Here is a 69,615-nt window from a genome sequence, read left to right on the forward strand (position 1 = left end):
TTTTTTTATTCCGAATTTTAATTAATCTCGTATTGGGTTATTGTATGGACTCTTCTTTTAATATTCCTTATTTTAATTCCTAATTTCAGCTATTTTTAAATTGTATTCCTACTTAGACTCTTTTTTTGCTAATTTCGGATTTTATTTTATTTTTATTTCGAATTTTGATTAATCTCGTATTGGGTTCCTATATGGAAATTTCTTTCAATATTGCTTACTTTTAATTCCGAATTTCAGCTATTTTTAAATTGTATTCCTACTTGGACTCTCTTTTTCTTTTTTTTCTTTTTCTCTGATTAATGTGGGAATTTTTAGCCCCCACAGCGAACGTGGTGCCTCCTTTCAAAGCTGTTTTGATAATATAATAGATAGATATACATGTGTGCATACGCATTATGTACGTAGAAATGGAGTGCCAAGATCCTTTGCTCAAAAAAAGGGCATTATATATGTACGTATACCACGTGCACACATCTATAAATATGTCCTCTAACGCATGTCTAAAGAATGAAGATCGACAACAAATTCCTGACCTCAATCATTAATATCATATTCAAAGCGTACTCACATGGACGTGGTATTCATGAGCGATAGGTTACTAGTGCAAACAGTGTTAAAACTGTTACCAGGAAAATATCCGATGTACGATTAGAGTGTACAAGGTTGCAACTTACGGAGTATATATAACCAAAACACAAGAAGCCTTTTAATATACTGACTATGAAAACTATGTGCTACATTATATTGGTGTTGGGCTTTCACTTATTCTATCTTATTCAAATTATACAAAGGTTAATTTCATGGCTGTTGAGGACCGGTGTCTCCATATCCCGATCCATGACCTAAACCTTCACCATATCCACCTCTAGCGCTATCACCGGCACCTCCACCGTCACCTTTACTCTTCGCATACTCATCACCGTATTGATTACCAGCCTCACCTATACCAACGCCGGAACCAAATCCATGTCCAAATCTATTAGGTCCACCGTACCCACCACCACCTCCACTCCCTCGACCACCAGCCTTATAGTATCAATTATTATATGGCCAGCCGCCGTTAAATTGACCAAATCCAACCCCAGATCCATAGCCATCTCCATATCCATTTTGTCCGCCACCTTCCCCTCCACCTCCTCCTCTCCCCCATGGCATAGTTTCCATCATAAGGGCTATAACCCCTAGATTCACCATACCTAGAGCCCAAACCAGAACTAGAACCAAACCCATCATGTTGTCCACCACCTCCGCCTTTGCCACCACCACCACCGTGTGCAAATGATGCACCACCAAAGCCAATAGTTTCACCATAACCCGAGCCAGACCCTGCACCATACCCTGATTCTCTGTTTGTCCCACCACCCCCACCTTTGCCACCACCGCTTCCCATAGAATACCCTCCATCATAAGGTTTGTATTTCTTCCCTTCACTATTTCCAGAACCAGACCCCAAACAATAACCAAATCCTCCATTCCGCCCTCCGCCACCGCCCCCACCCTTTCCACCTCCACTAGCATATTGCCCGCTAGAAGGCCCAGATGCCACAGACTCCCCATAGCCAGACCCAAAACCTGAACCTGATCCCCAACCATTACCATTGCTTGACCCACCACCGCCTCCTCCACCAGTTGCACTAGCATATGCTCCACTAGAAGGCCCATAAGCTCTAGCCTCTCCATGTCCTGCCCCAGAACCAGATCCCCACCCGCCACCATTTTCTGAGCTACCACCACCTCCTCCTCCACCACCACCTCCGCTTCCAACTTCGACACCAGTGCTGGAATACCTATTTACTCTCGTGGCGCTAGACGCTCCAATGATCAATAAGAGCATAGTGAAGCCAAGAATTGCGAGCTTAGTGGCATCCATTGTGAGCGGAGTAAGAGAAGTGGAAGATGGACTTCTATGTGAGTAATAGTGATGTATTTATAGTATATAGTGTTAGTGAGAGTAATTACAAAAATGCACGCCTACAAAGGAGATATTTTAAATAATGAAGTATGATCAGTTGATGATATTGATTTGGGAAGGAAAGAATCAAATCATTAATACGAGTGCTGGATCGAATATCACAGCGATCGAGCATCTGATGTAGTAAGAATTTAATGATCAGTCACAGCACTAGATTGTTAATTTACTGTGATGAAATATCAGTGCATTGTTTACTGGAGTACTAGTTATTATTAGTACTGAAAGCAGCATCTTCTTCAGATGTCAAATGTATAAGGGAGGCGCCGACCAAGAAGGCAAACAGAATGGCTCAGAATTTGTCTACTTAACGTAGGATCCCTGGGTATAGAGTCCCCTGCACAGACGTGCATTGTTCAGACTGACAATGAAGACGATCTGCAACGCTGACTTTTTCTTCTTATTCATGTATAAATTGATCTGCTTCTTACGAATTTCTATGTTCCAAAACAATAGGATCTAGATCGGTCTAAGTAGTTATATATAAGCCATTTTTTTTTGTCGGTATACGCTTATTGAACGTGAGAAACCTTTGGTTGGGCCGAAAAAAAAATCGAAGCTTGAATAAAAAAAACCCAATAACATTATATTTGAAAATTTGTAATACCCAAGGATCCAACGGCCCATGTAGCCATGCATGCATGTTTCTTTGCAAAAGCAGCCCATAGTAGCCGAAGCCCAATAACTGACCGGCTGAACGCCACAGTTGATGTGTGTCCTCAGAAAAGCCGATCGACCAGCTCATCCAGTTCATGATCAGCACCGGGTTCACGATTCCGACGAAAACCGGTCAAATTCCGTGAAATTTCGACGTTTCGATATGGCTCGGAATTAAGTTTCGATTGGAATTTCGAAGGTTAAACAGTAGATTTGGTCGAAATTTATCAAAAACTGTGACACCGATAGGGCTCGAAATTTAGTGGTCAACCGGTAATGTAAACCTTGATCAGCACTTAAATGATCGATGTTGGAGAATTAAAACCGTAGTGTATCTGTTTGATCAAATTTCAACTTATATTGTTGACAATAAGATTTAAAGTTCTATACTGGTTTGTTTTGGTAAGTTTACCGTGCTGGAACATGAAACCTCATTTAGTTTCTTCGGAATTCAACGGCAGTAGAGTAGGAGACATGGTTTGTGTGAGGTACTTATTAATTTAGTGGTATTATATAGAGCCAAAGATTGATTATGCTTCATCATCATATGGTAAGACAACAAGTAAGAACTTACAAATTGATTACACAACCACACATTCATATACAGCCAAAGGCAAGGCCTTTATTCCATATATTAGTTGCAGCACACAAAACATCTAATTTATCATGTGTAGTACCAGCACACAAAACTTTAATTCAGTACTTTAATTCAGATGAGGGTTTTATGGGTGCCCACCACCAGACCCGCTTCCTGAGCCGCCTCCGTAGCCACTACCACCTGGACCGCTCCCACCACCTCCGCCGCCGCCACCACCACCGCCGCCGCTAGCATAAGGTCCATAATATGGCCCACCAGCTTGACCATATCCACCGCCAGCACCATAACCATACCCGCCGCCTCCACCACCACCGCCACCGCCGCCACCACCACCGCTAGCATAAGGTCCATAATAAGGCCCACCAGCTTGACCATATCCACCGCCAGCACCATAACCATACCCACCGCCTCCACCACCACCGCCGCCACCACCACCGCCGCCGCCGCCGCCACTAGCATAAGGTCCATAGTAAGGTCCGTAGTAAGGTCCATAGTAAGGTCCATATGGTCCATAATAACCACCTCCACCACCTCCACCGCCACCGCCACCACCGCCTCCACCGCCGCCGCCTCCGCCCCCACCACCTCCAGCATAGTAAGGTCCATAATAAGGCACATATCCTCCTGTTTGGCCACCACCACCTCCCCCACCACCACCGCCACCGCCGCCGGCGGCGTATCTAGCTACCACCCCCATCCTCGCATTGGATACTCCAATACTTAGTAGCACGAAGAAGGTAATAGCCAGAAGCTTGTTTCCAGCCATTTTGAGCTTATTCCGGTTGAAGGATGAGATATGGATGCCAAAGCAAGACTGCACGGTTATTTATAGTGCAGGCAGGGAGACCATGCAATTATATATTGCAAAATGACACTTGTATATGTAAATATATGTACTAGTGTGACGAGATGCAGCAGTATTGCCCTTCGCGAACGAGTAATACAAAATGGAGTGGTTTTAAACACATTATGACTTTTGCTGGATAAATCCCTGCTAGTGAACCTTTAAATTTTCTGACTTGGCCTGACTGTTACGTTTGGATTATATATGTGAGTTTAATATTTGATAATGATGCTGCATAAGGCCAGGTCAAGTATCAATACCACGTACTCGAGCTCAGGCATTTGACCATGCATCCATCGCAAAAAAGCAGCAGATACAGCCAGACTGATGACAAAAAACATTTGCCACTAGCAGTAACGCAGATGACATTTGTTCTTATTACCTATATATAAAAATCTATGAGGCATTGACATTGTGCTGCTTAATTACAACCAAATTGTACATATGCTCATTCGTACACTGGCTTTGTCTAATCCGTGTAACTAGTGCTTTCAGCGCACACTGTACCACTCTGAACACCCTGAACAAAATAACTGAACGGTTTTGCAGACTGCAGTGTGTTGTTTCACAAATCAACGCTGCTATACGTACGATCTGGGTGTTTACGATATTCGTACTATGAAACGCTTATGCGTTTATTAATGGTGTGCCGTACGTCCGTCTTATTCACGTTAGATCATTGATAAGTACGCATAGCATTTTTCCTTTCGCAAATCTCACAAAACATGTAGCATGCGTGCCATGCCGTACGTTACTTGACTGAAACATATAAAAGCATGCCTGATTTCTAAAGCCCATCGATGATAGCAGATTGATGATCCGGACTGCAATATACAAATTAATCATGATTGGCTTCCAAGTGAACTAAGTGTGTGTTCGTTTGAATCACTACTAAAAAACCAACCGGCTTATAGATGCCGATTCATTTAAAACTGATACTTATAAGTCTTTTCCCACCTCCGATATCTTTAATTAAGAAATATAGGTGCCGGTTTATTAGTTAAAACTGATACGGTTAGTTAAAAAACTAACACCTATAATATAATAACCTATAATATATTATAGGTATCAGTTCTGTAAAAAAACCAGCACCTATTCTAAATCAAGCCGATCTAGGCGAGACGAGCCGATCGACCTGGCCTATCTACGCGCGTTGCTCGATCCTTATCCTTATCCCCTCCCCCCCCCCCGGGCTCTTCTGTGCGCTCTCCCCCTCGCCCCTTCCTCCGCCACGCCCTCCCCTCCCCCTCCCCTCTGGCCCCCCTCCCCCCTCTCCTCCTCCTCCGATCCGCCATACTCCCCTCCCGCCCCCTCCTAACTGGCGAGCAGTGTCGCCTGCGATGGGCGGCCTCCCCACCGGCGGCGACCTCAGCGTGGGGAGGGATGTATGGGTGCGGCGACCTCGGCATGGACAGGGACCTAGCGGCTGGCGACGATCTCGTGCGGAGAGGGACCCGGTGGCTAGCGGCCACCTCATGTGGAGAGGGACCTCGGCGGCGACCTCGTGCGGAGAGGGACCTCGGCGGTGACCTCACATGGAGAGGGACCCCGGCGGTGACCTTGGTGGATTGACGAGTGAGTTTGTGCATCTTGCTTGTGTTCTTCATCTGTGATGGGAACTATTGTTGTTTGTTGTTGATGATTTGTGATGGAGATTGTTGATGTTCATATCTGTGATTGGTGATGGATTGAATTAGGGATTGCTTGAATGGAGATTATTATTGTTCATCTGCTTGATTTGTGATATGTGAAAGCATGCTTGAATGGGGATTATTGATGCGCATCGGCTCGGCTTGGAGCCAGCTTCTTTTTTTTTTTTAATCCGGAAGAGCACAAAGGTGACGGTTCTATGACTGGCACCAATAACACTAGGTCATTGGTGCTGACCAATTGGTGTCGGCTAGGAAACCGGCACCTATTACCCGTTCCCAACCGGCACCTATAGGGGAATATGTGCTTCGATGCAAAGCACTACACACGAGTACACGGTACATGGCTATGTTCTTTCCCGATCTTTCCTAACTCACCTTCTTCGTTTTTTGCGCGCATGCTTCCCAAAGTACTAAACGGTGCGTATTTTGAAAAAAAATTCTATAGAAAAGTTATTTTAAAAATTAAATTAATCTATTTTTAAAATTTATTTCAGCTAATATTTAATAAATCATGCACTAACCGCCACTCTGTTTTGCGTGTTGGGAGCTAGGGTTGTCAACCCTCACTCACTTCCGAACTCAGCCATACAGGGCAGTTGCTCTGCTCAGAACAGAACAGCATGTCCAGCAACCAGGCTTCTTCATCAAAGAATCAACCAGGCAAGGCACCTGCAAAATCTGCAATCACTTTCAGCTTTTTACAGAGCTGCTGCTGTTGAAACTTCGTTCTTGTTAGTTAACTTCTCTGAAAATCCTGAAACTTGGTACTCACATAGACTTAAATCTGAATCTGTGTACGTTTACGCGGTACATGACGGGATGCGTTTTAAGCATTCTCATAATTATAAATTTATAACATGCAGAGAGGCCTATTATGTTTTATTATACATGTAAATTGGTTTTTGATGATGAAAGTGAAGTGAACTGAACCGGTGTCAGGATACGCGTTGACGTTGTACTACTCGTACGTTCGTAGCGTGTGGCTGCATATGCAATTGCATTTATAGTATGCTATATTACACGTTGACACGCCTATACCCACGCGGACTTGTATTCCGTCAACGGGACATTCTCTCGATCGATAAAGCTCCACATTAAACTCTATCCATTTTTTAATATATGATGCCGTTAATTTTTTTTGATACGTTTGATTATTCGTTTTATTTAAAAGAATTATCTAATTATTATTTATTTTATTGCGATTTGATTCATCGTCAAATATTCATTAAACATGACTTAATATTTTTATATCTGTAAAAAAGTTTTGAATATGACAAATAGTCAAACATTTGTCGAAAAATCAACGACACTGTATATTAAAAAATAGAGGTAATATGATGTCAGTTGCCAAAGATCGATGTTCTAATTGTTGTCTTTAGTATTATCCATAAAAGGTAGCTGTCTCAAGTGTTGAACATACTCATTTACTTAGTCCTACATAAATCGTGCACATGTTGACTTCGTAAAATAATACACACGGCTGTGTTAGATAGTGCAGAAATGCTGAGCTAGTTAGTTGCACGGGAACCAAAACAGATTGTTAACGTATGATTAATTAAGCATGAACTTAAAAGAAATAAATACTAACTATTATTTACTTGCAAAATAAATAAATTTATTTTTGAAACAGCTTCTATATAAAAAGTTTTTCACAAAACACACCATTTAATAGATCGGCCGGGAAACATGCTTATGATAAATGAGGAAGTAGCCCACTCAATAAACGGTTAAAAACACAATCTAATTAAGCAAGAACAGTATGAATGTTATTTTTTCTTTTTTTCTTCCTTCATTAGTATAACATATTTTGAAACAGAAACTGTATGCTTTAATTTCACAATATTAATTAGCCCAAGCCTATGGATTGCTCAAAATCAAGGGGTACACCAAACAGATAAAGACAATAAGAAAGACTAAACATATCTTGACACGATTTCTACGTATATGTAAGCATGCTTTGCTTTCGTCAAAATGTCACGCCCCGAACTAGTCCCGACCGGAACTAGCCCGTGACGCTCCAAATTAACCTGTTAATCGATACCAGTCCTAGGAAACAGTGCTGGTATCACAGGAAGACAGAATATCACAGCAACAGAGGTCTCTTTAATATAGAGAAGGAGTACAGTCATATTGGGCTGCAGACAGATCCCGAGCTCACAACTGCATTACAAAAGGAAAGCGGAAGCCAAGAGTTGGACCAAACAACACAGGCGCGACTTGGGAACTAGGCCGAAACCCTAAAACTCAACGTAGCCGGCTTGCTCCTGGAAGAACTCCTCGTCAGCGGGATCCGCTTCATCTTCTTCAGCAACTGGGGGGGAGTTATTTATATAGAGCAAGGGTGAGTACGGGAGTACTCAGCAAGCCATGGGAAATAAGTGTTTAATGCAGGCTTCAAGGAAAGGCTGTTGTTTTTGCAATTGATTTTATTTGAACTCTTTTCTGAAAACAACTAAGTGAGTGCTTCTCAAACGACACGGATGAGACAGTGCGTCTCGTCCGGTCGGAGTATGTGCAAATGTATCAGTCTTTAGAATTGATCAAGATTGGCACCCGGCCAACAACTTTCAAACGGCCACCCGGGCCAACAACTTTCAAACGGCCACCCGGGCCTAGCTGATCCCATCAGCTGCAGATTTTCCAAGCATCGATCCCCTTTCCACAACAGCAATTTCACAAGCAGTAGTCAAACAAAACTACGCTAGGAATCACCTCACATCCGCGCATGACCGTGGGCACGGCTGTTCGAACAGTTTGTTAACCTCTGCAGAGGGGGGTACACTTTACCCACACGACATTACTAACCCGGATCACCCAGCCCGTGGGGATCAGCCACGTCGGGAGACCTCCAAGCTTTCATGACAAGGCATTTCCAAAGCCGACACAGGTTTACCATATGCCGACGAGAGGGGTCCCAGACCAACAACAGGTTAGGTCCCAGACCATACTGTGCCAGGAAGCCCAGGAGTCCTCTCTGACACCACCCCGGCGAATCCACATGTCTCTTGGCATCAAGGCTCCCCTGATAAGCTAGTTACTCAGCCAGGGGTGTCCCATTCCACCCATGTGGTCGTACTTGTCTTATGTTCGGATGAAATTCCAAGGAAACGGTCCTTAGGTGCAAGAGCGGGAAACCGTACACCCGGTACGTTCCCCGGTCCGCGGTTTTGGAAATTCATTTAGTTCGCAAGCACCGACCCAGGTGTCGGGTTTTCCAAGTCTTTTGTAAAACCCAAGTTTTACCCAAGATGTTTTTTTTTCAGATTTTAAGTTTGAAGGCGGCCGTCGATACTCGTGCAGAGTGCACGATTTCCGAGGCGCAACTGGGTGGTTACAAGGGAACATGGTATAACAATTAACAAATGAAGGATCAAATGCAACAAATTAGGTAGGTCCGTCAATCTGCCTTGCAGACGGGACAAGCAGATTAAGTGCGATCCTATCAATGCATAATAATCTTTCAAGCAATATAATTAAGTTCAAATATAGGCTCAAGATATTCAAAGGTGGCTTGCCTTGCTCGAGATCTGGAGCTTGATCCTCGAAATCCTCGCACTGCGGGTCTTCGGGCTCCGAAACTACACGCAAAACGGGACAACTCAACAAACGGCGAAAATAAAGCCTATTAATGACCTCTAAGCGTGCCATTAGATAGATCTCAAGATTTGAGGAATTTTGGAAGTTGAACGGAGTCAAACGGACTTACGGTTGGAAAGATATTGAATTTCTAAGATTATTGGATTTTTGGTCTAAAGGAAAAGGATTTACTTAATTCCTTTTTTTGAAAAAGAAAAGAAAAGAAAAGAAGGAGGGGGAAAATTAGACTTCCCTCGGGAGGCTAGGGCGCGGCCCGAGAGAAAAGGGGCGGCTCGGCCGAGCTAAATGGGCCGGTCGGCCCAACAAGGCGGCCCAGAGCGCGCGCGCGGGCGGGGAGGAGAGAGGGAGCCGGTGGACCGGGCTCACCTCGCGTGGTCCCGAGTGGGACCCGCTTGTCGGTGACACGGTTCACCGAGCGGAACGCGCACGCGGCGCCCGCTAGGGTTTGGGGGAGGGACGCGGTGCACGCGCGCGGTTCGCGGAGGACGCGGATGCGGCGGGCCCACGCGCAGCCTCACGGCTCGCGGTGGACCGCGCCCGCGAGCGGGGCCGTGGGGAGCGGCTAACCGGGGTCGGCTCGACCCGGTCTTGGCCGAGCTGGCGCCGACGTGGCGCCTACGTGTCACGCCCAGAAATTTAGCCCAAATTTCCAGACTATTTTGTGTATTAAATCCCTGTCCAGGACCAGCCAGGGTACACAAAACGACAAGTAATATACAGTTCCAAACGTAAATAAAGCGTAAAATACTTACAAAAGAGGCACTTAGTCCTCGCACCGAAACGAAAACAGCAGCAGCGGAAAAAGGCGATCCTAGCGGGGCTTCAGCTCCACTCCACAGGCAAAACTCAACTGGGGTCTGAGCCTTGGTCCTCTAACTTCGTCTTCAGCTCAGAAGCACTACACTTCTGAAAAGGGGGAATAATCGCAAGGCTGAGTACAACCACCGTACTCAGCAAGCCACACCAACGATGCAGACGTGCAAGGGGAACACAAGGACGGTTTGTGGCTATTTGCATAAAGGCGGTTGTAAAACATTTTATTGAGCAAAACAGTAAAACTGTTGAGTAATTAAAGTAACATTGAATCTCCACTGATCAACGCTACACCACGTTGAACAGGCCCAACCAACCCACCTGGACTACGGTGCATTGGGTCGATTTATTAGGGTGGGACTAATCACGGTGAATCTGGTCGACCGCCCATAACCGCGGGCACGGCTATTCGAATAGTTTTACTCTGATCAGAGGTGTACAACTGTACCCACAAGACACAGCCCCACGACACGTTTCCGTGCGCCGACATGCCACCACGACATACCGGAAAGAGGCCGTGACAGGACCCTTCGCATAACCCCCTCTAGCCAAGCACACCACACCTCAGGTTTCACCCCCGTTCCCAGCGGGCAACGGGCAGTCCCCTCTCGTGCCTAGGTGAATCCGGAAGCGACAGAGGCCGTCGCAGGGCCCGCCCCGCTCCATCACGCCCACCCTTGCCTGGATGCGTCGACTAGAGGAAAGCTACACTACAAGCCCAGCCGTTGCCCACGCTGGCTTGTGGTAAGTACGATAAGTTCTTCCAGGGCATCCCGCGAACCGGTCCTTAACTGCCATGGGTGCGACCAGCAAAACCATGCACCCACAGCCCACCATTCAGTCGCATTTTAGTTGGATAATTACGACCATGAAGCATGGCCAGGTGTCTCGAGCACGCAGCTCACTCTGATACTAAAAAGGTCTAATATTGTAATTATCCCATCAACTGAGCTAGTGGTAATTAAGCATGGCTAAGCATATAGTTCTAGCTAGGTCACATAAGTAACACAAGCTGGTCGATTTATTACCCAAGGTTGACAAAGAACAGATATCAAGTAAACATGGCACAAGCGAGCAGATAGGTAAACCCTGATCCCGTGTAATTAGCAAAACATGCATATTTATTTGCAAACAGTAAAACATTTGTAAATTAGGATCAAAATGCTCAAGGGGAATGTGTGACTTGCCTTGCTTCTTCAAACAATCTTCCGAACTCTTTTCCTCGCGACCGCGGACTTCCGAAACGACGGAAACTACACGCTGGCACGCAAAACGAGGAAAAACTCTAATAAAAACCAAGGAAACAGTACATAAAAAGTAAACAAACATGTAGAGCTCAATTTTAGATGAATTTTGCAAGTTGAATGGCTCAATTCGGAGTTCGAATGAATTAGATATGAATTTTAGAAGTTTTGAGCCATTTAAATGAATTTCTATAATTATTTACGAATTATTGCGCAATTATTATTTATTTTTACAAAGGAAATGGATCTCGCTGACGTCAGCAAGGGGCGGCCGGCGCCGACACGCGGGCCCCACACGTCAGCGAGTCAAAGGGGCGGCGCACGGTGGACCAAGTCCACACGTGGCCTCGGGGCGCGTCCACCACGTGGATGGCCCAGATCGGCCCGAAGCCGATCGGACGGCCACGAGGCGGCGCGGCTAGGGCACAGGCACGGCATGAAACCGGCTCGGCCGAGCGATAGCGCGCGGCGGCGTGCGGCCAGACGACCGCCGGCGACAGCGGCGCGTCGCAGCAGCGGGCACGGGGAGCGGCGGAGGAGGAAAAAGGGAGAAGGGACGGTGGGGATTCTCACCGAGGACGGCGACGGCGAGACGACCACAGGGAGGCGGCTGGCGGCGGAAAGGGATGGTGAACGCGGCGGCGGCGTTCCAGGGGCAGGGAGGGGAAACGGAGTAGGGGCCGGGGTGCGGCGAGGAACGGCGATGCCGATGGCGGTGGTAGCGCAGCGCGGCAGCGACGGGAGCGGTGGTGGCGCGCGACTGGAGGTGACGAAAGGCGGCTGTGGCTCGGTGCACGGTGGGAATGGTGCTGCGGGGGTGGAAGGGGAGGACGGAGTGGATGCCGGGGTGTGGCACGACGCGGCGAAGCTGTTGGAGGCAAAAGCACGGCCGGGCGAGGCGGCGCTCGCCGGCGGGGAGCGGATGGAGGCGGCTAAAGGCGAAGGTGGCTCGGGGTGGCGGTGGAAGCGGCGTTGCGGCGGTGGATTGGCGAAGAGGAGCGGTGGACGGGGTGCGCACGGCGACTGTGGTGCCGGGGAGGGCGACGGCGCAGTGCGGGGTTGGCGAGAATGGCGGCTAGGGGCGGCCGGAGCTCGCCGGAGAGCGGCGACGGCTCGATTTTGCGTGGGGAGGGCGGGGGAGAGTGCGGGGAGTACGGGAAAATTGGGGAAAAGGGGGAGGGTGGCACGGGGATCATTTTTATAGGCTCGGGGAGGAGAAATCGTGGCCGGACGGGCGGCAACGGCCGGCGGAGTGGGGAGGTGAAGTGGAGCTCGTGGGGAGGTCAAACCGGCGCCGTTTCTTGCGGGGTGAGTGGGGGAGATGGTGGAGGAAGGGGATGACGTGGGGTGGACCGCGCCCACACGCGCGCGGGAACCGGAAGACGCGCGGGGAGGGGCGGCGACGTGGGCGGCTCGGGCGGCCATGGCAGTTGCCGGCCCGGGCTGGAGGTTGGGGATGACCCCGACAGGTGGGGCCCACCTGTCGGTGGCTCGGGGGAAAGGAGAGAGGAGGAGACGGTTGGGGGGACGATGACAGGTGGGGCCTCGGGTCCACCTGTCGGCGAGGGGAGGAGGGAGGAGGCTGGGGGTTAAGTGGACTTGGAGGAGGGGGAGCCGAGCTGGGCCGGCCCACGCGGAGAAAGGAGGGAAGGAGGAAAGGGAGAATGGGCCGAGCCCAAAGACAAAGAGGGGAAGTTTATTTTGTTTTCTTTTTATTTAAATTGGTTAAATGATCTTCGTGACTTTAAAACTATTTCTCGAGCTCCGAAAATTCACGGAAAAATCCGGAGAGTATTTTAGGGCACAAAGAATATTACAAAATATTCCCGGCCAATGATTTTTAAGGGAAAATTTCAAATTCTCCCATTATTCCACTTGATTAAATTGATTTAACTTTTATTTAATTTCTAGAAAATGTATTATTAATTGATTTTTAAACCCGAACGAAAATCGGGGCGTTACAAATCTACCCCCCTTACAGGAATCTCGTCCCGAGATTCTGGGATGGCTAGAAAGAAAGCTGGAGCTGGCGGGCGATCTAACTGATTTGCACCCTGCACTGTTCCTTTCTGATTCAACTGAACGATTCCTCAATGGTCCAAACCTGCTCGACTGAACTGACCGGCATTGACCATTCTGTTCTTTTGCTCCAAACAACTGAACTGACTGGCCTCATTGGATTCGACCTTGGAGTTCTGGCGCCCCACAAGACTGAACTCTGTACGAGTGATCTGGCTGGTTTCAGCTCTGCGGTCCTGTTGCTCCCAAAACTGAACAGATTGGTTCTGCTTGAACTGACCCAGATTAGGACTGCGGATGCTCCTGAAACTTACTTATCTTGGACTGAACTGTTGAGGTTGGCAATTTTGGTAACCTGAGAACTCACCACGCTGGCTATGAGAGGATGAAAATTGAATCTGGCATTTGTAAATCATTTACCCTATGTCCGCTTGGATTGGTCCCAACTCAAAAGACAAGTAATTCCAGGAAACCTGCTTGACCCGTCTTTTGTCTGAACTGCAACCGTCTGCTTGACCTGTCTAAGCTAAGCGGTTGAACTGGCCTCATGGGTGTACCTTAGAATTCAACCTGTTGACTTGAGATTGGGAGACTCCGCTAGTGGCTCGCAACGGACTCCTTTAATTACTAACCAAATTGCTACACTGGGTTGAACATTCAAGTGAAATGCCGACGAGGTAAGCCAAAAGTCATCTCTGAGACCTACCCTCCTTACAGTGGGTAGTCTTACTTTCGCCTGACTGAGGACCTTTGAACTGTTGTTCTTGAAGAAAAATCGACACTTCTCGAATTTACGAATGGCCCTGGCTTTGAAAATAGAAAACTTCAACGATCAATCAAAATAAAGCAATGACGATGCACTTCCATCCAGGACAAGACTTGGAACTTAACCCTTAGTTGTCGATAGGAAATTCCACATAAAGAAATTCTCATTTAGCTCGTGATCTTACTAACTCTTGACTACTTCCCCATCAGTTCTATTGCTGGCATATCTAGCATGCTTCAGGCCCGACTTCGGTGTCGTCCACCTAAATGGGTTGTGTAGTTGATATCTCAAAACTAAACTGACCGACTCGCATTGGAATTGACACAACTTGAGGAACTGGGGTGCTGCGAATAGAGCTGTTGTCTTGATGACGCTAACGCCTTGCCGACGAACAACCTTGCAAGAACTGACCTTGTAAACCATAACCACTATAGGTAGCACTTGTTGCCTCTGGGATTGGTGGTGACTTAGCTGTGCTAGTCTGCTGAAGACTTGGTGGCGTACTGTCTGAGGTTGCAGGTGCTTGCTCCTGGAAAACAAACTGACTTTCGCTCTGATCCTGATTCCGGCTTGCATCTGAGCTTGTACTTGTTGGTGAAGACATTGTCGTTGCATTTGCTGCTTTGGACTCTGCGGTTGCGGTATCAACATCTGACACATCCATCATTAGATCTTGGCTAGCCAGGATCTTACCAGAGCGTGGTGCTCCGACTCAGCTGGTAGTTTGTCGTCTTGAACTGATCCACTGACTCTGACTGCAACACACTACTGCTAGAGTTGCTTCCGCTACATTCGACCTTGCATCGGGCTTTGCATCAATACACCCATCTTCTGATCCTGGATACCAAATGTTGATCACGAGCAGGGATTCTTCTAGCATCGGGAGTACCTTGTAGCTTTCGACTGATCCATTGATCTGTGACTTTCATACACCGTTGTTGTTGCTCTTCTCTCTGATACAGACCATCTGCTACCAGAACGGAGGAGAGGTGGAAGAGAGGGGTGGCTAAAGATAAGGTACTAAACCACTTGCCTATTGATCTGCTGTGAGTAGATTTTTATGGTTTAAGTTGCTTAAGCAAACAACCTAGTATGGTCGCATCCCCACCAATGATGCAAACCATACCCCTGCACACAAGCAAACAACACACGATCTAGAAGCTAACGAAACTACTCTTCTGGGACAGATTGGGTTTAGGTCATCTCCGGGGAAACTCTTCTTTAATCTTCGCAGAACGACGACTCTGAACTGATCTTCTCGCTCCTTGCACGAAGCTTGAGGCTCGACCTGACTTGACTTCCGAACAGACATGACGCTGGCGGTTTGTCCTCCAGGTTTGACAACTAAAGGAATTGGAGGGGCAGGGAGGAGAATTTTGAAAAACCGTTTCGCAAAGAAAAGCCGAAGGGCGAGGGGAGGCATTTTTCAAATAGGGTTTTCAGAAAGCTTGTCCTTAGGGTTTGACCATTTGGCTCAACCTACAGTCAAGTTGGCTCTGATACCACTTTGTCACGCCCAGAAATTTAGCCCAAATTTCCAGACTATTTTGTGTATTAAATCCCTGTCCAGGACCAGCCAGGGTACACAAAACGACAAGTAATATACAGTTCCAAACGTAAATAAAGCGTAAAATACTTACAAAAGAGGCACTTAGTCCTCGCACCGAAACGAAAACAGCAGCAGCGGAAAAAGGCGATCCTAGCGGGGCTTCAGCTCCACTCCACAGGCAAAACTCAACTGGGGTCTGAGCCTTGGTCCTCTAACTTCGTCTTCAGCTCAGAAGCACTACACTTCTGAAAAGGGGGAATAATCGCAAGGCTGAGTACAACCACCGTACTCAGCAAGCCACACCAACGATGCAGACGTGCAAGGGGAACACAAGGACGGTTTGTGGCTATTTGCATAAAGGCGGTTGTAAAACATTTTATTGAGCAAAACAGTAAAACTGTTGAGTAATTAAAGTAACATTGAATCTCCACTGATCAACGCTACACCACGTTGAACAGGCCCAACCAACCCACCTGGACTACGGTGCATTGGGTCGATTTATTAGGGTGGGACTAATCACGGTGAATCTGGTCGACCGCCCATAACCGCGGGCACGGCTATTCGAATAGTTTTACTCTGATCAGAGGTGTACAACTGTACCCACAAGACACAGCCCCACGACACGTTTCCGTGCGCCGACATGCCACCACGACATACCGGAAAGAGGCCGTGACAGGACCCTTCGCATAACCCCCTCTAGCCAAGCACACCACACCTCAGGTTTCACCCCCGTTCCCAGCGGGCAACGGGCAGTCCCCTCTCGTGCCTAGGTGAATCCGGAAGCGACAGAGGCCGTCGCAGGGCCCGCCCCGCTCCATCACGCCCACCCTTGCCTGGATGCGTCGACTAGAGGAAAGCTACACTACAAGCCCAGCCGTTGCCCACGCTGGCTTGTGGTAAGTACGATAAGTTCTTCCAGGGCATCCCGCGAACCGGTCCTTAACTGCCATGGGTGCGACCAGCAAAACCATGCACCCACAGCCCACCATTCAGTCGCATTTTAGTTGGATAATTACGACCATGAAGCATGGCCAGGTGTCTCGAGCACGCAGCTCACTCTGATACTAAAAAGGTCTAATATTGTAATTATCCCATCAACTGAGCTAGTGGTAATTAAGCATGGCTAAGCATATAGTTCTAGCTAGGTCACATAAGTAACACAAGCTGGTCGATTTATTACCCAAGGTTGACAAAGAACAGATATCAAGTAAACATGGCACAAGCGAGCAGATAGGTAAACCCTGATCCCGTGTAATTAGCAAAACATGCATATTTATTTGCAAACAGTAAAACATTTGTAAATTAGGATCAAAATGCTCAAGGGGAATGTGTGACTTGCCTTGCTTCTTCAAACAATCTTCCGAACTCTTTTCCTCGCGACCGCGGACTTCCGAAACGACGGAAACTACACGCTGGCACGCAAAACGAGGAAAAACTCTAATAAAAACCAAGGAAACAGTACATAAAAAGTAAACAAACATGTAGAGCTCAATTTTAGATGAATTTTGCAAGTTGAATGGCTCAATTCGGAGTTCGAATGAATTAGATATGAATTTTAGAAGTTTTGAGCCATTTAAATGAATTTCTATAATTATTTACGAATTATTGCGCAATTATTATTTATTTTTACAAAGGAAATGGATCTCGCTGACGTCAGCAAGGGGCGGCCGGCGCCGACACGCGGGCCCCACACGTCAGCGAGTCAAAGGGGCGGCGCACGGTGGACCAAGTCCACACGTGGCCTCGGGGCGTGTCCACCACGTGGATGGCCCAGATCGGCCCGAAGCCGATCGGACGGCCACGAGGCGGCGCGGCTAGGGCACAGGCACGGCATGAAACCGGCTCGGCCGAGCGATAGCGCGCGGCGGCGTGCGGCCAGACGACCGCCGGCGACAGCGGCGCGTCGCGGCAGCGGGCACGGGGAGCGGCGGAGGAGGAAAAAGGGAGAAGGGACGGTGGGGATTCTTACCGAGGACGGCGACGGCGAGACGACCACAGGGAGGCGGCTGGCGGCGGAAAGGGATGGTGAACGCGGCGGCGGCGTTCCAGGGGCAGGGAGGGGAAACGGAGTAGGGGCCGGGGTGCGGCGAGGAACGGCGATGCCGATGGCGGTGGTAGCGCAGCGCGGCAGCGACGGGAGCGGTGGTGGCGCGCGACTGGAGGTGACGAAAGGCGGCTGTGGCTCGGTGCACGGTGGGAATGGTGCTGCGGGGGTGGAAGGGGAGGACGGAGTGGATGCCGGGGTGTGGCACGACGCGGCGAAGCTGTTGGAGGCAAAAGCACGGCCGGGCGAGGCGGCGCTCGCCGGCGGGGAGCGGATGGAGGCGGCTAAAGGCGAAGGTGGCTCGGGGTGGCGGTGGAAGCGGCGTTGCGGCGGTGGATTGGCGAAGAGGAGCGGTGGACGGGGTGCGCACGGCGACTGTGGTGCCGGGGAGGGCGACGGCGCAGTGCGGGGTTGGCGAGAATGGCGGCTAGGGGCGGCCGGAGCTCGCCGGAGAGCGGCGACGGCTCGATTTTGCGTGGGGAGGGCGGGGGAGAGTGCGGGGAGTACGGGAAAATTGGGGAAAAGGGGGAGGGTGGCACGGGGATCATTTTTATAGGCTCGGGGAGGAGAAATCGTGGCCGGACGGGCGGCAACGGCCGGCGGAGTGGGGAGGTGAAGTGGAGCTCGTGGGGAGGTCAAACCGGCGCCGTTTCTTGCGGGGTGAGTGGGGGAGATGGTGGAGGAAGGGGATGACGTGGGGTGGACCGCGCCCACACGCGCGCGGGAACCGGAAGACGCGCGGGGAGGGGCGGCGACGTGGGCGGCTCGGGCGGCCATGGCAGTTGCCGGCCCGGGCTGGAGGTTGGGGATGACCCCGACAGGTGGGGCCCACCTATCGGTGGCTCGGGGGAAAGGAGAGAGGAGGAGACGGTTGGGGGGACGATGACAGGTGGGGCCTCGGGTCCACCTGTCGGCGAGGGGAGGAGGGAGGAGGCTGGGGGTTAAGTGGACTTGGAGGAGGGGGAGCCGAGCTGGGCCGGCCCACGCGGAGAAAGGAGGGAAGGAGGAAAGGGAGAATGGGCCGAGCCCAAAGACAAAGAGGGGAAGTTTATTTTGTTTTCTTTTTATTTAAATTGGTTAAATGATCTTCGTGACTTTAAAACTATTTCTCGAGCTCCGAAAATTCACGGAAAAATCCGGAGAGTATTTTAGGGCACAAAGAATATTACAAAATATTCCCGGCCAATGATTTTTAAGGGAAAATTTCAAATTCTCCCATTATTCCACTTGATTAAATTGATTTAACTTTTATTTAATTTCTAGAAAATGTATTATTAATTGATTTTTAAACCCGAACGAAAATCGGGGCGTTACAAATCTACCCGAACGAAAATCCAGTGGCTCGGATTCGCCGGAGGGAGCTCGACAGCGGCGGATTGCGGCAGCGGCAACCGGCGGAGAGAAAAGAGGAAAACGACGACGAGGTCACGAGGGGCCGATTCCCGGTGGCGAGAGCATCTACGCGGCTACGGGAATCCGTCCCTTGTGCCGGATTAGGAGGAAACGCATCGAGGGAGGCCGGCGACGAGAGGCGCTTCCGAGCTTGGGCGGCGACGGCGGCGAGCACACGGCGAGCGGCGGCAACGGTCGGGGCGGCGCTGGCTAGCTACGGGAAGGCTACTCGTGCTACTACCCGAGTCTAAGGGGAGGAGGTGGAACGAGGAGGATGAACGGAGGGAGGCACTACCGTGCGGGCGGGCGCAGTGACGAGAGCCGACGGCGCGAAACGTGATCGTTTTGGCCTCGGGCCGAGGAAGAGGAGGGGGAGGGCGCGCCCGGAGTCCCCTTCCGCGTCCTTGCTCGTGCCGGCTCCTCCGACACGCGCAACGACGAACGGGGACGGCGAACAGAGCACGGGAGGCGGCGACAATGGCGTGGCGGCGAGAGACGAAAACAAGGGAGATTGGAGGAGGGAGGAGCTTGGGTTTATAGGGGCGACAATGTCAGTTTGGGAGAGGGGAACCGACATTGGACGGTCAAGCCGGCGAGCTGGCGCCCGGCTAGCGGCCAAAACGACGACAGGAGGTGACGCCGACGAGAGGAGGAAAAAGAAGAAAGGAAGAGGGAAAGGGGGCTTGCCTCCTTGCCGCTTTGGGAAAAGGAGGAGGGAGCGGGGGGGTGATGCGGCAGAGGGAGGAGGAGCTCTGCCTCCTCTCCTTGGAAGCTAGCGCGTGGAGGGGAGGGGCCGAGTCGATGACGACGGCGATGACGGTGGGGCGGTTTGGAGCGGGGCGACGACACGGGCGGCAGGCGCGGGCAGGCGCGGCAGAGGCTGATGGCGGCGGCGACCAGGCGGTCGGCCACCACGGCACGCGCACGCGGAAAGCAACGGGCGGCGCGGCGGTTTGAGCGGCGCGGCTCGGTACGCGTGCTGACTCGCGGGGCCGAGCGCCTGCGCGGCTACAGGCGCGGTAGGGCAGCGGGGCCGGGCGGCGCAGACGGCGCAGGCGCGGCACGGGCGGCGACCACGCGGGCGCGCGCACGCGAGCAACGGCGCGCGGGGGCCGATTTTGGGGCGGGGAGCTCGCTAGGGATGGAGGCAGGGAGAGGGAGAGCGAGGGGGAGGGGTGCTCGGCGCGGCTTACGCGCACGCGCGCGCGGCGCGCGCGCAGAGCGAGGGAGAGAGGGAGAGAGAGAGAGAGAAAGAGAGAGAGAGAGCCGGGGAGGGAGGGGAAGATGGGCCGAGAGAGATTTGGCCCATCGAACCCGAGGGAGGCAAAATAGACTTTTGCGGAGGAATTGATTTGGGAAGGATTTGGATTCGGGATTGAACTCGACGATAGATCGGGGATTTGAGATCTGAGAAGGCACGGACACTTGACAACAAGCAAAGAAACAGATTTCGCAAATAGGATTTTTAAGAGATAATTTTTCCCGCTAGGCGCCACGACGGAACAGGCGCTACACAAAATCAGTTATTTTCAAGCCATTGAAATATACCAAATTCACTCTGAAGAAAACAATATAAACCTCTCTGATGCAATCCCAACACTTGCCCTACCTCACTCTGCATGCATGTCGTAACTGACATCACTTTTCCTCTCCTAATGAGCGATCCAGACTGGTCAAGTGTGATGTTGCCACCGAAGCTCATTAATTAGAGATGGAGAAGGCAACTTTTGGTGTAGTAATCCTATAGATGGCCAAATGGGCCGCCCGACCAGGCACGGCCCAGGCACGATCGGCTTGGGCCGAGGTCAGTCGGACCGGCACAGCCTGATCTACACGCCGGGCTGGGCCGTGCCTGCCCACGGGCTGCACGCATGGCCAGGCATGGTCCAATAAGTTTCGGGTTGTGTCGGGCTGGCTCGAAGGCATGACAGCCTATTGCGCTTCTCCATAGAATAAGTCTACTTCTCCTCCCTCATCTCTTTGGGCTGTGTTTGTTATGGATGGAATAAGTCTATTTTGTATCCCTCTTCTCTTTGGGTCGTGCCTTATATATCTTATGTAAGTCTATTTTGGTTCCCCCCAACTATTTTTCTTTGATCGTGTTGGGCCGGGCCGGTCCACCGTGCCAAGGCATCGGCCCAGGCACGGCCCAACTATCGGGTCGGGCCAGCACGGGCTCGACACCAGTTGTGCCGTGCCGTGGTTGGGCCGGGCCTAGGGCCTAGGGCCTTGTGGCCATCTTGAAGGAATCCTATAGCATCGTGGGAAGATTGGAAATTGAATGACCTACCACTCAAAATGGATACATGTAACACAATTATGCGATTAACTTTTCATTTGTGTGGTTATTTGGAATTGTATCTGTAACATGAAGAAATTGGTGTTTCTTGTTAGCCAACTTACCCTCTAAGAAATTATGAACACTCTCCCTCCAATGGTGTGGTGGATCGCATCTAGCCTCCTTGTAGATCTGTCGGTGCCCACATGCATGCTGGTGGAACGACGATCTTTGGCCTCCCTCCCATTTTCAATCCGTCAGTCCTCACCTTCTCCATGGTGTGTTGGCCATAGGTAATGTTGCCAGCTAGAGGGAAGCGGTGGTGGACACCCTCCAAGGCTATCATTGTTGTCACCACCAAATCCACCCTTGAGTTCAGGTCAACTGGATCCAAGACCACTAAGCCCGTGGTGATCGGGATCTAACTCCAAGCTTGTGGTGGTCAAATTTGACCGCCTCTAAGCTTGTGCAGGGCTGGCCAGAGGAAAGGGAGGTGGTGGCGCCGGAGGAGAGGGGAGTAGTGGCACGTCAGTCAGATTCGGATCATAGAGAGGTGAGGGCACTCAGGACGCTAGGTATAGGACATAGAGAGGACAGAGAAGAAAGAATAGAGGAGAGAGCGGTGTCATGTTGGCTTAAAATTTTCTAGTCTCGGCCTCCACCTCGTCTTGTTCTTACTTAAAGTGACGACTATACTTGCTTTCTTTGCAGCAATGGCCTAGTTTCACTCTCAGTTCAATCCTTGAACTGGAAATGATATTGAGTAACATTGTCAGTTCATATTGGTTTGGAAAAAAAAACCAGACAACCAATAGTAATACTCTTACATCACCGTACTAGTACGGAACAAGACATCTGTGTCGGGAACCTTCATCTGTATCGGAGGGAGGCTGCGTCACGGATTATTGGACAGTGATGTGAAAAGTTATCTGTGTCAGGCACTCAGGCTACATACCATCACCAATGATAGTGATCTATGTCGGGCCGACACAAAAGACCATTACCAATAGGTTTGACCCAACAAAGGAGTGAAACTAGAGCCTGTCACGGATGATTCATCCGTGATGATCCCCTACTACAAACTGATAAAGATGTTTGTCACCTTTGTCGATATGGTTTTGAGACCGTCACCGATGACTTATTGGGATGGTTTCTGTTTTAGAACCAACGTTTTTTATGCGCACCCGTGACGTTGCTTTTTTTTAACCCGTCACCGATGAGTAATTTACCAAAAAAAATAAATTTATTTTTTTGGCTAGCGTCAAGCCTTTGCTAGCCATGCCTGCTGCAAAATAACAAAAACACAGATACATATTACCATTCCTAGTATCCCCAACATCCCAGCATTCCCAGCTGGAGCGCGGACTACTAGTACCTCGTTCAGGCAGCGACGAGGTGAAGAGGAGGAGTGAGGAGAAGTGGTGGAGGCGGCTAGTAGGGTTTTGCTGCCCGAGCTATCCCTCCTGGAGTGATGCAAGGTTCTTCGCCAAAATTCCCTCTTGTCCATAATAATTGAATAGGTTACCGATCAATTAAGGAGAAAGTGTACATATATTGTATTTAGTAGTCTTAAAGACTACTACTTTTATTACAACTATCCAGCTATGACAACTATGCCATGGCATATTATTTTGGTACAAGACGTATTATTTGGTACATATTTATTTTAGGGCCATATATGTTGGCACACATCATTCACATAGTTCATTTAGATAACAGTCCTATGGGTGCCCACCACTATAGGCAGATCCAGAACCGCTTCCAGAGCCACTTCCATATCCATGGCCACCTGGGCCACTCTGCCCTCCGCCGCCGCCGCCACCTTGACCACCTGCATGAGCATAGCCACCACCGTAGGGCCCGTATGAACCAGCTTGGCCGTAACCAGATCCAGAACCAGAACCATAACCTGATCCACCATTGTATCCACCGCCACCACCACCACCTTGTCCGCCACCCTGAGCATATGCTCCACCATGAGGACCGTAGCCACCAGCCTGACCATAGCCAGAGCCAGATCCGGAACCATATCCAGACCCACCATTTGCCCCACCACCTCCACCACCACCTTGACCGCCTCCTTGAGCGTACGCACCACCATGGGACCCATATCCACCAGCCTGACCATAACCTGAACCAGATCCAGAACCATACCCAGATCCACCGTTTTGTCCACCTCCACCACCTCCACCGCCACCACCTCCACTAGCATATGCTCCACCAGAGCCTCCAGCTTGGCCATACCCTGAGCCAGAGCCAGATCCCCACCCAGAACCATTCCCTGACCCACCACCACCTCCGCCTCCCCCACCGCCTCCTCCAGCGCTCACATACCTAGCTACCCTTGTAGCATTGGTCAGTCCAATGCCAAGGAGGACGACGAAGCTAAGAGCAACAAACTTGCTTCTAGCCATTGTTATCTCACAGATGTGAATCTGAAGGTTGAGATGAGAGTACGAAGCGTGTGTCTCTATTTATAGTGCTGGAGGCCATACAAAGTGAGTGTAAAAAAAAAGAAAAAAGAAGGCCATACAAAGTTGCTGTGCAAATATGCAATCTGTGCCATTTGGTCACTGGTTTTATCAAAGCAGAGCAGCGTTGCCGTGTGCTTCGTGAGTACAAGTCCAAGAAGAGGTTGGCATCGTATGACTATTGGGACAATCAAACGCAACCTTTTCTTTGATTCTGCTTGACTACATGTGTGTACGTTGTAAGGTTGGGCGCAGGTATATATGCCCTATGGTCAGGGAAAGTAGCCTGTCGATAGTCGATACCATGTTCTATGAGCCCAGGCATTTGACCATCCATTGTACTCCAGCATAGGACATACCCTACAAAAACACAGTCAAGTTTATATTTTAGTGGTACACTGGTTGTCGTTTAGGTCAGATACGTAGAGAGCATTGGAAGTTGCAAAAGAAACCAAAACACTGCAGCAATCTGCTTGCTTTCTCCGTGTGCACGCAGATGCTGACTAGTTGATTCCAACAACCAATTTTATCTTGCGTTAAGAGATGATCACGGTGAGACATAAGCCAAACTAATAAACTATCTTCTGGATCGAAACACTATCAATCATCAAAACACAAATACACAATCGATCAATATATAGGAGTATATGTTTGCATAGACCAATTCACCTGCATCTGTTTGTTCTTGTCTAAAACGAAAATTCTCCAACATCTGCATGGCTAATTAACTAGCCAGAATTGGCCAGAATAATCGTAGATCTCTCTTTCAGTGACAGAATACTGTTCCATTCATTTAACTGAATTTGACAAGGCGAAGAGAAGTATAAAGCGCCTCCGTTCAATCAGCCACGAGGCCGCCGTCTCCGCCTCGCCGGCGCCGGCGCCGGCGCCGGAGGGGATCAGAGAATTTGGCCCACAAACAAATTCGGCCTACTACCTCTTATCCTCGATACAATCCAGCCCATATATAAATCTAGCCCATCTCTTCTGGACGAAAGAATTCAGCCCATTCAGCCCGCAAAAGAAATTGACGGCCGAAACGTGGGTCCAATCTTGACGGCCCATTGATTTAACTAGAGGCCCACACTGAGATGGATCGCTACCATATTGGGCCTCGTCCATGCCGGCCCACAGTACTACCTTGCCCATTAGCAGACGCGGGGGCGGAGACGCCGCCGCCGGCGTCGGCGACGGTGACCTCGTCTAGAGCCGCGCCCCCTCCCGCGGCGGCGCCGAACGCTACAGCGACGGGCGGTGGATTCGCCAGCGGCGCCCACGCCGTTGTTGACTTCCTCGAGGTTAGTCTTCGAGTGTTTCTGTATTTACCCCCAATTCGTAGTTCTGTTGATTGCTTCGATTGAACTCACCCATGCATCGGACGATTCAATTTGGATTTGAAACTCACCGGTGGTTAGGAATCTGGAGGGTGTGTGTATTCTCCGTGCCTTCATGGTGATTCACTGTATTATATTACCTCCACAGAAATGTTGTTGAATCGTAATGTAACATTGAATTCCCACGGTAATCTGGCATTTGTAGACAGGGTTGACAGTTGCATTTTAGTAGTGAGACATGAACCTGAGCACTAGCTTGGGTAGCTTCGGTGAAAATTCTTCCCTATGCAATCTTTAGCTGTTTATTGTTAATTGTACTCGCTGAGATAGTTTTTATTTTGTGATGTTAGAAATTTATAATTGCTCAGACACTGGCTCTCTGCTGTTTTTCATCCCAAAAAATAACTTGGTGGTTAGTAGCTAGAGTCTGTAGATATTGCAGGGCGAACTAGAAGCTCAAGATAAGTTCAGAATGCATTCTTTCCATGCCCCTTTAGTTAACTGATAAACAGTACCTGGTCTGGAATTCACAATGCTTAGCTTTGTTCCTTGCTGTTAAATTAACCAATCATATTCCTGATTCAAATTTAGGCTTTGAGTTGGTTGCAAAATGTGGAACTTTCTCCCGGCCATGATGTGCTGTATGTATTTCCAAGGATGAGATGACGGAACGAATTGCATGGTGCATAATGACATTTTGGTCAATAGTGTTCGACAGGAAGCTTTTGAAAACGCAGTGCACCCATCATCATCTCTAAAGATAAAGGTGAGTTCCAGCAGAATGTCTATTGAACTGGTACTAATCTGATTTCAAACAATCCAGGAACTTCCATAACATTGGCGTCTCGTCGCAAGGCTCATTTTTAGTTTTGGGTCATAGGGCGGGGCAAATATAGGTATAAAGCCTGGGCGAGTGTCTTTGTCCAGCGCTTTCACTAGGGGTACACACAACTCTGGACTTGTGCAGCGCGAACATACCCGACCGGACGTAGAGCCAAAATTCGTTTTTTCTTTGATGTTCGCCAAAACAACTTACTTTTCTTTCCGTGCGCTGGGGTGCGAGAACGAGTAGGAAGTTCTGGTCCCACCCGGAAGAGTGCACTGATAGCCTATCTATCAATCTTCTACAGCCAATGACATAAGATAGGAAATGATCCCAAATGACAAATGAATAGGTGTGGAAGTTATAATTGTAAATAAACCACGATCGAATCAGTTTTGGAGAATAGTGAGCATATATTGCAGTGTGCTTCAGGAATAAAAACAATAGCCGGAGTAGGTAAGGGATGACTCGCTAAAGCCAGCGTTTTTCTCATAAGGCTTGACTATTACGTCCAGGGTGTTTAAGATTTGTCTGACTTTTTTTTCGCTAACGCACAAAAAGAATTGCACGTCGGTATATTAGAAGAAAACAGGGTTCTGGTTACACGACGCAAATGGCTAGAAGGCCATTGCCAGGGGATTGGAAAAAAAGATTTGTCTGATTTTGCAGTTTGTTCTCTAGTTCAGGGAAAGTATCAAAACCATGGACGTACATAAGCCCATGCATTTGACCATCTCTAGTTTAGTTGCAAGTATATATCTGTACATGGATATCCCTTTTTAGTGTTACTGAATTCAGGGAAGTGAGGTTTTGTCAACAATATCATTAAGAACGCTGGCAGCTAGCCCTAGCTTTTTGTGCAACATCACAAAGCTCTATGACGAACATTGTCGTAATATTTATACTACCTACTGTATTTGATATTGTCGATATTGTCAGTTTGTGACTTTGCAGTGTACCAAGCTAGGAAACTTAATTACGTGGCAAAATAAACTGAACTACATGTCTACATGTGCAGTGTTCTTGTCAGTCACCCCATGCAAGCGCTGACTCTCCAACATGATTAGACCATGCACGAGTCCTTAATCTACAAATAGAGGTATGATTACTGGACAAATATGGCTGCATGCATGCTTAAGATGTAATGAAAAAAAATGAACAACATATAATTTTACTCCACGCAGAAGGAAAAAATTGGAAAACCATTTATCCAGTTATGATAAATTAAGATAATATTTGGTAACATAGAGTAAGGTACTGCCCATCAATCTTAAATTAAATATGTAAGGTAAAAAAAAATGATCTACTTATATTAAAAGGGAGAAAATTAAAAAGCCTATTTAACTCCTATAATTAAGCAAATTATCTGGCTCACTACCAGATATATATATATGTCAATTTTGTTTCTCCTGTGGTTCTTTGTTTTGAATATTAATTGCGAGTGATAGATGATTTGTAATTTTAGTGATTGATTGATTGTACAAAGTTTGGAGCACATCGACAATTTTTCGACAATAAGGCTGAATAATTTTCAGAATATTATGCTTGGTTGGGGCTTGGTTCTTTAAGGAGGATATTATCTCTTACATGTTTGTAGGATGAAATAATGCTCTCTCTTAGCTTCCTCATTCTTTCTTGGTTACAACATTTGTAAACTTCAATTTTTTTTGTTCCTTTAAAACAACATTCAATGTCAGTGAGAATCTGTTTATATTTTAAAATGTTTCATTCAAAACTTCTAAAGTTGTCGTCCAAAAATTTTTTTCACTCCACTAGGACCTACTAACATAATAGTTTCTACAATAGTATAAGAAGCATAAGGCAAGAGGTTATTCATTGCACCAGTAACATTACATAGTAGTTTACATTACCACTACTTTTATTCTATTATCGGTTACCACATAACAAGGGCCTCTTTGATATTATTTAACTGCATAAAATGCAGTTGTTCACTATATAGAAGTTCTATGGATGCCCACCCCCGCCACCGCCGCCTTGACCGCCTGCCTGAGCATATCCTCCACCGTAAGGCCCGTATCCACCAGCTTGGCCAGAACCAGATCCAGAGCCAGAACCAGACCCGCCGTATTGTCCACCGCCACCACCTCCACCTTGTCCACCTCCTTGAGCATATGCTCCACCTGGGCCATAACTACCAGCTTGGCCATAGCCAGAGCCAGAACCATGCCCAGACCCGCCATACTGTCCACCGCCGCCACCTCCACCTTGTCCACCTCCTTGAGCATATGCTCCACCTGGGCCATAACTACCAGCTTGGCCATAGCCAGAGCCAGAACCATACCCAGACCCTCCATTTTGTCCACCACCGCCACCTCCACCTTGTCCACCTCCTTGAGCATAAGCTCCACCGGGGCCATAGCTACCAGCCTGACCATATCCAGACCCAGAGCCGGAACCATATCTTGACCCACCATTCACCCCACCACCACCGCCTCCACCTTGGCCACCTCCTTGAGCGTACGCTCCACCATGAGGGCCATAGCCACCAGCCTGGCCATAACCAGAACCGGACCCAGAACCATATCCAGATCCACCATTTTGACCGCCTCCACCACCTTGACCTCCCCCGCCTCCACTAGCATATGCTCCACCGGAAGATCCGCCGGCCTGACCATACCCAGAGCCAGAGCCGGATCCCCATCCAGAACCATCCTCGGACCCTCCACCACCTCCCCCTCCACTACCGCCACCCTCGGCGCTAGCATATCTAGCTACCCTTGCGGCATTGGCTAGACCAACGCTCAGCAGAACAACAAAGCTAAGAGATACCAACTTGGTTCTGGCCATTGCTAATTAAGTACTCTATGTGTTTGGATGATGAGATGGGTGCAGAGTGTGAGGGTTGCTTGGGTATTTATAGTGTTGGAGACCATGCAGAGCTCTAGCACAGAGTGACACATTCGGTCTCTGGTTTATCTGAATCAGTGTTCTTCAGGGAACAAAAAGAAGAACGAGTAGGCAAGATATGACTCTCAGGCCAGTTAGTTAAGCAAACTTTTTTGTTTCAGGCATGGCTTGACTATCACTTTGTGGGCTATGTATGTTGGGTTGAAATTGTTGGTAGCTACATGGTCAGGGAAAGTATGAAAACCACGTACTCTGAGTCCACAGTTTGACAATCTGTTAATTTATTACTTTGTCACAACATATATACCTCCATTCTTTACAATATAACATTGTTGTCTTTTGTACAAACATAAAAAATATTAGTTATGTTTAAAGAACTTTTAATAATAATTCAAATCAAGAAAATAAATATTAATCATATAAATTTTTTAAATAAGATGAATGGTTAAAGTGTTTTAAAAGGTTAATGACATCGTATATTGAAAAAACGGAGGGAGCACATCCCAATAATGTGATGGAAAGATTCAGTGGTAGGCAATGTACCTGTCGACAACGAGACGCCTGTGGTGACTTCGTCAATCTCAATGACTTGCCGGCCCAGTCTTCGAAGATGCTCGTAGAGGTAGGGTTTGCGTGCGTTCATAGGGGGTAAGTACGCGTGCATTGCGAGTGTCTGCGTTGTATTGTGTAATTCTAAAAAAAAATAAGAGAAAGAAAAGAGCAGAGCACGCGTTTGTGACTTGAGCTGAAACGTGTTTCTTGCAGAAGGCCTGTACTTAGTCCTCTCGGTAATAACAAGTGACCCCCACTGTCTTCACCCGTAGTTATTAGGTAGATTTCTGCCAGAATAGCACTTTGCATCTAATTTAACAATTAAAAAAACAATGAAGTGGCTTAAAAATATAAACAATGATCTCGAAGAATCATGGAATGGGATATGTACGTTCAATATGCATTACTTTTGGGCTAATTAATCAAGTGGGTTTTTAGCATGTGCGAATCTAAGCTTATGGGGAAAAAAAACGAAAAAGGCAATGAACACTCGATATGTGTGTGTGCTTCCCAATCAAAACAATGGATCTAATTAACTGCACGATGGATCATGGGTCGAGTTGCCCAGAGACTATAAACGGGGTGTCACGATTATAGTTACGAGCAAAACAGTTTATTATTTAACGATTAAATAATATTTTATGAGTAAAACATTTATATACGTGTTTGTTAGTGATTTTAAAAACAAATAAAGAAGATTAAAATATATTTTGAAAATTCAAAAAAATAAATTTAAGTTTTAAATTTAAATTTTCGTTTATATTTATAAGCTAAAGGCTAAACGAAGCAGCTTTATAAGGAAATAATTATCGAAGGAAGGATAGGCAGTGCCAGTGGGGGTATGCCTGTTAGTGCTGACAAAATGAAGATAACCAATTTGCCATAATAAATCGTCGATCAACACTTTAATGACTCATGTCTCAAAGAAATACACATCACAATACACACAAAAAACCCACCACAACCGCACTTTGGCAAGCTATACTATTATCATGCCCACACAGAAACATGCTATTTCGCACGTGTGCTCTCGTGTCCCGTGTGGCCATGCGCCACACGAGATGTGGGCTTCTTTAAAATTTGATTTAATAATTACTTTGAATATCTTTTAAATTCTAGCACAAATTTGCACTACTTAGTTAATTTTTTAAATTAAATAACAACTTTCAATAAAAAGTTAATTATTTGATTTTTTTCATAGAATTTTAATTTGCTCTAAAGAGAAAAAGAATCGATGCTGGATTAAAAGTTCTTAATTTTCAGTTGATTTTTTTTTCATACTGGGTATACGTTGTTATGTAGAACATTGTTCTATGGAAATTAAAGCTTTTATCCAAAATGGTTCTAGAGAGAGTATTTCTACGGAAATAATTAGTACGTTTCTAGTGTAAGTCATACCCATATAGTCAAAAGCCTAAACTAAAAGTTCAGATATGAAAATTTAAGGGCAATTGCTTATTTGACCTCGTTTTAAACCCTAACTACCAATTTGACCCTACTTTTCGAAGTTTGCTTGTTTGACCCTTCTTTTCAAAAACGAAGCTCCCGTCTGACCCTGTTTCCACTAGTCCGTTAAGGTTTGATTTAAAATAAAAAAAGAAATGCAACTAATATTTATAATACCCAGAATACCCTTAGGAGACCCTATCCATCCACCCAACCTTATCCACATTTCTCTCTCTTTCTCCTTCCTCCTTCCTGCTCGCTCGACTTGTGGCGGCGGTGCTAGGGGGCGGCGGCGGTGACTGAGGGGGTGGAGGGAGGGAGCGGCGGCGGCGACGGCTGAGGGGCGCGGAGGGAGGGAGCGGTGGCGGTTGAGGTGGCACCGGCGCGGCAGCTGAGGGGCGCGGAGGGAGGGAGGGAGGGAGGGAGCGGCGGCGGCTGAGGTGGCGCCGGCACGGGATGAGGGAGGCGGCGGCTGTGGCGCTGAGGGGGCGGAGGGAGGGAGCGGCGGTGGCGGCGGCTGAGGGGCGTGGAGGGAGAAGATCCACGCCGGCTGAGGGGCGGCGGCGACTGAGGCGGCGCCGGCGCGGGATGAGGGAGGTGGCGGTGGCGGCGCCGGATCCGCTGACCGCAGCTCGAGCTCCACCGCCCGGACTCACCGCCGCCATTCCTCGTTGTCGTCGTCACCAGGGCCGGCGCCGTCTCGCCTTTCGTCGCCTCTCCCTGTGGTGGATACGTGGAGGAGAGGATAAGAACGCGCCGCCGCCACTTGTCGTCGTCGTCGTCATCACCAAGGCCGGCGTCGGCTCGCCGTCTCGCCTTTGGCCGCCTCTCCCTGTGGTCAATCCGTAGAGAAGAGAGAAGAGAGGAGAGGAGAAGAGAACTGACGGGTGGGTCCCACATGTAATAGGGTCAAATGAGTAAGGGCAGAAGAGACATTTTGTGCTTCAGTTAACACCGTTAGATGCCCTTAACAGAATAGGGTCATACCGTAGCTTCGTTTTTGAAAAGGAGGGTCAAATAAGCAAACTTCAAAAAGTAGGGTCAAATTGGTAGTTAGAGTTCAAAACTGGGTCAAATAAGCAATTGCCCCAAAATTTAAAATCTAGGTAGAAAGCTATGCGAATAGCAAGTTTTAGTGTCATATATATAAAAATAAAAAGTATTGATTTTGAAAGGGACGGAGGATGCTAAATGCATGTGAGTAGGACCTGATATGCGTTCCATGTGAACTATATGGCGGATGGCAAAGCTTTTTCCATTGCTTTGCACTCATATGAAGAAAGGCTAAAAAGCAAAGGAAGAAAAAAAAAAGGGTATATAGTGTGAGTGTGCTCACAAGTTGGGTTTCATGTAGATCCACAACTAAAAAGGGGAGGGCAGGGGAGAGCCGCCACCGGCCTCCCGCTCGAACCCGTCCCTGGATCTGCGCGGGGGAGAGCCGAGGGGGCCACCACCGTCGCCCACGCCCACTGTCGCCGTAGCTATCGCCCACAACCGCCGCCGCTGCCGGTCGACCACACCCACCATTTCAACCGCCATCGCCTGTGCCCGTTGTCGGGAGGGTGGAGAGGGGAGAGGAGTGGGCTGGGGTAGGTATACAAGTGGGAGAAAGAGAGGAGTGAAGAATAAAAAATAAGTTAGAATAGAGAGGGTAATCACTGCTCTGGAAACCTTTTTCGCTAAACATATATGGCTGTATGCTATGTGGACCCTGCATCGACGGCTGCATGTGAAAACGTATTTTCATATATGTCCGACAAGACCATTCGTGTGGCTTAAGGAAGCTAATTACTCGGGTTCAAGTAGTTCGGCGTTGCCGGCAAGAGAGATGGACCTAGAGCACCCATAAGACACCAATACAAATCAACTATTTTTCTGCTCCCCTATTGTTTCTCCTATATATGTCTTTTAGTTAAGCTACATTCAAAATTTAAATTTTAAAACTCAATTCAAAAGTTATTTTTTTATATTTTTATCGTAGTTTATTTTACTTTTAAATCGTTAAAACCACAAAGATTTGTTCTTTTAAGTCAAACTTATCTGTCCAGACAAAGGTCAGCTTAACCTTATTTGCACGATCTTTTTTTCATAGTAACCTAATGCCTCTCCATGCATACTGCTGCAAAGCACATGTATGGAGTCTGATCTGCAGAAGAGCATGCAACAGCAACCAGAGATTCAAATGCTCTCTTGACTTTAAAGTATGACGCAACACTGTCAACACTACTATGTATTGATCAAACATCTAGTTACACCGGTGGGCTGTGTAGAATTGTGGTGTACAATGACCAGTACATTTTGTTATTACAGTGTATTCAACGGAGGCCCTTTATTACCCATTATTTACGTAAATAACACATCTCTCAAACATGCAATCAGCACACATGGCCTGTGGTGCTAGTTTATTTAGATTCTACATGTTTTTATGGGTGTCCACCATACGCACTTCCAGATCCGCTTCCTGATCCACTACCATACCCGCTGCCACCAGGACCGCTCTGTCCACCACCGCCACCGCCACCTTGGCCACCGGCCTGAGCATATCCACCACCGTACGGCCCATACCCTCCAGCTTGACCATACCCAGAGCCAGAGCCATACCCAGATCCGGATCCACCATTTTGTCCACCACCGCCACCTTGTCCGCCACCCCCTCCTTGAGCATATCCTCCACCATATGGTCCATACCCACCAGCTTGTCCATAACCAGACCCAGAACCGGAACCGTATCCGGATCCGCCATTCTGTCCACCTCCACCACCTCCTCCTCCTCCGCCTCCACTAGCATATGCTCCACCGCCACTTGCCTGGCCATACCCAGAGCCAGAACCGGATCCCCATCCAGATCCACCGTTTGACCCACCGCCACCTCCCCCTCCACCGCCGCCACCGCCTGCACTAGCATATCTAGCCACCCTTCCAGCATTGGCTAGTCCAATGCTCACCAAGACAACGAAGGTAAGAGCCACAAGCTTAGCCATTGTGATTGATCTAGATAAGTAAGCCAAGGATGGATGGGATGGATTTCAAGCGAACGGCTCGTCGGTATTTATAGCACTAGCTTAGCCATTGTGATTGATGTAAATTAAGCTGTCAAGCAAGATGCCACTAGCATGATCTCTAGTCAATTACGTAGTACTACATAATTACAAAGTCTACTTCACAGGGGAAAAAGAGTGCAGCCGAATTAGATGGACTATGACTTTTATGCCTGGTTATACATACTTTCTTATTAGTTGGCCTGAATAAAGATAACGTGTGAATTGATACGTATAATATTATATATTTAGATAGCTAGAGAAACATAAATAATAATACCACTTACTGAGTCCAAGTAATTGAGCACTTCCAATGGGCAAATTAAATTTAATTATGGGCAGGATGATATATAGATCACAGCTAGCTGGACTAAGCCTATAGATACAATAGCTAGTACTACAATATATCATAAAATGAGTCGCTGTCACATGTTAATAATTAAGTTATATATGCTACACGTACATACCTTTCATGTGTGGTAATGTGTGGCTGTGTAGTGTATGCATGCAAGATGCATAGCTGTATGCACTAAATATAATTTCTTGCATGTATGACATCTGATTAATTAGTCTTTTCCGTGTTGTGCTTATCCACCCTTTGATTTTCGTAGGGCATATTATAATTCAACAAGGTGAACAATGTAGTGCTCAAGGCCCGACCATTATTTTCTAGAATATACATTTAATAGTATAGTGATAGCAATATTATGTGATAGTGGAATCAATACCTTGTATATAATTAGTGCCCGCTAGTAATTATTAGAAACTAAAACTCAAGATGCAAATATACCACATCATCATCTACTAGCAATTACTATTGTAGAGCATCTTAAATCACATGCAAGCATGACACATCATCTAAAATATAATATCGTAGAGTTCAACATATAAATATGTGAAATCATCTTCCTCACATTATTTTCATAATATTTCAACATTATCATTTCTATAATATTTAACATATATCCATCCATTCATTCCACAGCAAAGCACGGGATATCATATAGTATTAATGAATTGGTATAATCAATATTTTTTTATTACCTACATTTCTTTTGGAGGTTATTATAAACTTTATTTAAAGTACTATAGAAAAACTGTTTTGTTAGATCATTTTAAATCACATGCAAGCGTGATATATTATCTAAAATATACCATTATAGAGTTCAACATATAAATATGTCAAATCATCTTCCTCACATCATTTCACAATATTTCAACATCATCATTTCTGTAGTATTTAACATATTCATCCATTCATTCCGCAATAAAGCATGGGTATCACCTAGTATTAATCAACTGGTATAATAAATCATTTTTTGTTACTACATTTTTTTTAGGTTATTATAAACTTTATCTAAAGTATTAAAGAAAACGTGTTTTGTTAAAATTTTTAAGGCTCAAATTTACTACTCAATATCTCCCTCATCCTAAAACGAATCTGGACAGATTACGTGTCTAGAGTTTGGCTTGATACTTATGCTTCTAGAGTTTCTAGAGTTGGAGACCATGCAAAGCTGAAGTGAAGAGTGAAATTTTCCGTTCACTGGTTTATTACGAGAACCACTGTTCAGCTAGGAAGGTATATGACTCTTATTTAGGCCAGTTTGCAGGAAAACCTTTTGTTTCTGATAAGGCTTCGCCTAATACGTGTGGTTGTTGGCTTAATTTGTTGACTTGATACTTTCTTCAGCAAGAATTAATGTTCAGTCGATACTGTAGCTAACTAATCAGGGAAAGTACTACGAAAACAACGTACTCTGAGTGTCGCTTGCTAGCTAGTACTAGCAGTAGGAATACATATATACTTAGAAAAATGATGCTGCTGATTCGTATGATGTTGACCATGTGATGTATTATACGTATAGCTTTGACCACCGTACCTACTGCGACGCGAGCTTTTGGTCAGGTAAAAAGCTCAACATTAATATCTAAAAAAAAAAGGTAAAAAGCTCAATGGATCGACCTGCATGTGGCGCAAGATCGACTGTTTTTTCTTTACTCTTTGAAAGAGGAAGCTGCAATAATATACTCCCTCCGTCCAAATATTTGACGCTATTGACTTTTTTAAACATGTTTGACCGTTCGTCTTATTAAAAACTTTTGTGAAATATGTTAAATTATATGTATATATAAAAGTATATTTAACAATGAATCAAATGATAGAAAAAGAATTAATAATTACTTCAAATTTTTGAATAAGACGAATGGTCAAACATATTTGAAAAAGTCAACGACGTCAAATATTTATGGACGGAGGGAGTATATAATATCGTTTCTATTAAATAATCATTGCTCATGTCTAGTGGATCATGCTGCCAAATTTACGGCCTCTCACAAGGATATATAAATCATTCATCCAGCAGTGGCATATCGATGCTACTGATCACCGTGATCCCTACTCTTATTCAGAATAGGTAGAATTACCACCGAAATTCCAAACCAGCTCATGCATCCCTGACATATGTGACCAAATACACGTACTTTTCTGCGTACTTGGTACTCCCTCCGTCCCAAATTATAGGATACACTTTTTTTAAAAAAAACTAAAACGTGGTAACTTTTGACTAATAATCATACTAACCATATATATTTATGCTAAGTATTATGCATGTTACTCTCTCCATTCCAAATTGATCTACATATAGTTTTTTCGAGGTTATTCCTAAATAATCTACATATTTGTGTTCATTCATTAGGTCTATTCGTTATTTATGCATTAGAGTAAATGGACATTGATGCATCCATGCACACAAGCATTTATAACCCACATGCAATATCTTGATTTACTATTGGCTACAAAATAGTAGGGATGGTGCATGCATTAAGTTTGTTGCTAGAGTAAATATAGTATAAGAGAGTTATTAGTTTTTCTTGGTCTTGGTGTACCCATGAAATATATAGATAATTTGGAATGGAGGGAGTATATCACTATATTCATATTTTAAAGTAATTTTATGTGATGCTAATTTTATATTTGTTAGGAACATAATATGGTATAAATTAATGGTTAAAGTATATCATTAAAGACCGTGTATATAAATATAGGTCTTATAATTTGAGACGGAGGGAGTATATATATGGCATGAACTAAGAAGTCAGCGTTGCTGCCGGTGTGGTTATACCATCTGCTTCCTTCCTCTTGCGACCCACTTAACGTAGCTTGAAGACAACTCCTTTAGGCCTTTACTATATATATATATATATATATATATAAGAATCACTCAGAGCCAATCTTAAAAAAAATCATTATTTTTTTCATGACAATTTAGATGAACACAAACTTCATATATATAAAAGTTATAGCTCTTGACAGGTTGAAAACCTTTTTGATTTAGAGTTATTATATGCTCTAATATTCATTAAAACTGACAATGAATATCAAAAGACAATCCATAATTTTTTTTTTCATATACATGAATTTGGACAAACTTTTTATATATAAGTTTGTAGACAATTACGAAACCTAGTTAATAACTTTTTATTTCAAGTGATTTATCTACCCAAAAATGTGTTAAAGTTTTAGCAAGGAAGGGCCAAATTAATGAAACAAATATGATAACATGGTATGTTGAGTTATACCGGAGATGGTAAACTGGCGATGCATGAAGGGAGCTGTGTTGGTTTCGAGTCCCATACTCCCATATACTACATACTACTAGAAAAAGGGTTTTTCATCGTGACACACTATTTTTTTACTGACGGCCAGACTCTAAATTCACTTGCACGAATACAATGAGGGGTGGGGGGAACCGCGAGCAAAGATTGATGGGCATATGACTTGTGACATGTCCTATATATACACGAGATATAATATATTTCTTTTTTAGTTTGGCATATTAAAAATCAAATCCTGGAAACTAATTATCACTACTGGTTCTAGCCATGATTGGTAGCAATACTACTGGTTTTTATTATATGAAACCCACTGACAGTTTAAGACGATCGATCATGCATGATTCGCAATTATGCACCGGCCGTAGTGTGATTAGGCTTTCTCTACTACTAGTGAAATATTCTCTAGATCATATATATAGGATACAATACACTCATTGATCGAACATTTCAATTACACTGATGAGCTTACATCTGTAGTGGTATACAAGACCACTTTCATTATTACATCCAAGTGAAGCCCTTTATTTGGTTATTATTCACGCAAACTAATAACAACACCTCTCAAACCAGGCAGCACATAGTGTCAGTACTGCTAGGTTATTTAGGTGAAGCACTTCTATGGATGTCCACCGTAGGCACTTCCCGAACCACTTCCTGAGCCACTACCATATCCGCTGCCGCCTGGACCACTCTGTCCACCACCGCCGCCGCCACCTTGGCCACCAGCCTGAGCATATCCACCGCCATACGGTCCATACCCTCCGGCTTGACCGTACCCTGAACCAGAGCCGGAACCATATCCAGATCCACCATTTTGTCCACCACCGCCACCCTGGCCACCACCTCCTCCCTGAGCATACCCACCACCATATGGTCCAGACCCACCAGCTTGCCCATACCCAGACCCAGAACCGGAACCATATCCGGAACCACCATTCTCTCCACCGCCTCCACCGCCTCCTTCTCCACCTCCACTAGCATATGATCCATCACCGCCCGCCTGGCCATATCCTGAGCCAGAGCCAGATCCCCAGCCGGAACCACCGTCCGACCCACCACCTCCTCCCTCGCCGCTACCGCCACCCCCAGCACTAGCATATCTAGCTACCCTGCTAGCATTGGCTAGTCCAACGCTTAGGAGGACAACGAAGCTAAGAGCCACAAGCTTACCCATTGTGATTGATCTAGCGAGAAGCTAGTGAAGGATGAGATGAATTCGAAGTGATGGGGCTCGTCAGTATTTATAGCACCGGAAGGCATGCAAAGCTAGCTGTGTCTTGCAGTTAAGATGCCACTTGATCTCTGATCAATTACAAGATGATGACTGGCTGACTGCTAAGTCTAGTTTGGCAGGAAAAAGATTACAGCGGAATTAGATGGATTATGACTTTCGATGGCTATCAGGTATGCTGTTTTCTTCTCTCTTTTGAGTAGGCCAGGATATAATTTGGCTAACTCTAGGTCATGCAGAGAAACATGCATATACCGTGTACTCTTAATCCAGGTATGTGAGCATCCAAGAGGCAAAATTTAGCAGCACATATTGGATTGTAGCTATTGCAACACACCAGGCATCCTCAAGTCCACAATGGCTAGTACTACTACATTATTGTCATAAAGTGAGTCACCCATTTCCACATATTAATTAATTAATAAGTTGATGAGAGGTATTGTGATATATATATAGGGACAATGTTTGCATTTATATATACATGCAGGATGCATATATAAGTTAACTGAATGTATAACCTCATTTCGTCTAATTAATGACGTCTAACCAATAACAAGATATGCCGGCCCAGTCTTCCGGAGGTGCTCATAGGAGTAGGGTGTGCGTGTGTGCGTTCATAGGGGTGAGTGTGCGCACGTTGTGAGCGCCTGCGTTTATACTGTGTTTCTCAAAAAATATATATATATATTCTTGCATATTAATGCACCCGATATGTATGTTGGTCATATTATAATTTCAAGTATCTTAGGTACTCCTATATTGATCTCAGATAAAAAAAAGTATGTATTTAAAACCAATTAATAGTGACCGAAAGCGTATTGGAATGCAAATATATTGGTCATCATATCTATATATAATTTGATAAACTATATATTGAGCAGAATAAACTGAACTAGCTAGTGTCTGTAAACTACTACAAATACGACCTAAAAAACAGCGGATCGAGAATAAGCATATGTGTTCGTCAAATTAATTGAATGCGAAGTGTCGAGTTGGCTCATGATCGAACTTCTAGTACGTGTAGCCGCGTAGTGTAGGAGACCATACAAAGCTAGGTGTAGAGCGAAGTGACATTTTGGGTCACTTGTTTAATTTAGTTAATTTATCCAAACAATCAGTGTTCTCATTGAGAAAATATCAGGTCGGCAAGGCACGACTGTTAGGCCAGTTAGGACAACTTTTTTTCCCTTTTATGATTAGGCTTTGCCTAATACGCCTCCCATGCATGGTCAGGGAAAGTATACATATAGTAGTATATATGAAAACCACGCGTACTCTAAGTGAGGAAATGCTAGCTGGTGCCAAACTGCATATGCATGCCAACCTTGGATGACATGGATCAAGTGGCGCCGCAGGCATGCACTCCCTCCGTCCAAAAATTAATACTACCTCTGTTTCATATTATAAGTCGTTTTAATTTTTCTTCCTAGTAAAACATTTTCAAGTTTGAACCAATTTATAAAATACCTAGCAACATCTATAACACAAAATAATTTTCATTAAGTCTAACATTGAATATATTTTGATGATACATTTATTTTGTATTGAAAATACTACTAACTTTTTTATAAACTTGGTCATACTTAAAAATATTTGACTTAAAAAAAAGTCAAAGTGACTTATAATATATAAAAAGGAGGGAGTATTAACTTCTAGCTACAAATTAAAAAAATAAATTGTTTTCTGTTTTAATATCAGCAAGGACAATGTAAATAAATATCAATGCATTAATTTTTGGTAATAAATTGTCCGGGTGCTTCGGACACTTCAAACAGTTTGTGTCTCGCCCACAGCCTAACTACCAGCCTGTAGAATAGAAAACATGTGGTAGTAGATCAAAATACGCCTTATTATTTCAAATAGCCGGATTTACTCGTGCTTCTATAACAAGCTATACAGACAATTAAAATCTCTCTTTCCCACCCGTATCTCTCTCTTCCTTCCCACCATCCCTCTCTCCCTTCCTTTCCTACCTTTGCTCCTACCTTTTGACTCTCTAGTGAGGCATCACTGTAACAAGCTTAGGTGTCATCTTTACCTCGGATTGGGATCCTCTAACTTAAGCTCACTTTGAGACACTGACATGTGGCCCCTCTTTACTATAGACCCAGATGTCAATGACCCCAAAAGTCACCTGACTTAAGTCAGAGGATCTCATTCCCTTCACCTAGGAGGTGCAGATTTACACCAGCCAAAACAAGGAATTAATACTAATCAATGAACCAAACACTAGCAAAATAGTTAATTTCTAAAAGGCATGTTTTGGCTTCAAACCGAAATGGTCCTCAGTGTGGTTCGATCGTGAATTATCATGCATTTGGAATAACATATTGATCAAACATTCAATTACACCAAGAGCTTACAACCGCATTGTGGTGCACAACACCACTCTAATTATTACATTCAGTGAAGCCCTTTATTTCTTATTATCCAAGTAAAAATAACAGTAATATATCTGTCCAACCCAGCTTTCAATATAGAAGCTCTGCTAATGTTGGTGGAACACTACTATGGGTGTCCACCATAAGCACTTCCAGAACCACTTCCAGAACCGCTGCCATACCCGCTACCACCTGGACCACTTTGTCCACCACCACCGCCACCACCTTGGCCACCAGCTTGAGCATAACCACCACCATATGGCCCATATCCCCCGGCTTGACCATATCCAGATCCAGAGCCAGAACCATATCCAGATCCACCATTCTGCCCGCCGCCGCCACCTTGGCCACCACCCCCTCCTTGAGCATATCCTCCACCATAAGGTCCATACCCACCGGCTTGTCCATACCCAGATCCAGAACCAGAACCATATCCGGATCCACCATTCTGCCCACCTCCACCACCACCACCACCTCCGTCTCCACTAGCATACGATCCATCACCACTTGCCTGGCCATACCCTGAGCCAGAGCCAGATCCCCAGCCAGAACCACCGTTTGACCCACCACCACCTCCTCCACCACCGCCGCCTCCTCCAGCGCTAGCATATCTAGCTACCCTTGTAGCGTTGGCTAGTCCAACGCTTAGGAGGACGATAAAGCTAAGAGCCACGAGCTTAGTCATTGTGATGGATGGAGCCACTGAAGTGAAGGATGAGATGAATGTTGAGTGAAGAGTTCGTGGGTATTTATAGCACCAGACAGCATGTGTAACTTGAAGCTGTCATGCAAGACGCAGCTTCTTTAGTCAATTACAGGATAACTAGAAAGTCTACTTCAGAGGGCAAGAAAGAGTACTGCAGAATTAGGTGGAATATACGACTTCTGTGCATGCAAGGCTTGTCATGAAGACATGAAGACTTTGATCTTATGAGTAGACTTGAATATAAATATTACATGTAAGTTCTAAAGTTCATATGTATATAGTTTAGCTATCTCGATAGATCTAGGTCATGCAGAGAGAAAGCTAAGCTTGCATAAAGAACAATACCGAGTACCCAGTCTAGGCATGTAAGGGTGCAGTGGGCGAAATTTTATGGGCGTATAGTATGATATATATCCAGTGTATATATTACAACACGACAAATCAACAATAGCTAGCTAGCACACACATATCATTATCATCATTATATAATGAGTCAATCGTCTACTCAGGGTAATACTCCCTCCATCTCTAAATGTTTGACGCCGTTGACTTTTCCAAACATATTTGACCGTTCGTCTTATTCAAAAAATTTAAGTAATTATTAATTCTTTTTCTATCATTTGATTTATTGTTAAATATACTTTTATATATACATATAGTTTTACATATTTCATAAAAGTTTTTGAATAAGACGAGTGGTCAAACATGTTTAAAAAAGTCAACGGCGTCAAACATTTAGGGAAGGAGGGAGTATATGTTAGATACACTTGCTAACACACAAAGTGTATCTTTCATGCATATGCGTACGTAGTATATATAGTGTATAGTTCATGGATGCACGCAGGGCGCATAGCTGTATCGATCCACTAACCTTAATTAGCTCATCTTGCATGTGTAATGACGTCTGTTCAATATAGTTTGCATGCATATATTATTGCGTGTATATGTACTACGGAGTATAGAGATAAGAAGAAGAAAAGATAAGGTCAAAATTGACGGTTTTACTCCATTAAAAATTTGGGGGAAAAAACCTAGGCAAAATTGGTTATATAGCATCGAAAGTTCGCGTTTTTGGTTTTATAGCATCGAAAGATATCGGTTCACTTTAATAGCATCCAAAGTTCACCCTGATCCAATTTTTAACACTTCCATCAATTCTCGATCGTTTTCCGTCCGCCTTGATTGCTATTGATCTAGCTATACACACGATATGATGTTTCTCCCCTCATTGCCATGCATTTTACTTATACTTGTGAGGGGTAGAAACGTCATATTGCGTGCGTGGCTGGGTCAATAGAGATCAAGGCGAACGGAAAAAGATTGAGAATTGACAGAAGTGTCAAAAATGGAAATGGGATAAACTTTAGGTGCTATTAAAGTGAACAAGTATGTTTTTTTGCAGTTGCAGGGTTAATTATTAGGCCATTGTTGGAGTCTTCTCTAGCATATGTGCCTAACTTAAATTTAGTCTCTAACTCTAAAGGTATGCGGTAGAAGACACAATCGAACTAATCAAGGGCTTGGCTCATGGTAATGATATAGCTATTTCTTTTTTTATGGCATCAGCTTCTTTAATTGTCCAGTATGATTAATTGGGTTTTGCTTGTGTGCCAAAAGTAAAAGGGAAAATTCACCACCTGGCACCTGGCTTTCTCATCCGAAGGAGTTTCATATATACAGCTACAGTGCAATTGCAATTTCTTCCCTGGTTAAATTATTACCCGCTCCATTCCAAAAACAAAAATATAAAGATGCAACAACTTTTTTTCGATGTTTCATAATATGCATACATGCAATTAATTACTAGCACCCCTATTTCCTCTAAATTTGTTTTTTAATACCCTACCCTCTAGATCTCTAATACCATATTGGGTGCATTATATGCATCGTATTTATTGGAGTAATTCAAACAAGAAGGTGATACTATTTTTTCTTAATCTTTACATTAGTGGTGGTTGTGTCTTATATTTTAGGATGAAGAAAGAGTAATTAGCAATATAATATTTCAATTTAATTTTTGTTTGTATTTCTGAGGAATTTTTTGGCCATGTCTCAATTCTTTGTTCGGTTTAATTTTCCACACTTATAACCCTAAAAGCATCTATATCCCTCAACTCTCATGATCTGATGAGAATTGTATTTCTGCTTTATGACGTTTCCACCATCGACATATAATAACTCGATGTACATCTTCATGTTCTAGATGAAACTTTAGTCATGTTTAATTTATATGAGTATCAAAGGTTCATTTACCGGTTAACGGTCAAATTTTCATAGGAAGATTTCAACTTCTTTAAAGAAGTATGCATAAAGCTTCGAGTATAGAATTCAGAGTGTTTCACAAGTTTCATATCCTGTTGCAAAAATGTTCTATGAAGGTTTTAGAGTTTTGGAGGACTACTTTATACAAGATTATCACCATGCTTTAGCAAAATTTGATTATTTATTTTTAATAATGAAAGTGATAATTCATAGCCTTCAAATCAATTAACTATGGATGCGAAACCACCATTTCTTGAACTACGAAATCCATGAAAGAAAGGAAATGAAAACGAAAACTATTGAATCAAACATGCAGCCAGGTGTGTCTTAAAGAGTGTAGAAGTGGCCATTTAATTGTCTGCAATTGCAACAACATCCAAACATTCACAAAGTGTATGTAACATTACAGCAGCTCCACTTCTGTTGATAAACAAACACGCGAGAAGCCCTTTATTTAGTTCTTATTATCATCCATATATAACAACATACAAAACTAGCATTCTATATAGGCTTCATCCATATGTCATCCAGGTAGTGCGTAAATTCTATGGATATCCTGCACTTCCAGATCCACTTCCCGAGCCACTGCCAGATCCGCTGCCCCCTGGACCACTTTGTCCACCACCTCCACCACCACCTTGTCCTCCTGCCTGAGCATATCCGCCCCCGTAAGGTCCGTATCCTCCTGCCTGACCTGATCCAGAACCAGAACCAGATCCTGATCCTGATCCACCATTTTGTCCACCACCGCTTCCACCACCACCTCCCCCACCCTGGGCATATCCTCCACCATAAGGCCCGTAACTCCCGGCTTGACCATATCCAGACCCAGAACCAGACCCATAGCCAGATCCACCATTCGCCCCGCCGCCACTACCTCCTCCACCGCCGCCGCCGCTAGCATACGCTCCACCAGACCCACCTGCCTGCCCATATCCAGAACCAGAGCCAGATCCCCAGCCGGAACCACCCCCTGACGAGCCACCTCCACCTCCACCGCCACCTCCACCTCCCGCACTAGCGTATTTTTTCGGTCTAGCATAGGCTACTCCTATGACTAGGAGGACGAGGAAGGTAAGTAGTACTACCTTAGAGCCAGCCATTGTGAAGTTAAGGGGATATGATGACTGAAAGATTAGCTTTGCATTGGTATTTATAGTGCTGGAGACCTTGCAAAGCTGTAGTGCAAGAGGCCACTTGCTCAGTAATATATCGAATCTGCAAACCTCAGCGAGAGAGAAAATAGCCCGGTTAGGGAATACTATACATATCTGTTCAACTTCTAAACTTGGCCTTATTAAGCTGGCTTCTACATATGAGTTTGACATTGTACAAGTCAATCCACTAAACCTAGTGAAGTTAGTCCAGGCATTAGACTTGTGCGTAATATAAAAATTTTGACGGAAAATAAACGCTAAATTAACTAGCCAGAGTTGTTACTAACTTAATTACCACTGCTACTAGGAGAAGCAGCGCAGTTGATTGGCACAAATCATGTGGCGCTGAGACCTTAAAATTAGATTAATTGTTCAGCTAGCTGCCAAGCTATAGCTCTCAGATTTGTGGTCTTGATCGATTTCATTCTCTATTGCATTGGGTTTTCTCAAATACTTGCAGCTAGCTAGATGATCATGATGTGTGCCGACGTGCTCGCGTGCATCGGTGCATGCCCAGATCCCCTTCAAGAATTCTTCTGCAAATTTTATAAATGGATGGTATAATCTTTATTATGGCATGTGTGCGTGTTTTCCTTTTCTTTTTTTTTCTTTTTCTGGTCTAGGATGCATGCCTTCCTGTGCAGCAGTGTGCTAGCTAGGGCTGTCAACGAGCCGAGCTCGAGCGAGCTCGTCAGCCTAGGCTCGAGCTCGATACAAGCTCGAGCCGAGCTCGAGCCAAGCCTATAAAATGTTCGAGCTTTCCGACAGGCTCGGCTCGAGCTCGATCAAGCCGAGCTCGACTACCGAGCTTGTAAAAAATATATATATATTTCAAAGATAACCTTTAAAAAAATTAATTTCTAGTTTATCATACTAATAAAAGAGGAAAAAAGAATAAAATAAATATATTATGTCAATATAAGACATACAAATAACATATTTGATCTCCTAATTTATTAAATAACAATAAAAATGATATATTACTAGGCTCGTTAGAAGCTCGAGCTCGGCTCGACAAAGCTCGCGAGCTTAGGGAGATGCTCGGGCTCGGCTCGTCTGGAGCTCGAGCCGAGCTCGAATCGAGCCTAGAACGAGCCGAGCTCGAGCAGCTCGCGAGCCTCAAGCTTTTTTGACAGCCCTAGTGCTAGCCAGTGAGATATATGACCGTTCTTAGCTTACAGTATATATGATCATCAAAGTTTTGGCCCATCAAGTTAAAACAAATTTCGAAGACAAAATCAGCCCATATATGTGTCTCGTACTCCGGACGGACAGAAAAAACTGGGCCCATAACATATGTATCCCTGGGCGAATAAGTTTACTTTCGTCCCTCAATTTATCGCCGAGTCTAAAATCCATCCTACACCGAAATACCAGATAGAACGGGTCTCTCAATTAACAAAATCGGATCATCTGATGTCCTAGGCAATATTATGTCTGGTTTTAACTGATGTGGTAAGCTGATTCTTCACACATGTAAGTACTGGCCACTTACATGTGGGGTACGCCTGGGTCCCACGCTGACTCAGCTCGTCACGTTAGCTCAAATCAGACATAAAATTGTCTAGGATCTCGGGTGATCCGGCGGTTTTGTAAATTGAGGGATCTGTTATATCTGTCGTTTCAGTTTATGGATAAATTTCAGATTTGATGACAAATTGAGAGACCTAAAGTGAACTTATTCATATCCCTGGTTTATCTATGCACTGTGCTATGATATGGGCCGAAATTGTATGGCGGCCTTGAATAAATGGGTACGTGTATCACTCTACTCTCAGCCTCATCTTTGTCCAATATGAAATCTAGGATATTTTCTTTTTAAAATTTTCAAACTTAATTTTACATTTTTTATGATTTTTATTTAATTTCGTTTTCATAATTTATCTTTAAGTCTATGAGGGCATATATATAAAATTTTTACTCATAAATTATTTTTTCTTGCGAATAAACCGTTTTGCTCATAACTAATCAGCTCATGGTCAACCGGTGGTGCCTTTTATCTTTTATTTGCCTGTTCGATCATTTTCATTTCCCTTGTAAGCTAGCAACGAACGAATTAGTAACAGTCATATCAGTAAAACAAAAGAAAATGAAAGAAAACTATACTTGCAATAGAGACCACACCAATGAACAAAACATTATGCATGCTTCAATTCATTGCTCTTGTAGAGTGTCATCACATCTCATTTCCGCATGCTGGGCTACCATGCATCTTCCATTACAATGATGGAGCCCATTAATTATTAAGAAAAACTGCCTAATTAAAACCCAAGTACAAACCCTAGAAATTAAACTTCTTGTCGGACAGCATAAAATGACGAGACCAATTCATGCATTGTCTCGGCCTCCTCCGGCTCTAGGGTTTCCCGCGACAAGCGAAAACCTACCGGAAATTTCAATGGTATCCGCCGCTACCGGATCCGGATCCCTTGCCGCTGCCGCTGCCGTAGCCGCCGTTCTCGCCGCCGCCGCCGCCGCCGCCCTTGCCGCCGCCCATTCCTGACGCGTAGCCTCCGCCGGAGGAGCCATCGCTGCCGGCGTCGCCAGCGCCGGAGCCAGCGCCTGCGCCAACGCCGTAGCTCGGAGATGCTGCTGGGCCTCCGCCGTGCCCGCCGCCGCCGCCGCCGCCGCCACCGGCTGCGTCGGCGTAGCCGCCGTTGTAGTCGCCGCCGCTGGATGGAGACGGCGCCATCGCTATCGACGAGCCGCTCTCGCCGGCGCCCTGGCCAACTCCGGCGCCAGCGCCGTACCCGCTGCCGCCGTTGGAGCCGCCGCCACCGCCGCCGCCGCCGCCCTCGCCATCACCGGTGGCGTAATTACCGCCGCTGCTGAGAGCAACCGGGGCCGACGCCGACGAGCCGGAGCCGCCGCTCGAGCCACTGCCCATGCCGTAGCCGGAGCCGGAGCCGGAGCCGTACCCGCCGTTGGTCCCGCCGCCGCCGCCGCCGCCTCCGCCAGCGCCGCCACCCCTCCCGTAGTTCCACGTGTTGCCGGAGTCGCCGCCGCTCTCGCCGTATCCGGCGCCGGCGCCGGCGCCCGAGCCGGAGCCCCACCCGCCGTTCGTCCCGCCGCCGCCGCCTCCTCCGCCGCCGCCTCCCCCGCCGCCGGAGTACGAGTTCGTGTACCTGGCCACCCTCGCGGCACCAGCGAACCCGATGCTGAGGAGGACGGCGAGGCCCAGAGCCACGAGCTTGGTGGTGGCAGCCATGGCGATCGAGAGAGAGAGGTGGTGGTGATCAGCGGATAGGTTTGCGCGGGTATTTATAGCGAGCGGCGGATGGCGGGAGATTTAATTTCCTCTTCATGAGATCGACTTGGCGCCATGTGCGACGATCAAATTAAAGGAGATTCGATAACCATTAACCATGCATGGATTAGAGCAGATACAATAGCAGGCTATAAGCCAGCTATAAATATATTTTAAAAATATAAACAATAGCATGCTATAAGCTAGCTATAAACATATTTTAAAAAGATAAAGGAAGAGAGAGAAGAGCAGCGAGCTACAGATCTGTAGCCAGCTGCAGCACGGACTCCAAGACATAATGTGTGTATGACAGGTAGGGCCAGGTATTAATAGTATAGTAAGCAATTATTGTATGAATTGGCTATTATATTGACTATATATGATTTAGAGCTTGTAGTTGGCTATACTATTAAACTTGCTCTTAGTAGTGTAGTGCATAGCATCTGTTGATTGTTGAGTTTGTTGACCAACATGACTGCATCGATCAAGATGCCTGAATTTCCTATGCGAACTTTCGAATCGATCAAGATGCCTGAATTTCTTATGCGAACTTTCGATGTGGTAATATATTTTGTTGGCAATTAATTGATGCAGAAGTTTATATAATTCGGTGTGGAGTTAATTAGATTAGCTAGCTGTGTTGCTTGGTTTCTTCGAAGCCTAGTGAGCTATACTAGATTCGATTCCCTTCATCTGATGACACCGATTAGAAATTTCTCCTACTGGAACAGTGTGCCTGTGCATCTCAATCCTTAATTATGCAGGTAATGCTAAGTTCACAGTGACAATTAAGCGGTGCTCTTGCACTATTAACTTCCCTCTAACTTGAATATGCATAGTTGAGGTTAAACAAGTGAAAAATCCGTATGTATTGCGTCATGCTAAATTACAAAATTATTCGTATACGTATGTAATGCCAGTCCTGATTCGAGCCAGATTATATATAAACCCATTGGCCAGCTGCCTAGCTCGATCAAAGTGTACGTAGATGTTAAGCGATTCGTATGAATGTTTCATTCGTCGGTGCAGCAACTCGGTCGAGTTGAGATTATCTTCTGCTAAGTAGTCCATCGTGGTAATTAATCACAATGTTGACCAGCATATGGATTGCGGATTTGCACACGGCGTGTAGTGCATCGACCTGGGGATTCAACGCGTCGCCGACGGCGAAGTCCCGGAAAATTATTAGCCACATTGGCAGGGTGAGATCGATGAGAGGGCCTCATGGGGTTTTTTGTTTAGTTTTTCCTCTGAAAGTGTATACTTAACGTGCCTTAATTATGGCTGTGCAGACACCGAGGGAGTAATCAGCGACAAGTCGCAGTGTTCGAGTTGACCTCGAGCTCTGCATGCAGTGGCTGCATATGCAGCATTCGATCGATCGATCGATTCTGCCAAATAGATAGTACACGAGATGTGCCCCCAGAAAAGATGAACAGAGAAGTATTTGAAAACCAGCAAGTATACTTGATGAAAAGAAAGATCCAATATATCCATCTTTAGCAATGGGAATCTCGGATCCGATCGTTGAAAGTACAACAATTGCAGATAGTAATTAAACAAGTAGTAGCAACTTGATCAGTAGACTATTAAGCTTTATTATTGTGAGCTTTTGATTTGGATTTGACTATTTAGCTAACAGTATATGTGGGCAAAGGAAAGGAATTGGATCGTCATTTCTACGGCAGAGGTACAGCAGCTTGTATATATATATTTAATATTTGTACCCACCATTATGTGGTAAATATCGAGAAAAAAGTAATCTGTGATAAATTACAGATCCAAATTAAATACTACAATTAATATTTGCCATGGTCGTAATACTAATTTATGATCGGTAAATGTGATCTAAACCGTTAATATATGTGCGAAAAATATTATACTACCGTTAGTTAATTTGGTATTATAAATAGATAGGATTCATTAAATTAAGAAAGTTGACGGTCTAGATTAATTCTAATATCAGTTAGGACCATCGTAAAAACATCTTATACAGTGGTAAATTGATTTCTCTCTGTTTATAACATATTTATAATATGTTTTGATTTTCTTAAATCAAACCTCTTTAAGTTTGACAACATTTATAAATATATATATATATATATATATATATATATATATATATATATATATATATATATATATATATATATATATATATATATATATATATATATATATATATATAGCAATATTTTTTACACTGAACAAACATACCATCAAAATATATTCAATGTTCGATTTAATGAAACTAATTCAGTATTATAAGAGTTGCTATATTTTTCTATAAATGTGGTTTAAATTTATTGAATTTTGACATGTCAAAACATCAAGATGTCTTATAATGTAAAATAGAGGAAATATTATTTATAAATGTTAAAATAGAAAGTAAATTGGTCATCGATCTTTCTCTACCAGCTTAAGGTTTTTGGTTGAGCTAATCGGTACATACATATATCAAAGCCAAATATCTCGAGTTTAGTCTTGGTTGGCTGTAGGAGACAAAAGAAAATCGATCCAGTTTAGCAAAATACAGTAATCAATTTACCGCTTGTATATATATTGCCACATATTGTTTCTCTGCACTAATAACGCAGAGGATCCATGCCCAATTGATCGAGGCGAGGAGACCAAGGAAATTAACGCGGCGTTTGGTTAATTACGCAGTTCGAGATATATATGTGGGGTAAACATAGTAGGAGTATTCAATCGACTCGTTCTCTGCGTTGAAATTAAAGCACGCATGCAACAGTAGCACCCGGCCTCATCAATTTTCAGTGATGTTAATGTCTACTTGTCGCGAGAGATGATGAAATTAATGGCATCAAAGTCTCGTCCAGGTTGACCGCGTATCTGTGAAAAACAAAATACCAGTTGATGTGATTCACAGATAATTAACTGTGCAACAGTATACTGTAGACTGTAATTAGGTCTAATCATGTTGCTTGATTCTTCCAAACTCTGACATGATCTATCTAGGAATCTGCCGTGCCTCTGGCTCGATTTTTGTTGTAGCCTAGAACGTAACACGCCACACCAAGCTGCAGCAGGATCTGTGCATGCATCTCACTGGTCAAAAACAGGGTTTTGTACGTGCATCTCAATGACCAACATGGATTGATTTGATCGATCCAAAATAAAAAATAATGGTCACCTTTTTTTTAATAATAGAATATAATATTCCGGCTTTTGCTCAAGAAGAGCTACAGCCAATTATTACAGAGTAACACTCGAGATAAGAGTATAGCTCAAATAAAAAAGAACACACTTAAATAGGAAAAGCCAAAATAATGAGAACACATTTATTCCAGTCTATTTATGAATCTCCATCCATAGTTGACATAAAGTTGCATAACCATTGTCTCCAACTTGCGACATGCAACTTTCAGAAACTCTCCATCTTCATCACACCTTTGTAATTGTGCCCAAAACCGGAGCCAATGAGTTGCCCTGAAAATTACCTGCATATAGGAAATAGATGGTGATTTGTCAAAAATCATATCATTTCTACTCAACCATAGAGCCCAACAAATGGCCGAAGCTCCAACAAGTATCAGTTTACTCTTTTTCTTGTCAACCCCCAAAAGCCACCTATCAAAAATATGAGATATACTAATTGGAAGATTAAAACCAAAAGAAAACTGAACTGCTCTCCATATGAATTTTGCATAATGACAATCCATAAAGAGATGTTGAATAGACTCATTATTCATACAAAAGCAACACCTCAAGCTGCCGTTCCAAATCCGTCTCGCCAAATTGTCCTTAGTTAACACAACCCCTTTAAGCAAGTACCACATAAAGATCTTAATCTTAAGTAGCATCTTGAGCTTCCAAATACACTTATTTCTCTCAACATAGCTATTATTAATTAAAGCTAGGTACATTGATCTTACCGAGAATCTACCGTTCTGATGGTAGTTCCATCTGAAACAATCAAAAGAACGATTCAACTGGATATACACAATAGAAGCGCACAACTCATGCCAATAATGGTCACCTAGCAAAGCAAACAGAGAATGGGCTGGCTTATGTGCACCCAAAATGTTGTGTGAAGAAGTGTGCCCTCGAAAATATTTCTCGGAATACTAAAGTGGATCGATTTTGTTTTGTCTCCTGCAGCCTTAATTAATTACGAGTATCAATTAAATCATCACATTATCAAATCGATCTAAGCTTCATCAGCAAGCCGAAGTAGTAGTTGGGCTTAGGACAGGCCTAATTTTGTCTTGCTTTGGGCCTCTATGCCTGGTCCAATCCATTTTGCATCTCACGTCCTTTAGACGTGGCTTGGAATGAATGGATAATTTATGGCTTATTTTGCTTTTTAATTTCTACCGAGTTTTGCCGTGGCAATTGGTAAACCATCAACATTTCAGGCCCAGCATAAGAAAATGAATCCATCGATCTATATTGGGCTTGCTATTCATCACTCAACTGATTTTTCTAAAAAAATATATATTAGTCACTTTTTGATACCCCTAACCACTTCTAATTTTTTTAAAAAGATATTAATTAACTAACTGGTCTCATCTCACTCACTGTCGATCGAGTACTGATCACCACATATGTGCAGCACTATAGCATCTTCCCCTCCCTGACCTCCTCCTATCTAGGGTGCTCTACCATTCGTCTTGTCGTCACCAACACGAGCGCTAGTAGTGAAGCTTGTCAACCTTCGCGTTCCCACGTCGTCCCTCACTCCCTCTTTCTGCTTGGTTGTAGTCGGTACATCTCATCATCTTTTTGTTGCTCCTGCTACCAGATCTACTGTCGCTGCACCCGCCTCCTAACTAATCAAAAGAATCGCACCTGCCTCTAACACTAGCACACATTCTTCCATCCCCGTGGCTTTAACATCGCCTTGTCACCTACTCGTCCCTGCTGCTCATCATCGGTCTTCTACCACCTTGGCTATCGCTCTAAAGTTATCCTCATTATCCCCTACCTCCCACCTGGCCACCACCTCTAAGCCTGAAACACTAATCCAAAGGAAGTTTGTTTGAGTTAATCGTCACCGGTGGGACCATCAACCCTCTCCCTCTCCTTTCTTCCTATCTCCCCCGTCTAGGTGTTATAACGATGCCCTTGTTATTAAATTGTGATCCAATGACTAGGGCGAGGTGTAACAACCCTAGTTTGTTGGTAGCCCTTGTAGGGATTTGTTCGGTTAATCCATTTCAAGGGGGATTGAAAGGCCCTCATTGAGAAGTGATTAACCAAATAAACTATAGTAATAGTGTGGTTTAGGTCCTTATGGCCCAAAAGTGGTTGGCGGGTGAGGATGAGTTTATAAACCTTTATGCTCCCGCAATGGTACCTTTAGATTAACCCTTTTACATCATATACGACAGGAGGACGGGAATATAAATAGGGTACTACTGATAGATGGGCATGTTTGACGTGTAAAATGAACTAATGCAGATCTTAAAGACATGATATTAGAGTAGCTAGGTGAATTTCAGTGACCTGATTTAACTCTTGCTCTTTTTTATGAACACAAGAATGGGGTACAAATGCAACTTCCTCACTTGAGAGCTCAGCACAACCATCACCACCCCCAACAGAACCGGAGATCTCTACATATGGTCTTTGAAGATATTATACATGCAGCTGGTTCAACATATATATTAGAGCATTAATTGAGATCATGTATGTGCCCACGATTTACTGTGCGGGGACAGGCACATTATTGTGACTTCAAGTGCAGAAAATTTTAAAGCTGATTTCTAGCCATTAAGTGCGGATACTTTGAAATAATCGTGTGGACATGCATGAGGAACTATATATTATTTTTAAGAAAGCATTACATTCATGAAAAAAATCCATTTATTTGTTCCTCCCTGGCAGGTACAAGTTTAACAAAACAAAAATCATGAGATAAGAAAGCTAGGTTGAGCTAGCTCCAATGTAGCTAAGAACGATGGCACAAAACTAAAGATCTAAGGGTTTGCATCACCATAACCAGATCCACCACCTACGCCATTGCCATTCCCACCATTTTGACCACCACCCGTTCCACCACCGTTAGCAGAGGCATCTGCATTTGCATATGATGGGTTCGGCGAGGAGAAGCCGCCAGCTCCCTCACTAGCTCCAGATCCAGTTCCAAAACCACTCCCGTAGCCACTGGATCCAACGGTGCCGCCTCCTTGCCCACCACCATTGCCTCCGCCACCTCCACCAGCGCTAGCATCCCCAGTATAACCTTGATAATACCCGCTGCTCGTCTGACTAGAGCTTGAACCTGCACCAAATCCACCACCGTATCCGGTACCATAGCTTGTTGCACCACCACCTCCACCTCCACCACTTGAATGCGCGTGCGCTCCGTGGCCACTCGTAGCCACCCCGTACCCGCTTCCGGACCCTACACCACCCCCATTCAGATACCCACCACCATTCCCCCCTCCTGAACCTGTTCCCTGAGCATTGGCATACCTAGCCACCCTGGCAGCATGGGTTAAGCCAATGCTCATGAGAAGGACAAAGCTAAGCACTGCAAGCTTTGTTACAGCCATTATGAATATAGCTAGCTAGCTAGGTGCTAGATGGAATGGACGGCAAATCAAGAATTGTGTATTTATAGTGCTGGAGGTCGTTTTACAGGTTCTACATGTTACTAGTATGATAACATGATGGAAGTGTCTAGATGGTGAGGGTCGACAGTCAGGTGTACCTACAGTTAAATTTTTTTAATTAACCAGATCGAATCTTGTGTTGACTAGCAGAAATGATAAATTAACTAACTTTGTAATGCTCATCCCAATGATTCAAGCTAGCTATTGTTCAGTGGCTGCCTCTGTTTCCAAAAACTATGGTACACTTTGTGAAATGCTTACTACTGTTAAAATGCCTAGCTGTAAGATATATGAGAAGCAAATTCACATGTATTACACTGTTCAAATATTTCTTATGGGCTCTTTCTCCTTCGAATTCGTTTGACAAACTCCCATCTATTTGAGAAGTTATGTACTTTTTTTAAGATAATGGGAAAATTTCATTAATAAATGAAATTACACTAGGCTTTTGCATCCATCAGGGATGCACAGCCAAAAAACAAAAGAGAACTAAGACAGTCTCAACAAATTAAGCTCAAAACCTCATCTTAATGTTAGATGAAATTAGCATAATCACTCACATAGAACGTCATTATTTTTACAGTCAATTTTTATAATAGTAGAGATTAATGGAAATGGAGGGCTAAGGCCCTTCGATAAAAAAAAAACATAGAACGTCATAGGGACCGTCTGTACACTAGACCAGTTTTAGTTAGAGAAACTTATCTACTAATTTAGCATCTATTAAGCACGTTATGAACTATATACTCGGCATATGTAAGGCATGATCAACAGAGCAGCTGTAGAATAGAGCAACAAACTAGCAGGTTTTCAGTATATGATTGATTGGCTTTCAGTTTCAGTTTCAGTCATTTGAGTTCTAGGTAGAAAAGGCAAATAGGCGATCGACGAGGCAGAGACCGTTGCTGGGTGTAAATTTGTCGATGATGCATTGTCTTTGTGACTTTCACAAAGAGGCAAGGCAACGACATGACAGTTCAGACTGCTGCACCAGCGAAGATGCTCATGTCTACATCACGTTGTAGCTCTGATCTACATGGAGAAGCTGTCTCAACTCTCATCACGAGCCATCAGAGCTACCCCAAGGAGACAAGCAGATCAGAGCTACTCCACGGCATATTGGGCACAAACAGTTACACAACCCATACAGATGACAACTACTTTTACAACAAGCAGAGAGCCAAAAGGCCGCAAATTTTGTTCAATCGCCATCAGGAACTTTGAATGGGATGCTGCTAGCATGATTTGGCTAGAAAAAGTTGTCACACTAACCGGGGGTCATGGTTCATTCAGGTTGCGATTACTTGGACTTGGACGATTTGTGCTTCTTTTTTGGGCGTGACCCTTCATTACTTGCAACATAAGACTCGAGTCTCACATTTTCCTGTGCTTCACTCTTTCTGAATTCCTTTGCTTTCTTCTGCAAATTGAGCAGATTCACATATTATGAGATGACCATTCTAATTACGGTAAACATGTCACGCTCCCAAGAAATTAATAAGAACGAAACAGTGTTTACCTTTAGGGACTTAGCCATATCAGCAATCTCGTCGTTGTTGCTGGTAGACTTGGCAGATTCGTATGGAGTTGCAGTGTCCTCCTGAAACAAATTGTTATTATTTAGAACCAAAATGAGGAAGATAATCCTGAAAATACACAAATAAGAATATTCTAAACCTTTGGAGGAACAAATGCAGCTTCTCTCTTTCTTTTGTTCTCTTCAGCTTTCTCCGATTGCTTTTCCAGCTTCTCTTGCCATTTCTTTGCGGACTTCTTTTTGTCACTCATGAAATACTCACCACTCTCAAGTTCAAGATCAATCTACAACACCCAGAATGAAACGTTCAATAAAATGGTATTGCAGTACCCAAAGCAAATAGCCAGCAGTAGCTACACTTGCACTACAAGCATATCATTAGGCAACGAGGAAAGAGGAAAAACACATGACCCATGGATGCTGTTTTCACCAAATTATAATGTAGCAAAAGAAATACACTAATCTTCTATACAAATAAAATGAATATGAACAGAGCAACCTGCATAAATACACAAGTTGTAGGAAGCAAGGAAGGACTACTAATCACAACTCATATGCTGGTCAAAACCAGTATAACAAACAGTACAAGTTTGACACTACAAACGAGTTTAAACATAAAGAAATTACTTCACCTTGCTAGGTTGCTGAGGAGGTGGAAAGGGTGTGTATGGCTTCTTCTCCTTTGTTATCGGTTTCTTTTGTTTGACATTTTTCCTGAGGAACAGCAAAAGCAATGATGTATAAGGCCTTTAGAATAATTGTCAGTAGCACTAAACGTCTTAACAAAGATGATGCAAGTTCCTTACTTCTTAAACTTCGGGAGAAACCTGTCCCAGCTTTCATTGGCTAGCGCAGGATTTTTGGCCAGCTCACGTTTAATTAGGAGTTCCTATGTAGTTTAACAGAAAATATAAGTAATAATCAACAATAGTTCTGTAGGAACATTCCTTGAATCAAACATCTGAGAAACAAAACCTGTTACCTTGATGTGGTACACAGGGTGCTTGATGTTCTTTATGCAGTCCTCCACAACCCTTCGGACTTGTTTCAATCCCTTCCAGGAACCCATAGCAGCAACAGTGTTTCCCTTTTAATATAGCAATAGCAATCAAATCAGTTGATATAAAGAGTAAAAAGGAGGTTATCCCACAATGAAAATTTAAATGTAGCACATAAAGTAAGAAGTATTGGAAAACCTGAACTAAGATGTAGCAGCCAGTCAAAATCTCGATGGCCTGCAGTTCATAAAACAGCATGAGAACAAAGGGATGTTTTTTCTAACCTTCCAATAATGAGATGTATCAAAATTGAACATATTACAAGCAGTTTACCTTGAGAGTAGATAAATTAGGGCCCAGAAGACGTTCTCTCCTTTTAACGAATCTTTCCTGCAGATGGCACATTATGAGCAGGCTGTAGAGTAAGTAAAATTCATCAAGACTGAGTGACCGACAAACATAGGATGAAGAGGTGATGATTGCATTATTTACCATATGGCAAGCTGTAATCATGTAAAAAATTACACAATAAGTTAAATCAGACTAATTAAAGAAACCATATGTTGTAGGCTGTAGCTCGTTAAACCAGTTTGTCTTTTTGTATTTACAAGACAATACAGATAACTTAGCACAGAACCCGTGAATATGTGATGCAGGTGCTTCAGATTACGTATTTATGTACAACAAGAAAATCCATAAACGTCAGAATAGCTAAATCTTGGATCAAGGAACAGAGTCCTAATATGAAAATACAAAGCTGCAAACTATAAGGTGACCATCTTGGCAATAACATCATGGGAAACATTCAGTAACAGATGTAGCTATTTGGAAACAAGAATTGAGTTGAGCCTCATGAGGAATGGGCAGAATGTTTTCCAACATCCTTATGCGCTCGGTATCATGATTATATTACGTGACTAACAAAAGCTGGTATTTAAACGTACATGAGTGGGGATATTTGCAACTGATGACTTACTCAAAGTTAATATTAGGAGGCAAATTGATATTAAACCATGATGGAATAGCCTACCTTGTTCCGTATAATACTACCAATCTTGATAATATCACAGCTCATCTCATCGTTGAGTATTTTAATCGCCTGCAAAATTCATCAGAGGTTTAGCGACAAAACAAGTCTTACACAAAGCAAGCGTAGGTCAGCAACACAATATTAGCATCATGTGGTAAGGACATATTATACCTGAATACTAGAAATCTAAATTAGCTCTCACATTTTCCTATAATCTAAATGACTCAATGCAGTGGATACAAAGAGAGTGATTAACACCTGTGGAGCGGGGACGCTCCTCGACAACAATTTTATCAGCTCCTTGGCCTTAACGATAATGTAGGGATCCCTGGTCTTGCGCGTGGTCGAAACGGTCATGGATCCTTCCACCTACACAAACATCAAAAAAGGATATCTCAAATCTCACCCGCAGAATAAACTGAAGAATATCACCAATAATGTCTTATCACTCATCGGCTCATCGCCGTACCAGATTGAGCTCGCAAGCGACCCCAAACTCCTTCAGCGCGCCCTTCACAATCGGCCACGCCTCCTGCAGGTACTTCTCTGCATCCATCCAATCCGGACAAGCAAAACCTCGTGAAATTTTCACATCATCTTGGGACTTGGGGATTTCTATCAAATCGAATCGAACCGCGACTTGCCTCGGTACTGGGGGAAGAGGGTGGAGAAGGAGCTGACTTCGAGCATGCCGCCCTCGTTCCACGAGGGGTCGAACTTCTCGATCTTCCAGTGGTCGATGTTGGGGTCGTCGTCCCACGGCTTCGGCTTGTCGTGCTTCCCCTTGTGCCGCGGCGGCTTCTTCCTCCCCACCTCCTCCGCCGACGACGCGGCGTTCGCTTCTTCCCCCTCCTCCGACGCCATGGCGGCGGGAAGTAGTGGAGGTGGCTTCGGCCGAAGGGGTGGTCGGCGTCGAGGGGGACGGCGGCGGTGGTCGGATGGTCGGACGGCGGCGGCGGGGGAGAGGAGTGAAGTCTGGGCCTTACAGTGTTACGAAATTTTAGGGTTAGGGTAGTGGGTGGTGGTGATAAAGCGATGGGCCGAACGGGCTTTTACTGGGCTTTCTGCTGAAATATGGTCTTGTTGGGCTTTTCGGTTAACAGAGGCATATGATCGAACAAATCGAAATAAGAGAATTGAGGAAAATTTGTTGGAGATTTATTTCATATTTATTGTGATGTGAAATTATTCTCACTCAATCTCCACCGATCCCTCTCTATTTACAAACAAATTGTGCTCATGGGGTTAGGGGTAGTGTTTTATTTTGAGAACTTGAGGCTTTTGTTAGCTTTGGCTAGGCTTGAGGCCTAATCCATGGGAGAAAAACAAGTGACTAGCATGAAGCAACATTGTCAAATGACCTTTTTATACCTCAAACAAAAAGCACAACGTGCCATCATTCTCCTAGCTCTCCATTTCCATTCCTCCCAGCAACTTGAACTAGATCCAAGTACCATGCCTTCAAAATTGCCCAAACTTAATTGGTGTAGGGACAGGAAACAACAAAAAGTGGTCGCAGTCTTCATCAACAGAGTCTCAAATGTGGCATTTCTATCGATGAGGCTTATCTCACGTGATGAGGTTATCAATTGCAAGACATCTTCAATGATCGAATTGCCAACCAAATGAAGAATTTGACTCAGGTACTCTACTACTCTAGCCTTCTCTAGTGTGGCATAGATGGAGTCGACCATCGCGTCGAAGAGACTTTTATGTTAGTCCATTCTCCGGCACTGTCATGCCTAGCTAGAAGGTGGCATAGTTGAGCTACATGTTATTCTGACCACTTTCTTAGTCGTGTTTGTAGGTGAAGTAGGGGTACACATTGGCTAGAAGAGGTGATCATGTGCCGGTGGTCACCAAGCACCTCGCAATTGGCGTATGCAGGCATAAGTTGGATTGTGCATCTATGGTAGTTTACAGTTAAATCTAGTTACGCTCCTGTTTAATTTGGCACATCCTAACTCACATTACGTCAGTACATAGTTATATTTCCTTTATTTAACTCGTAGAAATTAAATTTAAGCTTGTATGATTGTTATTTAACTCGTAGAAATTAAATTTAAGCTTGCATGATTGTAGAGTATATATATCACATTTAATCTATCTTGTTATTTTTAAATTTTTTTATAACTATTTAGCAGATGACATGTACAATGGATGTTCCCCATAGAGATTAAAAGAGAGTTTCCCATGCTTATGGTTGCTGAAGTGCTTGGACTTTGAAAGATGAGATACGCATTTAGAGGGAATATTAACTCTACTTCTTCGCGGCTGTTTTGTAAGAGAATGATTAACAACGTTCAGAGATCAGACTGGCCGAGAAAGATCGAAAAGGGAAATTAATCCTCTGGTTTGGCGAGAGGATGGATCATGGATGACAGTGACACAGTGGAAAGAATGCAGCAAAATATATATTTGTCTTTTTAGGCCAATTTTTTTATTTATAGTAATTAATAATTTACAAATTAAATATGTGGTAAATAAGAGCTCCTATTTAGTAAAATAGGATGGACGCTAACTCTAATAGCGTCCAGGAGCGGACGCTGTTCACCTCGATGTCCACCTCTGGACGTTGTTCATCTCAGCGTCCACTGCCTGGCACCGCCTCCCAACCTATATCCCACAAAATACAGAAAGAAAAAACTACGTATACCCATATATCTCGTCGCTAACACAAACAACTGGAGTATTTGGTAGGCGACGCTCGCCTCCCAGGCAGGATCGGACTAAGCGGCAGCCCTTGAAATTTTCCGTTTGTCGCCTGCCGCCCTCGGCATCTCGCTGTAATGAAGGCATGAAGCTTTCGTTTCCGCCATTCACCTGTGCCGCCGATGGCAGGCCCAGGCTGGGAACAGGCACAATGAGTTCTTGTGCGTTAATCGTTATTGAAAAGCTCACGCACTGCCTCGCAACTCAGATGAAATACAGATGTAACTATTTTTGTGGGTATTCACATGAAGTAGAAGAAAAAAATAAAAATTATACATCACACTCCTAAATAAGTCCATTCATATAATTGAGTATTTCGGATTTCAGAATACGTGCATGCTTCCAAACTTCACACTACAGAAGAATATCACAACAGTACCAAACAATAGATCATATGACTATAGGCGTGTAAGTAATTCAGTACTAGTACACATAGAACCAATCAAACAGAAAAGAGTCATAGAAGGTCTGAACTCTCATGAATACACATACATATGCTTCTAAACTAAAACACATCTTTGAGCTACAACAGCACCATTAACTGCAACCCCAAGCAAAAATTATAACTTAGATTTCCACTACTAATCCTAAAATTACTTGTCGTTTCCAAAAGAACTGATAGATATGGTTCTTGTGTCCTTGGCGGATATCGCCATATCAGGCTCCCGACAAGGTGGGGACGGCAGCGGCTTCCCACTTCCCAGTCTCCTGTTGGATCGGCGGCAGTAAGCCAGTAACTGCCCTAGGCCCTAGCCTCGAATCCTCGATGCCGCACCAGTTCTCCCTGCAGGGATTCCTCGCTTCTATTTCTCGTATATAGAATGGATATGGCTTTGGGATAGTTAGGCTGCACAACATAGCTGGACGCTGAGGTGAACGACGTCCAGACCTGGACGCTATGGAAAGCAACGTCCTTTTTTGGACGCTATTAGAATTAGCGTCCATCCTATTTTGCTAAATAGCAACTCCTATTTACCATAAATTTAATCTGTGGATTAATAATTACTATAAATAAAAAAATCGGCTTTTTAGGAGTTCTATTTCTTCCAGTATAGTGAGGTGACGAGATGCATTAATTGTTTCCACTGTACCAAACCTATTATTTTTTCGAAACTAATCAAGTTGTAGTATAAAATACACAGCTATAGGTATTTCAGGTGATCCTGGTTCACAATCTATCTAGTCGTAAAGCATGTGGAGGTAGTCTTAATAAAAGTGGAGATACAAGTGCACAAATGGAAAGAAGATTCGGAGACAACATCATATAAACCTGATCACATATAGCACTCAAAGATCACTGTGACAGCTTTTGGCATTCCCTTGAACTCTAAAAGTGATACATTAACTTAACTAATTAAAATTCCTTCCAAAAGAGAAAAAAGGGTACAACAAACTAGAAATGATGGAGCCCTTTATTAGTTGCTCCCTAATACATCAAAGGATAAAATCAAAACAAAACAAATACTACCATATCAAGGTGAATGAAATTATTAATGATAACGTGGGCTCCAATGTAACTTTGGTCGGCACATAGAAATGAAAATTTTAAGGGTTGGCATCACCGTAACCAGATCCACCACCCCCACCGCTTCCGCTCCCACCGCTTTGGCCACCACCGTTGCCGTTACCATCGCCAGTTGCATTGGCATTTGCATATGGCGGGGAGGATGTAGGGGAAGCACCACCGTCTGCCGCAGCAGATCCGGTTCCGCTGCCAGTGCCAGTCCCATAACCGCCGGATCCATCAACACCTCCAGCTTGTCCACCGGCAACACCACCACCGCCTCCTCCGGCGCTCGCACTCCCACCACCCTGGCTCACCGAGCCCGAGCTCGAGCCTTGGCCTGATCCAGAACCAAAACCAGTACCATTGTACTGCGAGCCACCTCCACCCCAACCCCCTCCCCCAGCATTCGCATGGGTTCCGCTCCCGCTCTGGCTAACTCCATAACCATTCCCGTTCCCTACACCGCCGCCATTCACGTACCCACCACCACTCCCGGTACCCGAGCCTTGACCTTGAGCATTGGCTAATCTAGACACCCTTGCGGCATTGGCTAACCCAATGCTCATGAGGACAACGAAGCTAAGAGCTACAAGCTTTGTTGCCGCCATTTTTGAGCTTAGCTAAGTATGCTTAGATGGGATGGATGATAACCCATGGATTGCTTGGGTATTTATAGGGCTGGATGGAGGTGTTCATAGTTATTTTTATGTTAGTGGCATCACTGCAATGCATTGATGGAAGTGTCTAGAATATGGCGAGTTGGTGAAAATGTACTAGGTCTAGGAGTGTAGCTAGCTGTAGCTAGTGATACTTATTTTTAATTAACCGGCCGGATCCAATCTTGTTTGACTGCCACAAAACTTATTACTATACCCCGTAATTAAAATATGTGTGATGTTGACTTCGAATCGCTTAAACCTATAGCTTAGTCCAAATTGAGAGGTGTTGACGATGAGCATCTGAAATTCATGGAGGGTGTTCGGATCGTAAAGGAAAAGATCTCATCGGCACGAATGATCTGATCCGTAAAATTCATTCGATCCGACGGTTCAATTCACTGACAACTCTTCGTTAGAGCGGTCGGTGAGCCGGCCGGCATCCCTGTACTTCTAATCAGTTGCACATAAGTGTGTTAAATGGTTAAACCAACGAAAACCACTTAACTAAAATAAGTTATGTATTTACTTATTTTGATCTATTAGTGAGTTTGCGGGTTAACCAGAATACATTCTTATTGTACGTTGTGCGAGCTGTTCGGTGCGCTGGTCGATCCATTGAACGCTATCTATATATCTTGGCCGATGTTATGTGCCGTGCCACCGCTGACGCTGCCGACGATGCCAATTGATAACATTTTTAGTACCGGTTGATAAACATCAATAAGGACTAAAGATTCACCAGCATTAGTCCTGATTGGTGCTACCAACCGGTACTAAAGATGCATGTTTAGTTCCGGTTGGTAGCATTAACATAGACTAAAGATATTTCCTCGGACTTTGGCTTTTAGAACTGGTACTAAAGAGTTTTAGTACTTATTCTTAATACATCTATAATATTTGTGGTTTGGGACATTGGACAAAAGATGAGTTCTTTGGTAGTGTGCGCTAGTGTGTGCTCGCATTCAGTTAAGTGATCATTTTACGTACACTTCATCTGACCATCGAGGGAAGAGCAATTTCGCTTGGCGGATCCGGATACGTTTGAAGAGGATTTACTGTGTAAATTTGTATCCACTGGCAGCTGTTTTTTTTTTTAAAGAGGAGAATGCGATGCTGAGACAATGGGAGACTATGTTTTCACATACCCGATCGACTGGCTGAAATAAATGAGAAAAATACCCTGGTTTGGCAATTGGACACAACGAAAACGCAAATGGTTTTGCTAAAAAGAAGTTTCATATTATTATTTTTCTCAAAACTTTTGAATTTTCCACCATCAGATATGCTTTAAGATTTGTGCTACTGAGAGGAAATATATTAGCGTGCGCGTGCTTGGAAGGAATCAAATCCAGATACGTTGCCCGTGTGGCTGTTGCTATATAATTTACATGCTAATTTTAATGTAATTATGTTTAAAAGTTTTTCATTAAGAAACTATCAAATATAACTCAAATTAAGGATGGACAAGGATATAGTGAAAACTATATTGCTAGCATCTGGCCTGAAGCTTTGCTAAAAGAGCACGTAGTTTAGTAGTTGCAGTGACCCGAGTAGCACATCAAGTTTCTAAGTTTAAATCTTTTTTTTTTCGAGGGGACTGAGTTTAAATCTTCATTAGGAGCGAATTTCAGATTATATTGTTTGAGGGATAATTTAAAAAGCTGGATATATATCCGAATGGATGTAGAGACCGGGTAAAAAAAACCCCTTTGAAAAAAAAAAGGTCCTAAGGCGATGATGCCACCATGAGACCAACCCACTGCACTTTCCAACCGACCAAGTTGCTAGCTGTAGTACAAAATCGAGCTAGCTAGTTGACCGTCGATCTCATTCTTCAAACGAAAAGTATCTTCCTGGTTCAATCTAGTCTTAAGGCATGTGGAGATAGTCTTAAAGAAGAGGGCGTGCATGTGTATACAAATCTAAAGATGGTAGCAACGTCCGGAGACAACACACATGATCCGGATCATTTTAGAGCACTACTCAAAAAGATTGTCATTTCTCATAGATAATGGATATTTCATTAAGCAATTACTCAGAGATCATAGTGGCTTATATAGTTTTCTCACTTGTTTGTGAACTCTAAAGTGATACAATAACTAAAATTCCTCCCAAGAAGAAAAAGATACAACAACTAGAATAATGGAGCCCTTTTTATTAATTAGTTGCTCTCTGATACATCAAGGATAAAATCTAACCAAATCAAATACTACAATATCAGGATAAAAAAAAATCAAAGATAGTGTGGGCTCCAATATATCTTTGATTAACTACATAAAAAGAAAAATTTTAAGGGTTTGCGTCACCATATCCAGATCCACCGCCACCACCACTACCACTGCCACCACTTTGACCACCACCGTTCCCATTGCCATTGCCACTTGCATTTGCATTTGCATAAGGCGGTGGCGTGTTAGGGGTACCATTGTTTGCCACACTAGATCCGGATCCATTCCCACCGCCAGTCCCATAACCACCGGACCCATCAACTCCTCCAGCTTGTCCACCGCCATTGCCACCTCCACCTCCACCAGCACTTGCATGTCCTCCATAGCCAGGGTAATAACCTTCGGCCATCTGGCCAGAGCTTGAGCCCGCCCCGGATCCACTGCCAAATCCAGTACCATTGTACTGTGAGCCACCACCTCCCCAACCTCCTCCCCCAGCAGTTGCGGTGACTCCGCTTCCGCTCTCACTAGACCCATAACCATTACCATTTCCTACGCCACCACCGTTCACGTATCCACCACCGTTCCCACCACCTTGACCTTGTCCCTCTGCACTAGCGTATCTAACCACCCTGGCAGCATTGGCTAGCCCAATGCTCATGAGGACTACAAAGCTAAGAGCTACAAGCTTTGTTGCAGCCATTTTGGGCTCAACTAGTTAAGAACTTTGATGGGAATGGGTTGAATGGCAAAGCAAGGATTGCTTAGGTATTTATAGTGCCCAATCGATAGAGTCTTGCACTTGCACTGCAGCACGCATGCATGATCCAAGTGTTTGGATGGCGTGTTGGCGAAATATAGGTCTATGAGTGTAGCTAGCTATAGCTAGTAAAACTTGTGTTTAGTAAGCCGGATCCAATCTTGTTTGACTGCCACAAAACTTACAAATTAAGTCTGTGTGATGCTCATCATCTCGTATATCGCTTAAGGTATCTATTTCTGCACCTCTTTCCAATGGCTAGCTAGGCACTGCACATCCTGTACTTCCATATATACTGGCTATATAGTAGCAGGGTGTTACTCAAACCACCGGTAACCTAACCGCGAGGTTACCGTAGTAACCACGCTTATCGTGCGGTACGGTAAGGGTTATCGGTGGATGGTAACGTAAAGCCTAGCTAGTAGTTCGCATGCGAGTATATATATATAGTCCTAATATAAGTCTAAATTTCATTATTAGCTGAATATAGTTTTTTCGAGCAAAATATAGGCATATAAACTGATTGGCCGGCGAAAAAAGGCATGTAATAAAGTGATCTGATAGCAGATCCAGTTTTCAGGAACAGGAAGTTGTGAACCAACCAAGGGTGTGTTTAGTTCCACACCAAAAATGAAAGTTTGAAGAAAATTGGAACAATATGACGGAAAAGTTGGAAGTTTGTGTGTGTAGAAAAGTTCGATGTGATTTTTTTGGGTTCAAACTTTGCAACTAAACCGACCCATTTAGCTAAACCAAATTCTGGAAAAAAAAATCAACATCACAATTAATGTAGCATCATATATAACGTTCCTTTAAAAATATATAATGCTAAAGAAACAAATATAATGCTAAAGGCACATCAGTTAACGAATAGTAATTCATCGGGGGTTCCGCTTTAAATTAATCTCTGTTGCTACATTGAACGATGAGTAGAGGCGTGGCTTGATTACTTGGATCATGTGTCTTCCGGAGATTCCCCACGAAAGATGAGTCGATGCCGCAATCCCTACCAATTTGACCATCCATTCACCATTATGGAGTTACAGCTGAATGAACCGATTTCCGATAGGTTCCTTCGTCAGTTAATCCAATGCACAATTAAAAACTCATCACTGATAGAGTTTACCAGATCAGTAACTAATTAACTGTTAATTGATTAGGTCGATCGATACGTACAGTGTGTACTCCACTGGTGAAAACTCTGAACAATTTTGATTAATATGCATTACAACCTTAGACATACTTTCATTAATTGTTCAGCAGGCGAGAAGACGTAGATGTCTGTAATTAACTTGCATATCTACTGTTACTGAGTTACTGACACACATCATATATATACCACAACGAAGTAAAAACTGCCAGATGGTTCCTACTTCATCCGTTTTACAATGTAAGACTTTTCTAACATAGCCCATATTCATTTTGATGTTAATAAATCTAGAGATATATATGTATTTAGATTCATTAACATTTATATGTATGTGGGTAATGCTAGAAAGTCTTACACTGTGAAACGGAAGGAGTAGAAGAAATTAGCTAGTAGTAAACCTGGCCGATGCATGTGGAGATTGGAATTAATCTGACCATTCAAGTCATCGACAACTGTAGCAAAAATTAAGAATTCTACATTCAATAAATGTACATATGCAAATTTTATATATACAGGTGATTCCAGATCATAAGCTAGATCATGCCGACGAGATATGAATCGGTGACTGGCTGACTGATGCAATGCAAAACCTACGCGATCGACGTGCATTCATGCCGGTCGACAGGCTAGTGTACGCGTCAACTTGGATGACTGATTTTATTATTATCTGCAAGTCAAGGAGATTGCAGGCGAGGCTAGATTCTGCTACTCATCAAGTTATATCTGTACTGAGGTCTACAAGTATATATAATATATACTACAAGATATAAACAATTGATACCAAGCAACCATGCATATAATAATCCAAGGGATAATCACTCTGATTTGAAATACATGTACGTGTTAGACTTGTACACAAATCAATTAAGAAAAATCATCCCAAATAGCTTAGTTGTTGTCCATAATTCACTCTAGATTGGAAGCATGAAAAAAATAGTATGTTAGACCAATGCAAATATAAAATTTTATAGGGTATTTAAAAGAGGTCCAGATTTTCGGAGTAACTTACACTTAGGTAAGAGCTGAGACGGCCAAACAACTTATATTGGAATTGAAGGGAGTAAAAATGTTTCACCCTTGCACTAAAACCGGCCGGTTATATTTCACATTTTCACCTTCAAATTTTAAAACTGAATAAATAATAATATAAGCTATATTCTATCATTGTTTTGATTGAAATATAGTAGTAATCTTCTATATATGAAGGCTAACTATTGTTAGCCAAGTTTTATAGGGTATGTACCAAATTAGATAGTATATCTACATCAACAAAATGAGCATTTTATTAAGTGTTTGCACCAGTGAAAATCACCATCATACTAATAAAATCATTATAGATGGTATGTTTTATCTAGCTTTTAAAGTTGTGAGTAAAAAGCAACATTTTTTTTGTTCGTCAAGGAAAATTGACTTCGAGAAGATCAGTTAGAGTGCCAAGAATAGACTTTCCATCCATATGCCTGAGGTCAAAACGGGCTACCCGGATGCCAGCGCTACCTCCTCACCATTCTGTCCTCGTAGTCACCGTCGTCGGTCATGGGAAATCATGCAGCCGTGAGGATAGCAGTGGCAGGGCCTCCTTTTTCCATGCCCTCGAAAATTTTCTCTTGGCATGGCGAGGTTGGCGTGGCGGATCTCGCCGTTCGAGATGGGCTAGAGACACAGTGGTGGCACGGCTAGATGGAGATGACGGCATCGTTACAGCGGGATAGAGACGGCAGTGTGCGTCGGATGGCTAGCTCGCAATGAAGGTAGCCATGGCAGAGGCGAAAGGCATAGGGGATAGCTGGAGCTGCTTTCCCAAGGCCAAATTCGGCATTTCCCCAAACAAATCTGATGATAGTGAGGCTGTCCACGATTGCAGAGGTGACGATGGCATAGACTGCGTTGGTGCAAGTGGTCATTGGCCGACGAGGCACTGGCGTATGTGCCAGCCCAGGGTGCGTTGTGTAGGTGA

The 69,615-nt window shown here is 44.3% G+C and overlaps 11 protein-coding genes and 1 long non-coding RNA gene across 12 annotated transcripts; 1 reads left to right on the forward strand and 11 right to left on the reverse strand.

The window, feature by feature from the left end:
* Positions 1-798: 798 nt before the first annotated feature.
* On the reverse strand, positions 799-1,870 carry LOC112935985 (putative glycine-rich cell wall structural protein 1). The gene is made up of 2 exons (XM_026020648.1): positions 1,081-1,870; positions 799-941 (listed from the first exon to the last, which is right to left on the reverse strand). The coding sequence occupies exons 1-2, from the start codon at positions 1,868-1,870 to the stop codon at positions 799-801; spliced, it is 933 nt and encodes a 310-aa protein (XP_025876433.1).
* A 1,311-nt stretch (positions 1,871-3,181) lies between these two features.
* On the reverse strand, positions 3,182-3,990 carry LOC136353554 (putative glycine-rich cell wall structural protein 1). Its single transcript, XM_066304560.1, has 2 exons — positions 3,882-3,990; positions 3,182-3,809 (listed from the first exon to the last, which is right to left on the reverse strand). Exons 1-2 carry the CDS (start codon positions 3,988-3,990, stop codon positions 3,349-3,351), a joined length of 570 nt encoding a protein of 189 aa, XP_066160657.1. The 3' UTR covers positions 3,182-3,348.
* Positions 3,991-22,954: 18,964 nt separating this feature from the next.
* LOC4348769 (glycine-rich cell wall structural protein 1.8) lies at positions 22,955-28,899 on the reverse strand. Its single transcript, XM_026020649.2, has 3 exons — positions 28,019-28,899; positions 25,034-25,181; positions 22,955-23,892 (listed from the first exon to the last, which is right to left on the reverse strand). Exons 1-3 carry the CDS (start codon positions 28,856-28,858, stop codon positions 23,144-23,146), a joined length of 1,737 nt encoding a protein of 578 aa, XP_025876434.1. The 5' UTR covers positions 28,859-28,899; the 3' UTR covers positions 22,955-23,143.
* Positions 25,035-27,587, forward strand: LOC107278987 (uncharacterized). Its single transcript, XR_001540304.3, has 3 exons — positions 25,035-25,191; positions 25,819-25,993; positions 27,069-27,587. It is a non-coding gene; the product is annotated as an uncharacterized lncRNA (long non-coding RNA).
* Positions 28,900-33,106: 4,207 nt separating the features above from the next.
* LOC4348770 (putative glycine-rich cell wall structural protein 1) lies at positions 33,107-33,937 on the reverse strand. The gene has a single exon (XM_066304934.1). The coding sequence runs from the start codon at positions 33,895-33,897 to the stop codon at positions 33,340-33,342; it is 558 nt and encodes a 185-aa protein (XP_066161031.1). The 5' UTR covers positions 33,898-33,937; the 3' UTR covers positions 33,107-33,339.
* A 4,047-nt stretch (positions 33,938-37,984) lies between these two features.
* Positions 37,985-38,784, reverse strand: LOC9271548 (putative glycine-rich cell wall structural protein 1). Its single transcript, XM_015757521.3, has one exon. It carries the CDS (start codon positions 38,744-38,746, stop codon positions 38,189-38,191), a length of 558 nt encoding a protein of 185 aa, XP_015613007.1. The 5' UTR covers positions 38,747-38,784; the 3' UTR covers positions 37,985-38,188.
* Positions 38,785-41,097: 2,313 nt separating this feature from the next.
* On the reverse strand, positions 41,098-41,905 carry LOC4348771 (putative glycine-rich cell wall structural protein 1). Its single transcript, XM_015757795.2, has one exon. It carries the CDS (start codon positions 41,867-41,869, stop codon positions 41,312-41,314), a length of 558 nt encoding a protein of 185 aa, XP_015613281.1. The 5' UTR covers positions 41,870-41,905; the 3' UTR covers positions 41,098-41,311.
* Positions 41,906-47,436: 5,531 nt separating this feature from the next.
* On the reverse strand, positions 47,437-48,543 carry LOC4348773 (glycine-rich cell wall structural protein 2-like). Its single transcript, XM_015757794.3, has one exon. It carries the CDS (start codon positions 48,515-48,517, stop codon positions 47,705-47,707), a length of 813 nt encoding a protein of 270 aa, XP_015613280.1. The 5' UTR covers positions 48,518-48,543; the 3' UTR covers positions 47,437-47,704.
* Positions 48,544-54,327: 5,784 nt separating this feature from the next.
* Positions 54,328-55,114, reverse strand: LOC4348774 (glycine-rich cell wall structural protein 2-like). The gene has a single exon (XM_015759516.3). The coding sequence runs from the start codon at positions 55,075-55,077 to the stop codon at positions 54,499-54,501; it is 579 nt and encodes a 192-aa protein (XP_015615002.1). The 5' UTR covers positions 55,078-55,114; the 3' UTR covers positions 54,328-54,498.
* An 810-nt stretch (positions 55,115-55,924) lies between these two features.
* On the reverse strand, positions 55,925-59,704 carry LOC4348775 (KRR1 small subunit processome component homolog). Its single transcript, XM_015759515.3, has 12 exons — positions 59,347-59,704; positions 59,172-59,248; positions 58,961-59,071; positions 58,703-58,771; positions 58,006-58,062; positions 57,871-57,909; positions 57,657-57,761; positions 57,481-57,563; positions 57,307-57,388; positions 56,815-56,958; positions 56,657-56,737; positions 55,925-56,557 (listed from the first exon to the last, which is right to left on the reverse strand). Exons 1-12 carry the CDS (start codon positions 59,564-59,566, stop codon positions 56,438-56,440), a joined length of 1,188 nt encoding a protein of 395 aa, XP_015615001.1. The 5' UTR covers positions 59,567-59,704; the 3' UTR covers positions 55,925-56,437.
* Positions 59,705-62,661: 2,957 nt separating this feature from the next.
* Positions 62,662-63,566, reverse strand: LOC4348776 (glycine-rich cell wall structural protein 2-like). The gene has a single exon (XM_015757854.3). It carries the CDS (start codon positions 63,527-63,529, stop codon positions 62,960-62,962), a length of 570 nt encoding a protein of 189 aa, XP_015613340.1. The 5' UTR covers positions 63,530-63,566; the 3' UTR covers positions 62,662-62,959.
* Positions 63,567-65,715: 2,149 nt separating this feature from the next.
* LOC4348777 (putative glycine-rich cell wall structural protein 1) lies at positions 65,716-66,495 on the reverse strand. Its single transcript, XM_015757942.3, has one exon. The coding sequence runs from the start codon at positions 66,449-66,451 to the stop codon at positions 65,870-65,872; it is 582 nt and encodes a 193-aa protein (XP_015613428.1). The 5' UTR covers positions 66,452-66,495; the 3' UTR covers positions 65,716-65,869.
* Positions 66,496-69,615: the final 3,120 nt, after the last annotated feature.

The sequence above is a fragment of the Oryza sativa genome, chromosome 10, assembly GCF_034140825.1.
Source record: "Oryza sativa Japonica Group chromosome 10, ASM3414082v1".
In the NCBI taxonomy this organism is placed as follows: domain Eukaryota; kingdom Viridiplantae; phylum Streptophyta; class Magnoliopsida; order Poales; family Poaceae; genus Oryza; species Oryza sativa.

Bases quoted from the DNA above. Each gene is read 5' to 3' on its own strand.
- LOC112935985 (XM_026020648.1), bottom strand. From the start codon at position 1,870: ATGGATGCCACTAAGCTCGCAATTCTTGGCTTCACTATGCTCTTATTG. The intron at 942-1,080 runs GTTGGATTTGGT...GCGTTGGTATAG, and splicing joins GAGATGGCTATGGATCTGGG to GTGAGGCTGGTAATCAATAC.
- LOC4348771 (XM_015757795.2), bottom strand. From the start codon at position 41,869: ATGACTAAGCTCGTGGCTCTTAGCTTTATCGTCCTCCTAAGCGTTGGA.
- LOC9271548 (XM_015757521.3), bottom strand. From the start codon at position 38,746: ATGGGTAAGCTTGTGGCTCTTAGCTTCGTTGTCCTCCTAAGCGTTGGA.
- LOC4348775 (XM_015759515.3), bottom strand. From the start codon at position 59,566: ATGGCGTCGGAGGAGGGGGAAGAAGCGAACGCCGCGTCGTCGGCGGAG. The intron at 59,249-59,346 runs GCAAGTCGCGGT...GGATGGATGCAG, and splicing joins CCTCTTCCCCCAGTACCGAG to AGAAGTACCTGCAGGAGGCG. The intron at 58,772-58,960 runs GTGTTAATCACT...TGAATTTTGCAG, and splicing joins GGAGCGTCCCCGCTCCACAG to GCGATTAAAATACTCAACGA.
- LOC4348777 (XM_015757942.3), bottom strand. From the start codon at position 66,451: ATGGCTGCAACAAAGCTTGTAGCTCTTAGCTTTGTAGTCCTCATGAGC.
- LOC4348773 (XM_015757794.3), bottom strand. From the start codon at position 48,517: ATGGCTGCCACCACCAAGCTCGTGGCTCTGGGCCTCGCCGTCCTCCTC.
- LOC4348769 (XM_026020649.2), bottom strand. From the start codon at position 28,858: ATGGCCAGAACCAAGTTGGTATCTCTTAGCTTTGTTGTTCTGCTGAGC. The intron at 25,182-28,018 runs TAGAACTTCTAT...ACCTCGAGGAAG, and splicing joins GTGGCGGGGGTGGGCATCCA to TCAACAACGGCGTGGGCGCC. The intron at 23,893-25,033 runs GTAGTACTGTGG...CACTATAAATAG, and splicing joins CGCGTCTGCTAATGGGCAAG to AGACACACGCTTCGTACTCT.
- LOC136353554 (XM_066304560.1), bottom strand. From the start codon at position 3,990: ATGGCTGGAAACAAGCTTCTGGCTATTACCTTCTTCGTGCTACTAAGT. The intron at 3,810-3,881 runs GTGGTGGTGGGG...ACTATGCTGGAG, and splicing joins CGCCGCCGGCGGCGGTGGCG to GTGGTGGGGGCGGAGGCGGC.
- LOC4348776 (XM_015757854.3), bottom strand. From the start codon at position 63,529: ATGGCGGCAACAAAGCTTGTAGCTCTTAGCTTCGTTGTCCTCATGAGC.
- LOC4348774 (XM_015759516.3), bottom strand. From the start codon at position 55,077: ATGGCTGTAACAAAGCTTGCAGTGCTTAGCTTTGTCCTTCTCATGAGC.
- LOC4348770 (XM_066304934.1), bottom strand. From the start codon at position 33,897: ATGGCTAAGCTTGTGGCTCTTACCTTCGTTGTCTTGGTGAGCATTGGA.